The sequence below is a fragment of the Lathyrus oleraceus genome, chromosome 3 (genome assembly GCF_024323335.1).
Source record: "Lathyrus oleraceus cultivar Zhongwan6 chromosome 3, CAAS_Psat_ZW6_1.0, whole genome shotgun sequence".
NCBI classification, from domain to species: domain Eukaryota; kingdom Viridiplantae; phylum Streptophyta; class Magnoliopsida; order Fabales; family Fabaceae; genus Lathyrus; species Lathyrus oleraceus.
The window spans coordinates 14,079,217-14,151,305 of NC_066581.1; the positions used below are offsets into that span (position 1 = coordinate 14,079,217).

A 72,089-nucleotide genomic window follows, 5' to 3' on the forward strand; every position below is an offset into this window, starting at 1 on the left:
TGAATTTTCTTTCTGCATCAATATTTACATGTAGTTATTAAAGAGACTTTCAGAACCAATCAACATTATACACTTAAATAAATAGTGAAGTAAGAGCAATGATATGTGAACATCTTATCGACATAAACATTATCTCCTTTAATAACTAATTTGTTTTTAATATTGATTGTTTATCTAACTCCCTGTTAATAATTCAATCATTCCTTTACTTATTTACTTGCACTAATTTACAATTACTTCTTTATTTGATAAATAATTTATTCAAATCTTCATTTTTTTTATATAGACCATGGATATTGATGCATCATGCTCCACATCCGAAGCTTCCAAAACCATAAAAAATGTCGTAATTAACAATCACGCAGAACTGCTTGATATACGGGTGCAACCTCCCAACACGGTCATTTGTGTACAAAAAAGAGGTCTTGTGTCGAGATTAACCTATGATGCCAGAGAATTTGGGAAGAATTTTGGATTTGAGGTTATTATCCTCCCAAAAGATCCAACTATATTGGACCAAGACGAAGGGTGTGACAGTTCGGATGAAATAGTGGATTACTCCACTTATCAATCAAAAATATGAGTGTTAGTTTGTTTGTGTTTTACTCTATATTTAACTAGGAAAAACCAATGCATATCAATCCAATAAATGAGTATTACTTTTTTTGTGTTTTACTTTATACTTAACTACTAAAAAATTCTAGCCTAAGTACTACTTTGATAAGCGCATTTGTTCACATATCTACTTTTAATATATAAAAGTTAATTACTACCATAATTACTTAATTATCCTAATTACAATCCATAATACAGTTAATTTCATGTTCCTATAAATAATTTCGTATTAAACTCTATTTAATAAAAGAAAATTAAAATCTCTATTAAACAATGGTTAACTTATTTATAAAAGAAAATTAAAATGAATGGTTTATTTAACTGAAACATTGAATATTTTTTATTTTTGAATTTTAAGATTCATTTTCATAACCTTGGATTTTCAATACATTTTATTATGCATTAAAGATAAATAAATATGAGTTTGACAAAACAAAAAAAAAATAATGACAATTCACTTTAAGTAAAATATTATAACTTGAATCTTTAAAATGAATTTTAAAATCACTGTCGACTAAAAGATATATATATAAATATTCATATAGATCGATCTAATCAGAAATAGAACAAATATTTATACTTAATATTAGATAAATTGATTTTTTCAATATACCTTCTTCAAAATTATGTCATTGGATAATATACCTTCTTCAAATTGTATATACAAATATAAATATTTGTTCTATTTCTGATTAGATACAAATATAAAATATATACAAATATTCATATAGATCGATCTAAAAGATATATATACAAATATTCATATAGATCGATCTAATTAGAAATATAAAATTAGTATATATTATATTTTAATTTTTTTAAAATAAATTATTGCACTTGCGCGACCCGTGCGAACGCACGGGTCCTTTACTAGTTTTATAAAAAGTAATAAAAATTAAAATATAAATTAGTAAACATGATTTATTTGGTTAGACAATAACATAATTTTGTTATTAAAAACAAAGTTGTTAAAAAAGATGCCATAAAAAAATATAATTGTAAAAATTTATATATTTAGGAATAATTTATCTATTTCACGAAAGAAATAATTATTTGTAAAGATAAAAAATAAATAGTGTGATACGAAATCATATTTTAATTGTACTAAATAAAATGTAATTTATAAATTGAAAAAATATATTAAGATTATGATTAATAATTTATTAAATTAAATTCATAATCTAATTTTAATAATAGAGGACAAAAGAAAGTATTAAAATTATAGACATTTATAAAAAAAAAACTAATTATAGATCTTTATAAAAAATATTTCTTATCAATTTATAAATTACACACATTTTTCCTATATACATTTATGCAATATACTCCCTCCGGTCTCATATGTAAGCAAAAAAACAAAATTTGGAGTCTCAAATATAAGCAAAAATTAATTACAATGGTTACAATTAAATATACCATTCCAATTTTAACCTCAAATTTAGTTTTTCAATATTCATGTTTATTCCTATAATAACTCCACTTTTTACACTTCCAAAAGAGCATTTATTCTGAAACGTTGCATTTGTTATCATTGGCTTTTGAAAAGTCATATCCTATTATAAATGGTGCAGTATCATCTTGTACAAAACTCCATGAGTCTTGTTCTTCCTTTTTTTTTTTATACGCTAAAAATGGCAAACTCACGTCATTTAGCTAATGAGTTTCCATCTTTTGATTTAGGTATCGAAGACAATAAAGTTCCTGAAACAATTCAAACTCCAACAAATGAAAGTGCAGAAAATATCACTCCAAAGAATGAAAGTGAAAATATATAACCACTAAATGACTAACCATTAAATGGTATTAATAAAAATTGACTAACCATTAAATGGTTATAATAAAAATATTAATTTATTTCTAAATTAATAAATAAGGGTAAATATGGAAAAAATGTATATTTTCCATTACTTAAATGATATATAGCCACTTTCTTAAAGGGTGAGCTTTTTTTTCTTTGCTTACATATGAGACCGGAGGGAGTATGCTTTACTCTGTACCTTATTTAAACATTTATGTTGAAACAATTTCTTATGAATGCATGAGAAATATTTGCATGGTATTTAGATCATTGTTTGCTTTTAAATTAAATTTGTAGTTAATCACTACAAGAAAAACTCCCCCCTGCCACATGATTATCACGTGGCAAAGGTGAAAATCACTTCACTAGTCAAAAATAGCGACGTGTTGATTCACGTCGCTGGAACGCGTGTGGCAACTTTTTGTGACGTGATAAACACGTCGCTAATTTGCCAAAGGCAAATCACGTCGCAACATTGTGAATTAACTTCCTTCTGCGCTTAAACTTTGCCACGTGATATTCATGACACAACTTTGCCACATGAATATCACGTCACAACATTTGAAAATGGATGGTATGTTGCCACATGAAAATCACGTGGCAAATTACCCACGTGATTTACACTTCACAACTTAAAAACAAAATTAAAATAAAAGATAAAATATATTGTTATTATTAAATTATATTATTAATAAAAGATAAAATAATTAATAAATAATAAAATATAGAATAATTAATAATTAAGTGAAATATTTTTAAATTAAAATTACACATATGAAAATGTATTATAAAAATAGCAAAGTAATTATTTATACAAAAATTAATATTTAAAACTAAATAAATATTACACATCAAATTCGTCGTCATCTTCATCGTCTTCAGTTGTTCTTTGATTTTGATTTCTACTCATGGACTGCATAAATTGTCTCATTTGCTCCTCCATATCGTGTTGTCTTTTTTTCATTTCCTCTAATTCGGCCTTTAACGCCGCCTCACGCTCCGCCGTCTCTCGTCTAGCCTCTGTTAGAGCCAGTTGCCTCACCGTTTCCATCATTTCAGGTGTCAATTGTGTTGGACGGGACGTTCCTTCCCCACTTGCAACTCTATCAAATAAAGTTCTATCTCCGGTTCTGTAGTTGCCAGCCAAAGGACCAACACCAAAAAAACACCCATTACGTCCCTTCCCTCCAGTGACTAAGCTCCAAATATACATATCCACGCGTGGATCAAGCGGATTAGAACCAACAGGTGTATATTGAGGATTTTCAACTAGAAATTGTGTGAGCAATCTTTGATACTCCTCCTACACATACAACAAATAAAATAATTAGATACAGTTGTGACATGAAAAGAATCCCACATATATTGTTGCCACATGAAATTCATGCCACAAACATTATTACCACGTGAAATTCACGCCACAAAATTGATAGAATTTTAACAAAAAAAAATAAAATAGAAACAACTTACTATAGTTCTTCTCGACCGATCATCAACCAAATCCCCCGATTTTTTTGTACGGGTCTTCACAAACAACTCATTAAGTCGGGGGGGTCTTCCTTGTGCCTTAGTCTGATTAATATAAATAAATTTAATTAAACACATAATAAATCAAAATATAATTTTAAACCGTAGTTATAATTTTTACCATCCGTTTTGCATGTTCTCCAATGCTTATACTTCCTGTAGCATTAAGGCAACCCCCCCTTTCGGATGCTCTCATGTCTTTTGCTTTTTGAGATTTAGCTTTAAAATTATCGGTAGCCCAATAGGCAAGAAGTTCGTCAAATACTTCCTTGCCTATCCAGTTGGGACGAATATTTCGTTCTTCCCAATCAAGTCTGACACGCCTAAGCATGTCAGAAAGTCGGACAGATGTTCTTCCCCGATAATTTTTTCTAATCATATATTCATCCATTACATTCCACGTACACTTTTCCTACAATGTTGTATGACATTCAAAAAAATTGTTAGATAAGTGTTAGATAATATATTACAATAAAATAACTAATTAAAATAACAACAATAAAATTTATTTTACCTTAAATTTATCAAACCATTCATCTTTCTCATCCTTGGAAAGTTCTTTGAATGACTTCCAAGCTTTTTTATACATTTGTTGAATCACATGTTTTACACACTGTGCAGCTGGCCTACTCGGAGAGAAACTAAACAACAATTTGAATAAGTGTTAATTATAAACATGGAAACATGGAAACATGTATACTAAATAAAATTTATAAATTAGATACTTACGATTTTCCACATGGCTCAATAAAATATCTGCCATCAATCATCTCATACTCTGTGGGATTTGCAGTTGGTTGCTCTAAAACATGGTCATCCTGCTGCTCCTGGTCATCCTGCTCCTCCTGCTCCTCAGGCACGAGTATATCTGTGGCACGTGGTGGGTGTGGGATGCGAGATCCCCCATGATGCGTGGATGATGAGGGCATGTGTGTGGTAGGTGGGGTGTGGGACCTCGAAAGCGTGGATGATGATGGTGTGTTTGTGGGATGCTGGGACGACAGAGGTACCTGTGTGGGATCTGGAAAGATCCCAGACTGCATGAAGGGTGGGGGTACCTGTGAGGGATGAGGAAAACTAGATCCCCCAGTCTGATGGTATGATGAAGTCCCAGATGGGCTAATAAAGGATGGGTTCCCAGATGGGCTAATAAATGATGGGTTCCCAGATGGGCTAATAAAGGATGGGTTCCCAAGTTGGGCCATAGGATAACCATGGGATGATAGTAGCGAGAGAAAAGGCTGTGAACCCATGGTCATGGGATCTACCTGAGTCTGTGGGGGAGGATACCCCATAGATGACTGCAGTGGCATAAAATGTTGAGAGGTCGTAGACATGGGCTCTACCTGACTCTGTGGGGGAGGACATACGGCCGACTGAGGAGCCTCACATACCCTTATCCTCGGGCGCTGCTGACCCTTACCCTTATCGGTTCGGGGCGGCATTTTATCTACAATTAATAAACACATGTAATACATCCTACATTAAGTAACATTACACAGTACATTAAGTAACATTACACAGTACATTAAGTAACAATACACAGTACATTAAGTAACAATACATCATACTATCTATTCAAAGTCTTCATCGGTTCTGATACTATCCTCGGATACAAACTCTTCACATTCTTCATCCACATCATTTTCTGTCAACAATGTGGATGCATCAACTTGATGGCCCTCAACCACTGTATCACACAAACTTGTAATTTGTTCAACTTCAATCACATCATTAACTTGAGAAGTTTCATCATCTTGGTAAGCGACATCTTCGACTACTACATCATCGGCTTCGATATGACCCAATGGTTTTGTTTTGATTACAACACACCATCCTCGTTTACGTGGCTGAGTTGAAGGATAAGGAACATAATAAACTTGCCTAACAATATGTGACATTATAAAAGGGTCATACTCTTTGTACCTTCGATCCATACGAATCTCAACTGTGTTATATTTCTTATCTATTTTTGTGCCTCTAGCAGATATATCATACCAATCACAATAGAACAAGACAACTTTATTTTCGCAGTCCAAGTAATTGTATACCAACTCGTAAATATGTGTTATTGTGCCATAGAAGTCGTCTTCACCACCATCTGTAACTCCTTTCACGAACACACCACTGTTTATGGTTTTTTTCCCTTCTGTCCATGTTTTAGTGTGAAATTTATATTGTTTTCCTAAATCACGTGGCTGCACAAAGTTATTCTTGTAGTGAATTAAATAATATTGTTTTCCTATATTATTTTGTGTTTGCATTAATGACACATTAGTATAATAATATTTTACACCATTAATGTCACACATTATTCCATAAAATCATTTTTAACATTTAAAATTATTATGGATAAAGCTAATTTGTGTCTTAAAGAAAGCAAAGTTGTATTAGAAATTGTGCATTGATTTGAATAAAAATATAAAATTAATATTTTAATTGTTTTTTCGAATAATTTTTTTTATAAATGATTTTTTTATCTTGCGCCCCTGTAGCACAAATTAGCATTACCCATTACCCATCATGTTATAACTTATACTTATTCTCATGCACATCTTTATTAATAATACATATTGAATTAATTTTATTTTAATTAATTGATAAATGATACTAAATCATTTTTAATATTATATTTTATATTTTATTTTTAATTGTATATAATACGTCAACAATGATAATAATTTTATAAATTAAACGTAATCACACGTATCACTATCCAGGACGAACCCAATCAATCCGAAGATCATGTTCTAATTTAAAAAATAGGTCTAAATTAAAAATAAATATAATTTTAATAGTTAAAAATAAATATAATTTTAATAACTAAAAATAATGTATTAAAAATACAATTATATATCAATCAAGTCAAACAACAAAAAACTCAAAGCAGTGTTTAAACTAAAAAAAAAAATCGTAGAATTTAAAATTTCTAAAAAATTAAAAAGAGTATTTCTAAAAAAAAAGTTAAGGTGAATTCATCAACTAAACCGTTATATTTTAGTGTCTCTAAAAGATAATTTAATTATTCATAAATAAAATTAACAATTATAAAATAAAAAATCAAAGATTAAAAAATAAAATATTAAATCTTAAATCTTTAACTTCATTTTACTTTTTATATTTTTTTCCATCTTTAAATAATTTAAATCATTAATATTTATCATAACAATAAAAAAAACTATATAAAAGTAATTAAAAAGGTAAAACAAGAAAGATTGAACTCACATCCTTTTAGACCGTGTTTGAAAATCAATCAGCTAGTGTTTGGCCAATGAGACCTTCATGTTGATTTTCAGTTTTGTAATTTATTTAATATAATATTAAATGTATATTTTTCATTTTTAAAAACAAAATGAAGCCCCTTAATTTGAAGACTCTGGACTAACGGTCGTCTTTCTCTTACTCAAGGTCGGCCATACTCATACGCAGTGAATAATACATCATTATCAACTCATTTTATACACAATTTTCCAAATAAATCTGATAAATTAAACAATGACAAATTAGTAAGACCAACCAATTTTTATAGAAAACAAAATTGACAAATTAGCAATCGTAAAAGTTTAAAACATGCTAAATAAATCAGAACTTACTTTCAAAATAATTTGTTCTCCTTTTCCCATCTCTTTTAAAAATCACCTAACATATAACAAAATATGTGTAGGATAAAAATAGAAACACTGAAAATGCAAACAACCATACAATATAATAGTTTGTAAATTCTTAGCATATGAATCACCTGATGTACAGTCGAGTGACAAATAGATGTGCATCAGCAATTACATTTGCACAAAGCATGCATGCATGCATAAGCCAGGATTCAGTGACCACTCACAAAAGTCCGTAGTAATCCCCAACAAAGCAATTTGAAATCATTCACTCTATGTCAATCTTCGTCAACCCATTGGTTGGAGTTGTTTTCTCTTGATCTGAATTAACCCATTGGTTGATGATGATATTTTCTTTCATTTAACTTTGTTAATCCATTGGTTGGAGTTGGTTCTCTTGATCTGAATCAACCCATTGGTTGAGGATGATCTTTTCATTCACTAATCTTCATCAACCCATTGGTTGAAGTTGGTTATTTTAGATTCTTCCGATCTGAATCAACCCATTGGTTGAGAATGATCTTTTTGTTGTAGTCCTTCATCAATCCATTGGTCGATGGTGGTTATGTCGTGTTTTATTGATCTGAATCAACATATTAGTTGAGGAAGATTTATTGTTAACCTTCAATAACCTATTGGTTAAAGTTGGTTATTTTTCATCCGAATTAACTCATTGGTTGAGGATGACTTGTTCGTTGACCTTCATCAATCCATTGGTTGAAGTTGATTGTTTCAGATTATATCGGTCCAAATCAACCTATTGGTTTATAATGATCTTTTTGTCGCCGACCTTCATCAATCCATTGGTTGATGTTGATTGTGTCGTCTTTTGTTGATCTGAATCAACATATTAGTTGAGGATGATTTGTCGTTAACCTTTGTCAATACATTAGTTAATGTTAGTTGTCTTTTGTTGATTTGAATTAACACATTAGTTGAGGGCGATTTGTTGGTGTCATTGCCTTTCCCCAGTGAGTCTTCCCATTTGTCTTCCCATTGAAATTCCTTGACAAGTTATATCATTTAATCCCCATAAAGTCTGCATCGCATATCCCGAGCAAGCTTATAGCACCTCATTCCATTGCATTTCATACCTTCAAGGGACAAAATTTGGGTCTTTTTTGTATTTAATTACCTTCTGTCACTAATATCATGAAGACCAAAGTCATTCATGCTATCTGGCTAAAGATAATTAAATAGGGGCAACTGTCATACTTCATTTTTGCCCCTTGATCATTTCATACATTTATCATATGCATAGCTTTTTTTTGTTATTTTTTGTTTAACTTATTTCTTTCTTACCATATCATTAACATTTATTTTTTGGTATTTTTTGAAGTCATATGACACTTCAAAGAAAAGTCAACTACACAATTATTTGTTCTTTACCATATTTTGAACTAATTTGCATTCATATTTGAGTCACATTCATAAACAAACATCACAATTTAATTAAATTTATTTTGCACCATACCATAAACCAATTTTCATTCAAATTCAAATCATAAACCATGCATAATTTTATTTTTAATAAAGTCCAAAAAATAAGGTTTATTGCGTTCACATATCATCATACAATATCACCATCTTAATACCATGTTAATATTCATGTTTTGATATTCATGATCATTCTCTTATCATCAAGTCATCATGTTATCATGTCATACTCCATTACCATGTTCATTGGACCTACAAAACCATGTTTCATCATAAAATCCAATATGACATGAACATAAGCATAAACTTCAGAATACTAACATGATAATCAAGCATTGCGGTGACAAAATTCTCCATTAAATTATCACTATTCCATGTCATAACATGCATACATGCATCAAAATTCAAATTGGGACCACATGATTTTTATAAACCAAAAACCACTTCAAACAAATATAAAACCATAGCCAAAATACACTTTCATTTTAGTATAAAATTAACTTCAACAAACACACTTAGATACAATCATAACCCTTGATTAAACACTTTCTCACATGAATCACTAATTGGTGCAATTCTAACCATTCTTCATTTTCATTTTTCATATTCTAACCCCATCCAAAACTCACTCTCACATTTGAATTCATTCACATTCATCTTAGCCTATTTAAACAACATCATATCATCACACAAAAAAGGAGAATGGAGTAAAAAAGATAGCATATCCACAACTTGGATTTTTATCAAAAATGGAAAATAATTGAAAAATTTGAAGGAGGAGGGAGAATAAGAGGATTGAAGAGTGACTCAGATTACATTGATCGATACCTGTTTGGAGGTTCATCGGAGCATGACCACAATTCGCAAACTCGCCGAAAACCTAATCGATGTTCTTCGTGTTCTTGAGGCTTTTCGTGTGGGTAAGCTTTACTTCTTGTTTCTTACTTGATTTCTTGACATAAACTTATTGTTGAACTTAGTATGCTTCATATCCTTTGATCATTTGTGCAAAATAGCTTGAAATGTGAATTTCCGGAAAATTGATGTTCTTGAGCATCCCACTGTAAATCATTAATTTTCGAAAATATTAGTTATTTATTGTTGATTTTTGAGCATGTCATTGTGTTGGTGAGACCGAGTAGATGAATTTTCATATTCATTTGTGCAATTTCGTAAAAAAATTAAGACGATTGAATGTTGATCAAAGTGACTAGTAGTGTTGTTTTCTTCAAAAGTGTGTCATTCACGTTACTGATGCAATTCCAAATTATACTTTTTGTTCTAACTCTTGGCCAAAGGAGGAAGAAGGCTATTGGGCCCACGCAACTCCTACTCCATTTTTTTTATTTCCTTTTTTATTTATTGTATTACACTTTATTTGATTTTTTTCTTTTTTATATAATTAATAAATTAAATTTATTTAAATTAAATAATTTTTAATTAACTTTCTTAATTAATTAAACTTATTTTATTTGATTAATTTTATTAATTAGTTTTGTAATTAACTTGATTAAATTAATTAAATTTATTTTAAACAAATCTTTTCTCGCCCAAGTGTGAATCCTTTCAAACAAATCTTTCTTCGTCCAAGCTCGAGCCTTTCTCAACCATTGAGTCTTTTTTTGCCCAAGCCCGACTAAACTCATTTTCGAAATTAAAATCAACCAACAAACAAAGTTCTTTCAACAAAAAATTATGTAGCCTTGAGTTCCCCATCGCACTTGGAGATACGTATAAGCATGATTTTGAAGTCTTGTTAGGCATATTAACAAAAAAAACTAAAAAAGATTCTTCTTTCTTGCATAAGCTCGCAATAAGTTAAAAAAACAATAACATAAGTTAACATTCAATCACAAATTTAACTAAATGGTTCTCGTTGAATAAAATGGACATGAGAGGTGATAATATCTTCCTCTTGCGTAATCGACTCCCGAACCCGATTTTGGTTGTGACGACCATCTTCTTTTTCTTTTAAAGGGTTTTATCGATATTTTCCATTTCCTTCTCCAGAATAAATAAAGTTCGATGGCGACTTTGTTCAATCATTTTCCACGAGACTGTGAATGCTTTCTGAAGGATCTTATTTTTTGAGATCCGACAATATTTTGTTGGGTGTACACCGAGAAGAGATAGTGGGTATTGAAGAATCAAGTGCAATCCGGTAATGGGGCAAAGTGACTTTTAGAGATAAGTAAACTTAGAGAATTATGATGAGTATGCGGCTAGTTGAAATTAGAGTAGCATAGTAGACGAAGAAGAATGGATAACCCACAATTACAGATGAATTGATATTCACAAAATTGTAACTTCAAATTGAAGTATCAGCTGAGAGAAACTCACAAGAGAAATATCCCCTTTCCCCTGGTTCTTCAGGGATACACCAAAATATAAAGAAGAATTGTGAATAGCCTTGTAAAAAAAATCAAGGGACATTGCAGGATGTGTGTGGTCACATTTTCGGTGTGATCGTTGGAGGCTGTTGGAGCATCAAGAGTAAGTGATATGTTGTAACCGTTGAGGATGCCTAGATATAAGTAAGGAAACTATCTCAATGAATTTCAATTGTCGCTTTACCTTTTGCATGCGGCAATGGTGTTTTGATTTGGGTGATTGCAAGTAGGTTAACCAAAATTATCCCATTTCCTAACTATCAAAGACCATATTTGACATTATCAATCTAGCGGGATTATCGGTAGGAAGGACCGTTTGGTTGTGTGGTATTCAACCCGAGGTGTTTTCCATCCAAGACCTGAAGATGAATCGAAGATCAGAAGCTTTTGACACGCAATTGGATTTAAGACGAAAAGATTGAAGGACAACGAATATTCAACCATAGTAAAGTTCAATGATTTATGAAGCTTCGTAGACCTAGTGAAATAAGGAACAATTTCGGGTTTTAGGAGAATTCGTAACCAAGCATATCATAATGACGCATCGGAAGAAGTAACATTATAGAAGAGTGGGGATCTGAAAGTCATCAGGAATAGAAGAATTTATATACCAGAACTAATCGAGAAGGTGTGAAGAAATGAAGGTTGCCATGAGGAGGCACTAAAAGCTCAAGTATATCAGGAAGTTGTGTGGTAGCTAAGAGTCGCTTCCAGGCGGAATCACGTTCTAGCTAAAAGAGGAAGTGTATGAAGTGTTTCACCCTCCTGTTTAGATTAAATTTGGGGATGAATTTTAATTTAAGAGGGGAATTTAATATCCCAATTTCTATAAACATGTTTATCATCCATAAATTGATTAATCACTAATAAACTTTTGAATGGAAGACTTAGTTAGTCTAAGGTGGCAGGATTAGGAATTCCATTAAGGTTGGAATGGCACAAAGGTCATTTGGCATGGAGAGTTATAAGTCAAAAAGAGGAAGGGAAACATCATTCTTCTCATGTGTTCCCCTCTATACATTCAGATTTTTAGAGCTAGTAGAGGGAAGAGAAAGAGCAGGTGGATGAGAGAAAGGAAGATATAAAGGAAGAACTCTCCAACCATCTCATGAGAAATTCATCAAGGTAAATCATCCACCTCATATCATATCCATTCTTATTAGTAGGAATTATTCCACATGGTCTATTATCATTCTTCTTGCAAGAGGAAAGTTCTTGGAGTAGGGTTAAATTCAAGAAAAGAAAGTTTAAATAGAACTTGAAGAAATTGGAGTTTGCAATGAACATGCATATGGATATGGAGGAAGGAATGCATCAGATTCTCCATCATCAATCCAAGTTTTGAATCTAAGGTGGGGTTCTTAGTTAGTTGGGTAACACCAATTTAAAAGGAAATTGCAAGTTGAAAACCAAGGATTTTAGTACTCTGCTAACATGTTTAATTGATGTTATTTATATGTTTGACTTCATGAATTAATGTTAGAATTAGGTTTGAGATGTTGTGGCATTGTTGTATGCTTGATTTGTACACTTAACATGTTTGGATTGCGTGTGAATGAGGATTTCTGGAAATTATGGGTGCAAAAATGGGCTATGTTCTGGTTTTCTCACTAAGCCATGAACGGCTCGCTAAAAGAGCCTTCAAGAATGGAAAAAACATGGTTTTCTAGATTTCTCACTTAGCCACGGATGTCTGGCTAAGAGAGACCTCACTTTGACCTCGCTTAGTGAGACTACTAATGCGGAAATTTTTTAGTGGTACTGATCATGGCGTATCTTGAGTTTTGTAACTAAAAATAAGGCGCGATCAGTTGTGTTGGAAATCTAACACAGAAAGCTATAACATAGTGGAAATTCCACCTTCTTCTTCCACTTCAATTCCCTATCTTAGTATGTTTAAACCCCGTCTTGGATGATCGGATGTGCGTTTACCTTATATCGTGTAGGGTAATTTGTTTAGGTTGAAGCACTTTGTGAGAAAGCATAATCTAATAATTAATTAACGAGTTTCACTTGCAGGGCTTGTAAGGATAAGCTGTAGGTAGAGTATTTGTGTAATTAACCACGGTGAGGTGTCCTGTTTGTGGATGAAACTCATGAAGTAGTATGAATACTACTCTTGTTGGAAGGTAGTATAAAACAAGATATGAAAATTATCGTAGTGTAATTATAACATGTTCTCCTCCTATGGAGTAGGAATGACTGTAACGTCATTTCCTCTATCATGCTTTAAGGTAAGACCCGATAAGGATAAGGAAGTCTTCGTCGAGAGATCTTCCTTCGTTCTCCTATAGGATAAGGAATCCATTGGATTCCTCTATTTTCTCTACTACATGATAAGGAGTCACCATGATGGTATTCCTCCAGTCTCCTTTATTGGGTAGCGAGTAGAGGTATCAATTATGGTACGATAAAGTGGTACTCCCTGTGGTCTTCATCGTCTATTAGGCATAAAGGATAATATATTGTGGCTTCATGAGTGTTATGAAGTGTATAAGCTTCATCGATATTATTCTTATCAGAGTACGAGTGTGGAGTACATAATCTGTATAAGACTAGTATATCATGTAGACCAAAAGGGCAGTGTCATAATAAACTCGACTAAGCAAGTGATGTCTCAACAGTAGGCTGCTAGGTAAACCTGTAAGACCATTCTTCAGAGAAATGAGTTCTCAACAGTGGTCCGGCAGGTAAACCCATAAGACCAATCCTTGAGAGACCTAGGCTCCCCAAAAATGGGAAGGCGGGTAACTCCGTCAGACTAATCCTTGAGGGAGGTGATTCCCAACACTAGGCCGGAAGGTAAACCCTGAAGACCTAACATTTAGGGGAGTAGTCTAGCAAGTCTCCGTAATATGGGACTTGAGTCATTAATAGTATGTTAAGTATGCTTGTGCATCATTTGTGTCATGATATTAAATGGATACGGTGAGCAGCCTTACAATATTATTTCCAGGTGAATCTATCAATCACTACAAGTAAAAACACAAAAAGGATAATGCAGTATTATATGAGCACTAGTTTTTCTCGTCCAACTACTTCTTCATTTTGAAGTTTTTCAGCAATTCTTTGACGCCCATTTTGAAACCATGCAGGATTAAAATTCCAATCCAAAGATTCATCAATATCATCTCTCCAATAGGGAGTCAAAACTATCCGCTCAAGTTTGTTGGCATATTTCATAACATTCATAGCAAACTCAATTTCATACCAATTCCCAACACAACCTCTCAATTCAATAACTTTCACCTCGTCATGAGAGAACGCTTCAAGATCCCTAGCATCTTTCTAATTTTCAATAATCTCAGGAGACGTGATCTGTAAAAAAAGTAAAATTAAAACTTATACTAATGAACGCAAATCAAAATATCAAAATCATGTATATTATTATCCATGTTTACTCACCATGACTGAAAGTTTCTGCAAAAGTGGAGAAGCTTGTAGGATGGTTAAGATCCCTGAAAGACCGAACTCTAATTTCTGTAGGAAATCAAACGGACGCATAAGAATCAAGTTCAACTGCTTCAGATGTTCGAGACGTTGAGTTATTTTTAGAGAAGTTGAAACCTAAATAAGAAAATGTAAGATTGATAAAATATCATTCAAAGAAAAAGATTCATGTCCCACAACATTGAATTATGTGACTAACCGTTGAATAGATGTCTAATTGCAGAATCTCGAGTTTGGGAAGAGTTGCGAAGAGCCTAAATGCAATTAGATGTTGACTATATGAAACAGCGAGGTGAAAGTTGTTCAACATAGGGGTATTAAAGTTCAAGTTAGCCAAATCATGTCCATTGTAGTCCAATGAAGTGAGTTTAAGGCAATCTTGTGAAAATTGTTCTATAAATTTCTTGGAGTTTCTGAATAGAACATAGCATGATGTAACCTTGAGATGACATAAGGAAGAACTCACCATATTTAGTATTGATGATTTTAGTTCACATTCAATTAAGTGAAGCTCTTCAAGTTGTGGTAAACTTTGAATAAAAATTCCATCCACTTTTACCCATTTAAGTGAAAGGAAACTCAAACTTTTGAATGGAATAAAGTTGCAGTTGGGGGGAATGGAAATAATACAACATTCAAGACTCAAATGCTTTAGAGTTGAAGCATTACTCTCTAAAAATAAGTTGAAAGAGAATTTATAATATTTGCGTGGTCGGTCGCAACGTCCGTAAGGGCTTCCTTTAAAGAGTAAATCAATTCTTTGAAACCCTCTTTTAATTACAAGACTTATCCAATTATCAATAGTGGTTTGTTGTTAAGAATTTAAATAGAAGTTGATCAAGAAAGAATTAATAACTGTGGCATTAGAATGTTTGAGAAATTGATCCACCCATCTTACAAATTCATCCAAACTAAGCTCCAAATTGATGCTTCTCTCTAGAATAAGAAAACTATGAGCACTAGGGATATCAAAAAGATACCTTTTTTGTAGTAGCTCCTCCTCGTTGTTTTCAAAGACATTGAAGATATCAAAGTAAAGATCTCTTCTTAGAGCCCAAAGGTTACACCACCTTTTTGATAGTATACTAGTTTTCAACAAATCTTTCATAGATAACTTTGTGAGGATATAGGACAAGATGCAGTCAGGCAATTGACTAATGTGATCAAACATTTTTACCTTAAAATATATATAAATTAACCAAATAAGAAGCAAACGCATAGAGACATTAGAATAAAGAGAGATTATATTAATCTCATTGGATAATATACCTTCTTCAAATTGATGTTGCCGGTGACGTTGGGAGTGAGACTAGTATCTGACATTGTTCTTCTTCTTTCTCTTTCAAAATTAGGGTTCTATTTGAATGATATGAATTTTGAATTTTTATAATGCTTTTTAAAGGGCTTGTTTGTTATAACAAATCATCATTTGTTACGCATATACTGCTCATAATATATAGGAAAATTATTTGGTGCAGTATATTTTCTTTTTTCTTTTATCTTTTATTTATTATAAATATTTTAAAAACTAATTAGAGATGGTAACTTGTAAGCGGAAGTTTGTTATTTTTTTACACAAGGAAGGCGGTTTTTTCATAATAACTTTTTAAATTTTAAGTTTTTTATTTTTTAAAATAAAAATTAAATTTCAAATATATCTTATTATTTTACCCATCGTTGAATTAAAATATCAAATATATCTTACTATTTTACGAATCAAGAGTTTTCTTTTAAATACTAATAATAAATAATAATAAAATATTCTAATAACAAAAATTCAGAATATTTTTATCATTGATTTGTCACTACATTCTTTTATTTATTATACTAAAAAGATGAAGTCAGTTAATACTTTTATTTATTTTTTTAGGGTCTCTGATGTTCACATGTCAAATAGGTTTAAATTCTCAGATTATTGTGTTCGAGGATCTAAACGTTGGTTTTAGATTAAGTTAAAAATCAATCGCATATTAGAATAGGATTCTAGTAAGTTATTCTTAGACCTCAGATCATTAGTATGTTATCCTCAATAGTTCAATGATGTTGCTATATGGAAGTTAGGCATGTTAATGTTAGTAGTTCAGGGAGCATTGAACATAAGTGATGAGGGAATTTAATGAGATAATATGAGGACAAATTAAGGTTTCTAGTAAAAAATATATTGAGAATTTAGTTTTCACCGCACATTGTTTATTATTTTATTCATTAATGCGAATACATGACCGTCAAGTTGAAGCAACCAAGGAATCGAAAGGCAGAAGATTATAATTCATGTATTAGGTCTTAAAAGTGAAATTCTTAATCATGTTATTCCACTTATATATTTTTCTTCTTTTATTATTGTTGTTAGTCATATTTAATATTATATAATAATTTCTAAATGCTTTTTACAGGATTATATGTTGTGACAACTGGATACATAAATACATCTCTATTAATATCTTAAAAAATTATTAAATAAAACTTTGTTATTAATATATCAATCACTACAAGTAAAAACATATAAAAAGAATTAATTATGCAGTTTTATATGAGCACTAGTTTTTCTCGTCCAACTACTTCTTCATTTTGAAGCGTTTCAGCAATCCTTTGACGTCCATTTTGAAACCATGCAGGATTAGAAGTCCAATTCAAAAGTTCATCAATATCCTCTCTCCAATATGGACTTAAAACTATTCGCTCAAGTTTGTTGGCATATTTCATAACATTCATAGCAAACTCAACTTCATACCAATTCCCAACACAACCTCTTAATTCAATATCTTTGACCTCGTCATGAGAGAAAGCTTTAACATCCCTATCAACTTTCTGATTTTCAATTATCTCAGGAGATGTGATCTGTAAATAAAATCAAATCAAAACTTATACAAATGAATGCAAATCAAAACTTATACAAAATCATGTGTATTATTAACCATGTTTACTCACCATGACTGAAAGTTTCTGTAAAAGTGGAGAAGCTTGTAGGATGGTTAAAATGCTAGATAGATCAAACTCTAATTTCCGTGGGGTGCCAAACGGCCGGTTAAAAATCAAGCCTAACTCCTTCAGATGCTTGAGTGGCTGAGTTATTTTTAGGGAAGATGGGACCTAAACAAGGAAATGTAAGATTCATAAAATATCATTCAAAAGACAAAGAGAGGAAAACAATTCATGTTCCAACATTGTATGACTAACTAACCATTGAATAAATCTCTAATTGCAGATTCTCAAATTTAGGAAGAGTTGCCAAGAGTCTAAATGCATTAAGATATTCTCCACTATATATAAGAGGGAGCTGAATGTTGTTCAACATAGGTGTATTAAGGTTCATGTTAGCCAAAAAATGTCCACTGTAGTCCAATGAAGTGAGTTTAGGGCAGTCTAGTGAAGTCAGGGTTACATCCTTCATGGAGTTTCCGAATAGGAGATGGCAAAATGTAACTTCGAGATGACGTAAGGAAGAACTCGCTATCATTATTGATAATAATTTGAAGTCACAGTGAACTAAGTGAAGCTCTTCAAGTTGTGTTAAACTTTGAATAAAACTTCCATCCATTTTTACCCATTCAAGTGAAAGGAAACTCAAATTTTTGAATGGAATAAAATTGCAGTTGAGGGGAATGGAAACAATACAATATTCAAGACGCAAATGCTTCAGAGTTGAAGCATTAGTCTCTGAAAATAAATGAAAGGGAAATTTATAAGGTCTGCGTGGCCGGCTACGCAGTGTATAAGGACTTCCAACTCCTCTTGCAATTACAAAACATATCCATTCATCAATGGTGTTTTATTGTTGAGAATCTAAATAGAAGTTGAGCAAGAAAGAATCAACAATGGTGGCATTAAAATGGTTGAGAAATTGATCAACTAATTTTACAAAAGGATCCCTAGTAATATCCAAATTGAGCCTTCTCTCGATGGAAGAACTGAAAGTAGTATGGACAGGGACATCCATAAGATAGCCCTTTTGTAGCAGTTGTTGTTCGGTATAACCAAAGACATTGAAGATATCAAAGTAAAGATCTCTTGTTAAAGTCCAAAGATTAGACCATCCTTTAGAGAGTAAACGAGCATTCAAAAAATCTTTGATGGATAAGTTTGTGAGAATGTGAGATAAGATGCAGTCAGGCAATTGACTAATGGGATCAAACATCTTAACCTGAAAATATACAGAAATTAACCAAATAAGAAGCTAATAACAAGAAAGAGTATATTAATCTCATTGGATAATATACCTTCTTTAAATTGATGTTGTCGGTAACGTTGGGAGTGAGACTAGTATATGACATTGTTCTTCTTCTTTCTCTTTCAAAATTAGGGTTCTATTTGAATGATATGAATTTTGAATTTTTATAATGCTTTTTAAAGGGCTTGTTTGTTATAATTTACCTTCTTCAAATTGACGTGGGTGGTGAGGTTGGATTTCATGCCATCTTCAGCGTTGGGATTGGGAGTGCATCTGGCATCGTTCTTCTTCCTTTTCTTTTTGCGTTTCTCTCTCGAAAATTAGGATTATATTTGAATGAAAATGAATTTTGAACTTTTATATTTGAGAACCGTTTGTTAATAATGATAAAATATATATAAGGATGAAGTCAAATCCTTCTACATATTATACAAAAAAAAAAAAGATAAGGATGAAGTCAATTCTTATTTTTCAAATTTAATATATATATATATATATATATATATATATATATATATATATATATATATATATATATATATATATATATATATATATATATATATATATATATATATATATATATATATATATATATATATATAATAGTTAGTTAGTTATAGACGTTTTTAATTTAAAGACAAGTTAATAAATATATGACCTAGACTTTTTCGTATAAAAAATTATTTTGTATAAAAGAATGTATTTCAAATAGATATATTTTATTATTATATGCAAATTATTAATAGTTAAAATATTATTTTTATTATAAGAATATTAATTTGTTATCTATCTCTTTTTGTTTCTTATTTCGAACAAAATAAATGTGAAGTAGATGATGATTATTATATTTCAAGAATGATTCATAATTAATATTATTATAAAAATTCTTGAAAATACCTTTATCAGTTGTGTTTTGTTTTGAGTTTATTATAAAATAAATAACAACTTGCAATGCTTTAAATAAGAAACACGTGTATCTTTGTATCAATAAAAACGTGTAATATTTCTTTCAAATAAATGTGTAATCACACATAAATTACAAATCTATCATAGTCCCCAAAAACTTAACAGGGAGATACTATGAAACCACCACTAATGATACTATGTCAATATAATACTTAAATCATTGAAACATGTTTCCACTACTCCAAATTTTCCTATTGAGTGATGTTAATTTTCCTAATAAACGTGTGATATTAACTAGTACTATCTAAGAGCACCTGTTGGAGGTCCTTCACATGTGTCTGCACTATGCATTTGAAAAGTCAAAAATTAAATATAAATAAAATATTAATATGTGTGATAAAGTTGTGAGATTTAATATAAATTTTTTAGAAATACAATATTAAAGTTAAATATATCAATCACTACAAGTAAAAACACAAAAAGGATAATGCAGTATTATATGAGCACTAGTTTTTCTCGTCCAACTACTTCTTCATTTTGAAGTTTTTCAGCAATTCTTTGACGCCCATTTTGAAACCATGCAGGATTAGAATTCCAATCCAAAGATTCATCAATATCATCTCTCCAATAGGGACTCAAAACTATTCGCTCAAGTTTGTTGGCATATTTCATAACATTCATAGCAAACTCAATTTCATACCAATTCCCAACACAACCTCTCAATTCAATAACTTTCACCTCGTCATGAGAGAATGCTTCAAGATCCCTAGCATCTTTCTGATTTTCAATAATCTCAGGAGACATGATCTGTAAAAAAAGTAAAATTAAAACTTATACTAATGAACGCAAATCAAAATGTCAAAATCATGTATATTATTAGTCATGTTTACTCACCATGATTGAAAGTTTCTGCAAAAGTGGAGAAGCTTGTAGGATGGTTAAGATCCCTGAAAGATCGAAGTCTAATTTCTGTAGGAAATCAAACGGACGCATAAAAATCAAGTTCAACTGCTTCAGATGTTCGAGACGTTGAGTTATTTTTAGAGAAGTTGGAACCTAAATAAGAAAATGTAAGATTCATAAAATATCATTCAAAAGAAAAAAATTCATGTCCCACAACATTGAATTATGTGACTAACCGTTGAATAGATGTCTAATTGCAGACTCTCGAGTTTGGGAAGAGTTGCGAAGAGCCGAAATGCAATTAGATGTTGACTATATGAAACAACGAGGTGAAAGTTGTTCAACATAGGGGTATTAAAGTTCAAGTTAGCCAAATCATGTCCATCGTAGTCCAATGAAGTGAGTTTAAGGCAATCTAGTGAACATTGTTCTATAAACTTTTTGGAGTTTCCGAATAGAACATAGCATGATGTAACCTTGAGATGACATAAGGAAGAACTCACCATCTTTAGTATTGATGATTTTAGTTCACATTCAATTAAGTGAAGCTCTTCAAGTTGTGGTAAACTTTGAATAAAAATTCCATCCACTTTTACCCATTTAAGTGAAAGGAAACTCAAACTTTTGAATGGAATAAAGTTGCAGTTGGGGGGAATGGAAATAATACAACATTCAAGACTCAAATGCTTTAGAGTTGAAGCATTACTCTCTAAAAATAAGTTGAAAGAGAATTTATAATATTTGCGTGGTCGATCGCAACGTCCGTAAGGGCTTCCTTTAAAGAGTAAATCAATTCTTTGAATCCCTCTTTTAATTACAAGACTTATCCAATTATCAATAGTGGTTTGTTGTTGAGAATTTAAATAGAAGTTGACCAAGAAAGAATCAATAACTGTGGCATTAGAATGTTTGAGAAATTGATCCACCCATCTTACAAATTCATCCAAACTAAGCTCCAAATTGATGCTTCTCTCTAGAATAATAAAACAATGAGCACTAGGGATATCAAAAAGATACCCTTTTTGTAGTAGCTCCTCCTCGTTGTTTTCAAAGACATTGAAGACATCAAAGTAAAGATCTCTTCTTAGAGCCCAAAGGTTACACCACCTTTTTGATAGTATACTAGTTTTCAACAAATCTTTCATAGATAACTTTGTGAGGATATAGGACAAGATGCAGTCAGGCAATTGACTAATGTGATCAAACATTTTTACCTGAAAATATATACAAATTAACCAAATAAGAAGCTAACATAGTCTAGATAGATACAACAAACATTCAATACTATAAAACCTAACATAAAGAGACAATATCATAATATATTTTTTTAATATATATGTTGAGTGGATAATTTACCTTCTTCAAATTGATGTGGGTGGTGAGGTTGGATTTCATGCCATCTTCAACGTTGGGATTGGAAGTAGCATCTGACATCGTTCTTCCTCCTTTTCTTTTTGCGTTTCTCTGTAAAATTAGGGTTATATTTGAATGAAAGTAAATTTTGAACTTTTATATTTGAGAACCGTTTGTTAATAATGATAAAATATATATAAGGATGAAGTCAAATCCTTCTACATATTATACAAAAAAAAATAAGGATGAAGTCAATTCTTATTTTTTAAATTTAAAATATATGACCTAGACTTTTTCATATATAACACAATAATAGTTTGTTAGTTATAAACTTTTTAATTTAAAGAGAAGTTAAAAAATATATGACCTAGACTTTTTCATATAAAAAATTATTTTGTATAAAAAATGTATTTCAAATAGATATATTTTATTATTATATGCAAATTATTAATAGTTAAAATGTATTTTTTTTTATTTATAAGAATATTAATTCCTTATCTATCTCTTTTTGTTTCTTATTTCGAACAAAATAAATATGAAGTAGATGATGATTTTCGAAAATGCATTATATCTAAGCATGATTATAATTAATATTATTTTAATATTATTATAAAAATTCTTGAAAATACCTTTATCAGTTGTGTTTTGTTTTGAGTTTATTATAAAATAAATTACAACTTGCAATGTTTTAAATGAAAAACACGTGTATCTTTGTTTCAATAAAAACGTGTAATATTTCTTTCAAATAAATGTGTAATCACAAGTAAATTACAAATCTATCATAGTCCCCAAAAACTTAACAGGGAGATACTATGACACCACCACTAATGATACTATGTCAATATAATACTTAAATCATTGAAACATGTTTCCACTACTCCAAATTTTCCTATTGAGTGATGTTAATTTTCCTAATAAACGTGTGATATTAACTAGTACTATCTAAGAGCACCTGTTGGAGGTCCTTCACATGTGTCTCCACTATGCATTTGAAAAGTCAAAAATTAAATATAAATAAAATATTAATATGTGTGATAAATGTTGTGAGATCTAATATAAACTTTTTAGAGATACAATATCAAAGTTAAATATATCAATCACTACAAGTAAAAACACAAAAAGGATAATGCAGTATTATATGAGCACAAGTTTTTATACAAAAAAGATTATATACAAATTAACCAAATAAGAAGCAAACGCATAGAGACATTAGAATAAAGAGAGATTATATTAATCTCATTGGATAATATACCTTCTTCAAATTGATGTTGCCGGTGACGTTGGGAGTGAGACTAGTATCTGACATTGTTCTTTTTCTTTCTCTTTCAAAATTAGGGTTCTATTTGAATGATATGAATTTTGAATTTTTATAATGCTTTTTAAAGAGCTTGTTTGTTATAACAAATCATCATTTGTTACGCATATACTGCTCATAATCTATAGGAAAATTAGTTGGTGCAGTCTATTTTCTTTTTTCTTTAATCTTTTATTTATTATAAATATTTTAAAAACTAATTAGAGATGGTAACTTGTAAGCGGAAGTTTGTTATTTTTTTATACAAGAAAGGCGGTTTTTTCATAATAACTTTTTAAATTTTAAGTTTTTTATTTTTTAAAATAAAAATTAAATTTCAAATATATCTTATTATTTTACCCATCGTTGAATTAAAATATCAAATATATCTTACTATTTTACGTATCAAGAGTTTTCTTTTAAATACTAATAATAAATAATAATAAAATATTCTAATAACAAAATTTCAGAATATTTTTATCATTGATTTGTCACTACATTCTTTTATTTATTATACTAAAAAGATGAAGTCAGTTAATATTTTTTTTTTTTTTAGGATCTCTGATGGTCACATGTCAAATAGGTTTAGATTCTTAGATTATTGTGTTTGAGGATCTAAACTGGTTTTAGATTAAGTTAAAAATCAATCGCATATTAGATTAAGTTAAAAATCAATCGCATATTACAATTTTATCCTTAGATAACTTATATATTTTGATGTAGCCTATTTTTCTAACAATTTTATCCTTAGATAACTTATATAATAACTTCTATTGACATCACTATTATCTTCTTTCACATAACTTCCTACTATTAATTTATTATATAACTTCCAATTAAAATTAACATTAAATAAAACAATACCGTATATATTTTAAAGTAAATTTATTAAAAAAGCGGACAGACAGGTACAACACTATGTGCCCGTCTGGACGCTAGTAGTAATAATACCAAAGATAAAAGATATTTTATTTTCTAAAAAGTAAGAAATTTATTACAGAATCCTAAGAATGAATTTCTATATTTTTTACCAAAATAAATAAATGACTTATTTTCTCTGCACAAGCTAATCACCTTGTTAACTTATAAGGTTGCAAATGTAATGATGAAAATTGAACACTTGCCTATCCAAAGGGAAACTAGGCATGGAGAAAGATGGTTACTAGGTTGTTACTTATGAATGTCATCATCATCTTGAGTTCTGACTTCTTGCGATGTCAGGAACGTATTCTGAGGCTGAGTCTGAGACTAGTTAGTGTCTTTGATGCAATCAATTATTAAGCTAACTTTAAAGCATTCTTGACAACTTCGTAAAAGGAGTTAACTATGCCAACAGATGGACCAGCAGGAAATAAGGTAAGTGAAGTGCATTCTATGATGAAGTTGAATGTCTATGATTTAAAGCATACTTGACAACTTCGTAAAAGGAGACAACTATGCCAACAGATGGACCAGCACGACCTACACGGGGAGCAACGCCGGTAAATAACCCCCTTAATCCTCCATCCCTGTCCCGAGAAAATGAAGAGCTTAAGTTCAGTCCAAAATCTATGCCCCAGATGACGCACTTAATTTTGCTCAAGAAATAACATGATCTTCAAAGCAAGAAATCAAATGATATCAAATCAATATCAGTTTAAAAATCATGACATACCTCCAAATTTCAAGCAATGTAGTTCTTGTAGTCATCTTTAATGCCCTTTCAGCATCTTTCTGGGAATATGAAAAAAGATACATTTTTTAGCGAACGGAAGTCATTGACTGCGTACTTGTGAAAATTAAGTAAATGTACATGATTCTCCAGATAAATTTTAATGATGGAGCAGCGTACCAACACATTGAGAATAAAGTATTCCTGTTTAAAAAACACTGTCACACCGTGTTTTAAAGTTTAAACTTACTAACGGCAAATTATGCAACTCTGCTTTTGATCTGTATAATGAGCTAAGCCTACTACAGTTTAGCAATGCCCAATTCTAACTATATCATGCAGAATTTTTCATTCAATTTGAAATCTATCGTCACAAATTCATGCATAATATCCTCCAAATATGTAGTAAGATTATATAAGGCAGCTCTGCAAGTTGATTTGTTTAATGAACCATTTGTACATATGAAAGTTTAGCAATGGACAATAATCCTTACGGCATTTATAGTGTGCACAATTTTTCATTCAATTTGAAGCCCAGTGTCAAATGTTAAAGCCAAATATCCCCAAAAATGTTGATAGTTTGTATTATATGTATTCACGAACAAATATTCGGATGTCATAGGCCTAGCTCTACCGGTTTTAAGGACCAGGTTCTGCGTCTAACCTCTATTTGTCGCCGGGTTTTTGCCACATCCAGTGGACATGTGGCAGCAGATGCTAAAGTTCCTGCTACAAAACCAGCAGAAAAATTTACCCCAAGGACAGTTGCGGCACTTGGCTCTTCACCCATCAGTCCAAGAATTTTTTTCCTTATCTGCATGCAGATCCAAATCAATACATGCACTAAGAAATATCCCAAACTCAAAATAAAAACAAAATCACTTTTTCATTTCATAATTAACTATAATAAAATCTTACTGGCTCAAGGGTTGCCCAGCAAATCGCCGAGTATGGAACATCCCTAGAAAGTTGTGCTCCAAGCCCAGTCCACCAGAAACGGTACCTGTGTACTATTTAAAAAAATTAATCAAAGCATGTACTAATTGAGGCAACCAAAAGAACACAGTAATCATACAATGTAACAAAAGTAAACTCAAACTTGTTTTAATTCAGAAGGAAAGCAGAGATAGATAAATCAGAAAGAGATGCAAGGAATATACTTACAGTTTTGAAGAATAGTTGTTCCCTTGTCTGGGTTGATCACTCCAAATAATGTCTTCCATACACCTGGAGGTTTTCCATCTTGTGCTACTCTAAATGCCTAAGAACAGAAGAAAATATGTCAGATACATAATGTCAATAATTTAATCTGGAAAAACCACGGAACATAACTTTCTCTAGCTAAGTGCTTAAAAAGAAATCAAAGTGTTGTATTAGTATAGGAAGGTTTTTGTTAAGTACCAGATATGTATGTGTAGGCCCAATTGTCCTAGGCCTATTAGAGAAACAATAGTTAGTTACAGTAGAGAGAAAAAGAGAAAGGGTTTAGTTTGTTATATATGGGTTGAAGGATAGAGAAGTCGTATCTTTGGGAAATCATCTATGTGGTTATGGATAGAGGATATTGTTTTCTTTAGGAGCTTGACTAGGCATTAGGATATTCATTCTTCTGCAGTTATCTTTTCATTTACATGAATAATACACTGCTTTTTAAGTATTTGTGTATTTTTATCTGTTTCGTCTATTTTCTATAAGTTGCGGTGATACGGGTATGCAACAATGATCCGACCTACCGGATTCGTGATGGGATCAGTGTTTTAGCGAGATGAAAATCAACAGATGGAGGAGAAATTAGACACTATAGGAGATCACATGACCAACATTCAAAAGATTTTGAGAGACATGCAGATCCAACAAAAAGAAAATCACATGACCAACATTCAAAAGATTTTGAGAGACATACAGATTGAAGCATCTGAAAATCGCTCACCAATGGAGGTTTGTATTGCATCAAGCTGGAGGAAACTACATGGAAAATCATTGGAAGAGCTCCATCAATGACCCCAAAAGGTGGATCCGAAGATGGAAGGCGTGATCAGGGAAGATGAATCCAGCAACGACCAAAAGACTTGCAAAACGAGGGTGAAGGTGAGTGACTGCTGCTCTGGTAATGATAGGTCAACGTGTGATATTGACATAATCAATTCCTTGGCCTTGAACATTTCAGTCACGACAGTGTTTTCTTCAAAAGCATCAGATAAGGTACTGGACGGTGTAATGAAGGAGATTCAAACAGCATCTGCTCGATGAGGTTCCAAGTCCAACACTACCAAAGCCACTTGGCTCTAACCCAAAAGTGGTTTACCAAGCATCATCACTCTTAGAACAGCAAAAGCCATTCGAATTGCTGGATATTGGACGACTCACTGCGACTTTCCCACAGCCGGATGCGCCGATACTGGTCGGAGACCAAGGTGCGACAATCCCTCCTCAACCGTGTAGTAACAATGACGTCACTGTAGAAGGAGTTACAATGGGTTCGTGTGATATAAGATCCAACCTGAATGAAAGAGGAAGATAGAAGGGCAAATTTGTCATTAAGTAGGTGAGGTCCAAATGTAGACATAATAGGCCTGGTCCAATTAGATGATGACATATCACTACTGAGCTCAATTGCAATTGGTTGCGTAACCAAGGGAAACCATTCAGAATCTATACAAAGAGGCACATAGAGCAGAACTCAACCAAACACAAAACTAGATGGGTGTTCAACTTTCTCGTCAATATTTCTAAAATGAGCATGATTATGGCCACACAGTACAATATTCCATGTGTTAGGGTTTAAGGTCGAATTTTTCGAAAAACATGAACACAACACCATGAGAGTTCGTGTATGATAAGAGAAAATGGCAACTGAAGCAGTGGCCACCTTTTGTGGGATCATTCAATCCTCTGTTGTTACAATCCACACCAGCGCCACTTCAAACACTTCAAGTTCAGATTGTGAAACGGCTCACACCCAGATGAGATTTGACAAGTGGGGTGCTATTTTTACCACCAAAAAGAATGATGCGGGTGCGCATATCATAAAAGAGAAAAGTGGTTATGTGTGGAGTTATTTTTCTTACTCACAAAATGCAGTGCGGGTGCATATCATAAAAGAGAATAATGGTTATGTGTGGAGTTGTTTTTCACACTCACTCACAAAATGCATAGCTTGTGGCAAAGAGCCCGGGAGGTTCGATTTCTGCTAAGCAATAATGTCCCAAATCACTTGCTTCTCTTAGAATTGTGATTGGGCCTAACTCAACCTTACAAAAGCAACTTGCAAAATGAGGATTGCCCCCACTTATAAACACAACTTCAAACAATATATTGACCGATGTGAGACTCCTAACACACCCCCTCACGTCCAGAATTGGGCATCTAAGGCGTGGACATAATTGGTGGATGGTCCGATAGCGGAAACCTCATAGCAGGTGACCCAATGGATCTTAAACCTGACTCTGATACCATCTAAGAATTGTAGTTGGGTCTAACTCAATCTTATAAAACAGATTTGCAAGGTGAAGATTGTCCCCACTTATAAACACAACTTCAAACCATATATTGACCGATGTGAATCTCTTAACAACTTCAAATATTAATCATAAAGGGTGGGGGATGAGCTCTCTTATTTTCTCAAATGGGGTGCAGAGGAGTCTCGGGAAGGAATTCATAGAACTTTTGGGAAGAGGAGCATCATGGATTGTAAAACTGAAGACCAACAAGGAAGAGAACAAGAAGACTTGCGTGGATACAAGGACAATTATTGGGGAAGGTATATCCTCAATGAGCTTTTTTAATACGGCGATATCCCGGTATGAAAGTATGAAATCATTACATGTTGCTACATGTAAAACACTTGTTAATTCAGGTCCAACTGCAAATGACATCCCTTTGGAACCCGATTCAAAGGAGCCAGAACTACTTATTCTCATAAATGTAGAGTCTCACTTCCTGGAGAAGTCATAGAGATGCAAACCAGACACCTAACATTGTTAAGACTGTTAACAATATGCATTCCTCTAATAGTCAAAGAGCAAAATCATTGGCCAACATATTACTTGATATTGAGGAGGAAATAGACCCATCTGTCAGAGAAGAACATAAAAGTGAAGTGGGTATTGTTGGAGGAATTTTTCACTTTGTGTTAATTGTAAGGAACCCTCACATGTTCTCTATGCAGCATCAACAAATATGGTTATTAATTTGAAACATGTTTATCTTCTTAATTTGTGTTAATTGACACATGATACTGCCATAATGACACGGGGAGATAAAAGTTGGGACATATTAGGAACTTCAAATCAGTTTGTTGTTTTCTCTGGCTGGGCTGTGATTGATGATGGATTAATTCCCCTACAAGTAGAAGAAAGTAATTATAGGCAGCCATCCAAATACAATGTGATTGAAATAGTGTGGACAGTTCAAAGGATTTAGAAGAAATGCTATTGGTCAATTTTTAACTCAGCGGAAAAGAATTTGTTTGGAGTTGGTTCCATATCCTCCACCATTCATGTGTTTTCCCAAACCCACCATTGGAGAATGCCTTTATAAGCAGCAGCGGATTTTTAAATCAGAGTTTGAATGGCAGTAACAGCTCGTCCTTGGCCTCGTTGTTGCAATTTTTATTGTGTTGCTCATGTATAGGATCTCTGGAAGTCGTTCATGGCCAAGCCACACAAGGATTCAATACTATGCATCAATGTACAAATGTCTCATCACCAACAAGAGAGGAAGCCACTAGTAGAAAAGCTGAATTTATCAAGCAGCTGAAATCTCCTTTCTATTCTACAGGTTATGACGTGGCAGCAGCTATTAGAGAGCAAATTCTTTTTATCTGCCTTGAGGACAAGGCAAATTTTAAGGGGATGGTGTTGCTAGGTACCAGATATGTATGTGTACGCCCGATTGTCCTAGGCCTATAAGAGGAACGATAGTTTGCTACAGGAGAGAAAAAAAAAAGAGAAAGGGTTGAGTTTGCTATATAGGGGTTGAAGGATAGAGAAGTGGTATCTTTGGGAATCATTTATGTAGTTATGGACAGAAAACATTGTTCTCTATAGGAGCTTGGTTCTTTGGGAATTGGGATATTCATCCTTCAGCAGTTATCTTTCATTTACATGAATAATACAATACGTTTTCAGTATTTGTGCATCTTTATCTGTTTCGCATATGTTCTGTAAGTTGCGGTAATACGAGCACACAACAATTTTCCTCTATTTACTTTTATTTGTGTGTGTGTGTGTCTTTATATATAGATATAGACATTCTCTTATCTATACAGTCGCACATTTTATCAAATTTTCATGTAATAGGATGTGTTACATTTTTTCTTAATTTTAGTATAGCAATTATAGAATCTAAATAATTTAGTCTATATACTCTAAAAATTGTAAAATGTTTTTGTAGTCTGTACAATGCCAAGCATATCTTAGATAATGTCCAGTCAATTTTCTCTCTTCAAGTCTTGACAAATTATGCAATGCATCTAAGTTTTAGCATAGAATTATTTTTACCTGCATGCGAGTTCTTGCAAGTTCTACAGGATAACAAGAAATGCAAGCCAATGAGCGTGCAAGTGATCCTGCTACTAATGGAACATAAGGCGTTAAATTTGGAGCATTTTGAGTTGTATAGTGCTCCATAAAGTTGCGGAAGATATCATAACAAGGCATATAAATTCCTACCTATTTGACAGAAAACACACACAGACCATTAGTATACTGTATATAACTACAGGTGAGACGAACATACAATATCAGACAAAATGAACAGTATCGCCATTTCTCTAAAACAAGCCAAAAAGCACAAATGAGAAAATTCAAGAAAGAAAAGATAGCTTACACTTGGCATGGCCAATGCCAAACTAGCATTTGTGCCTCTCCACAATCTGGTAAATCCTTCCTGCATAAATTCACTCCTGTGAACCCTCTTAGAGTAAGTATAAGTAATTAGCATGTTGAAGGGAAAAAGTAACTGGGAACAAAAGTACACTTAAACAATAAATGCCTGAACAATTTCTACTTACCCTACACGTTCCCTTTTATTAGGAGTGTTAAAAAATCAGAACTGCCTAATATTTTCAAAAAAAAAACATAACTAGTTTTAAAATTCTAAACAGGTCCATATTAGTTCAGATATATTCATAACGAGAAATAAATTCAAATATCCAAAATATCTAAACCTTTCCATATCTCCCAAACCCACTCGGCCATTCTCATTCTCTTCCAGAATTCATGTAAACATAGCGTGATTGTTTTTCACTCTCTCAAACTCTGGAATCCCCTCTTGAGATGGGTAAACCAAGTCCTCTTTGAGATGGACAAACCCTAATCAACTTTTATTGCAGTTTGAAAATGTCAAACACTATTGAACCAGTACATATTTTAGAAGATTCCGTCTTCTGTTAGGTTGTTTCACACTCTCACATACTTCTGGTTACAGTTACGAAATGTGTTATTCTATTATCAGATCATGGCCTGGGAGTAGGAAAGGAATCTGTTGAAGCTTTTAAATTTGTCCTGTAAACATGTTTATCTACCGACTATATGAAAGAAAGAGATAGATGATTTGATTCGTGTATATCATAGTATAAGTATATGACTGCATCCGGAACTCCAATGGCATTTATTGATGCTCACGTGTCTTCTCCATCTATCTCTATTCAAATAATAGATAAAGGTAAGATTTCCTCCATTTAACACCCGCAGGGATCAACTAGTTGGGCCTGATCTGACTATTTGTTGAAACAACTTTTTTTTAATCTTTTACACACGTTTATTCAGTTGAATTGAACTCAATAACCACAAGGCACATAAATGGCGTTTATATACGTTTTTTTGTTACAAAAAGTTTGGGTGAGTTGGTCTCCAGGAGCTCATCAGGGTCAGAGCACCAAGGATGTCCTCACATCGTGATGTGTGAGTCAACTACTTGCCAACTAAGCCAACCTTCCTTGACAAATGATGCTTATATACTTGATATGAAATATAATGAAGTTGCATAAATTGATATATAATAGTGTTATAATAATTTTCTCTTCATCTAGGTGTATTATGTTTTTTATTAATGTATCTTCAAGTCTTCCAACTCCTTATCACTCTACTGTTTAATCTCTTACTCAACTACCAAGCCAGCCCAATCTCACATCACAGCTCAAAACGCATACGAAAACACGACGAACACAAAGCACTAACCTGACGTATAACTCTGTATAGTACATCTAGTGTCCCTTTATACGGTAGTGCCTGAGATTTTGAAACCCTTGCACCTTTAATATCGTGTAACATCTGAAAATAAACAAACATAATTAACAAAAATCATAACAAATACAGTATTGAATAGCAAAAAAATACTGAGAAAGAAGCGTTACCGTGTTAGTTTGAAAAGACGGCTTGCGATATGCGTCATGGTAGGGAACTCCGGCAGCCTGCGCTTGAAGTCTTGTCTGAAAAGAAAGAAATTGATAAAGGCAGAGCAATAGGTGAAATGAAATCATTGGAAGATTTGAATTTGGAAATAAATTGATGATGGTAGAAAGGGGAATTAGGGTACCTTGACGACGTCGAGGGGGTTGACGATGACGGCGGAAAGGAAAGCGGCGCCGGCGGCGGATAAAACGCGTTCGGGGATAGTTAATTGCGTGTCGGAATTGGAACGTGTTTGCGACATTACAGTGATTTGGGAGCTTCTCTTCCATTTTAGTTTAATTCATTGTTTTAGTAATATAAAGATTATAGTGCAATATTATATTATATGAATAATTTGTTTATATAATGGTTGAAGATTTGAACATGGAGGAAATTATTCGTGGCGTCAAATTGAGCGCCGCGCCAAACATTTTGGAATATATCCTAGGCTTCACATTTTTATTTTCTTTCCTCTTTTAGCTTTGGGGTGTGATTGTTTTGAGAGAGTTAGAGAAGAGAGAGTATTGGATGGGAAAGAATGTGTGAAGAGAAAATAAAAATATGCGGGTCATACCACCTTTTAATTTCTTCTCAATTGATGGAAGAAATAAAAGAGAAATGTGATTGAGAAATGAAATGAAAATTGATAATTCAAACACTATAACTGATTATTACGTAGTCGGTTACAATTGGGTGAAATTCATTTCTGAACTGAAAAATAGGAAGTTTATCATGGTGTAACTAGTTACCGTAATCGATTGTTGTAATTGATTATCAATGTATTGAATTTAATTTTGTAACTGATGTAACCGGTTACATGTTTAGCGTAACTGATTACGAGTACGAGATTTTCTATTTTCTGTTATTTTGGCTGGATTGTTTGTATCTCAGCGCACTTGTAAATACATAATTATCTTAGAGGTATTGTTGTCAATGTTAATGATAATTCTCACCCTCAATTACTCTCTCATTAATTATAATTCTCTCTCTCCCTCTCTCTCTCTCCATTTCCACGTTCAATTTCTCCATTATTTATCAATTGGGTGATTCTAAGTTCTAACATTTGACATCAAGAGTCTGGTTCTGATCCACAAACACCTAGTCTGCAATATGAATGTTGTCTTCAATGAAAAAATTCATGCAAACCTACTCATCCTTGATGCAAAGGATTACGACAAACGGTGAAAACAGATGAAGGTGTTGTTTGGCTGACAAGATATTTTTGAAGTGATCAATAACGGGGTGAATTCTCTTGTCGAATGTGTTACACATGCACAGCGAGCAACACATAAGGAAGATAAGAAGAAAGATTTCAAGGCTTTGTTTTTTATCCATATATGTGTGGATGGTAACAACTTTGAGAAAGTTGGTGATTATGAATCATCGAAGCAAGCAAGGAAAATCTTAGAGAAAACATACGCATGGGCTGACAAGGCGAATGTGGTGAGATTACAAATGTTGGGTCATCATGATGAGCATCTATATTGAATCAAGAGCAACACACAAGTGAGAGAGAAACCACATATTCACCCAAAATCTTAAGGTGATATGTGTATGGGTCCTCTCACATATAAAGTGCTCAACCTCCACTTTTCTAAGCAATATGGGACTTCCAACTCACACTCATACATAATAATTTCTCCCTCAAGTGTGAGTCCATCCATTATGCTCTTTCTTATGCAGAAGCTCTTTCATCTACATACATTTGTGTCGTCATTGTGAGCACTACAACAAACCATGTCGCCTGACCACCACATTGTCATAAAGACTTTCGATACAAGGAGTCGGCCCCTTAATTGAATCATCGGCTTTTATACCAATGTTTGTTCCTCGTTAGGAGCATCCACATTGGATCAAGAGCAACACACAAGTGAGAGAGATACCATATATTCACCCAAAACCTTAAGGTGATAGGTGTATGGATCATCACACTTATAAAGTGTTCAACCTTCATTTTTCTAAGCAATGTTGGACTTACAACTTCACACTTGTACACAACAATGTCTAATGGAAAATTAAGATACAATAATATACCAATACATGGTGGATATAAAATTATCTACACTTATAGGAACCTTGAGAATCAATAATAAATATAAGACAACAAATCGAACAAATAAAGTCACAAAAGAACATCGGTATTTTAACGTGGAAAACTCATCAATATGAGAGTAAAAACCATGAGTCGTTTAGACCAAAGAAATAGCTCCACTATAATCAATTAAGGGTACAATAGAGTCTTAAAGTGATTCACAGACTAGTGTTAACAACCGCAAATCACAAAGTAAACTAGCTTACAAATAAGAATCAAAAAGCTGGAAAATTACCCAAATTTGCAGCTTCAGTGCGAAGCAGATATCTCTCAACTTAGACCTTTTTTTAAAATTTTGAATGATGAAAAGTTAGATACATGTGTTATGAACTTTCCCTCCAAATTTGAGCTTGATCTAGCGGTTAACGAATTTGAGATTGTCGATTTAGTGAGACTGGTTGCAGAAAAACGGGAATAGATTTCTTTCATATTTTCTATCTTTTGAATCCTTATTTTATCTCTATCTCTCTCAATCATAAATCAATCCTCTCCACTTAAATAAGTGAGACAAATGGAATAATCATATTTGGTTCTTTCTCCACATAGGAAGGGAGCCCAAACCCAACAAATCTCTCTTTCGCAACTATGTGGAGGAAATCGCCAAATTGGTGATATCACAACAAGCTTCAAATTTCCCTCTTGGTAATGCTTTAGTCATCACATCATAATCATTATCATCAGTAAGAACTTTAGCTAATTGCAACAACTTAGCATCCAAAACATCAATCTTGGCCCTCCGTCTCTTGGTCTGTGGGGAGCCAACAGTGGTAGCACTAACATGTCTGTCATAAATGGACGGGAAATATTTGTATATCCAACACTACACAAGAACATAGTCAAATTAACAAATATCATAAATAAGAAATAAATTAATAAGACATAATAAATTTATATACCTGAAATAGACTCATATAACCGAAAAGTTATCTTGCCTTAAAGATAGTGGACTCCAAGTGCAGAGTATAGTACAGTCAATTTAGCACCTTTATGCCTATTTAACATGGTTAAACTCCATAAACATATACATGCATCTGACATCAATATATACATTAAACTTATCCTCTAAGATAGTACATCCTATAAGATGTAGCATGTATACCCTGGTGGTTGAATCATACGTAGACTGCGCCACCAGATCCACACACACACACACACACACACATATATATATATATATATATATATATATATATCCTGAAGCCAAAATAAAAAAAGTGAGCACCCTTATTAAACTTAAACTCCTTCAACACCTCCGCCTCAGTAGCCCCCAAGTCCTATATAACAGTAATACATGCAAGCTCCTAGTTAATCAAATGAGCGGTGAAGAAACGACCAGGCAGAGGGAGATGGAACAAGGAGGAGACATAATCCAAAGTAACTGTCATCTCACCAAATGGAAGATGAAAGGATGATGTATCCTTATGTCACCGCTTAACAAAAGCTAACAATAGTGGAGCGTCAAGAATGGTCAACAAACAATCCACCAATGAAAGAAGACCACAATCATTGACAATTTCCCTAACCTCTAGAGGCATCTAGACATTTGATAACTTATTCAGCTTTGCCCTGCAAGTGGGCACCTTCAGCGGTAGGTTGTCATATAACAACAATAAATAAATAAAACATCAATTATTTTTGACGTATCAATAATAAATAAAAGCAAGTTTCAAATGGCATATACAGACTTCTCCCTTCCATAATCACAATGCCACATGATGGACAAATCCATTGAGCACGGTACGGTCATTAGGCCCTTTTGGAAAATCTTCATCAGTGTGTATGAATAGCTTCATTGAAGTCAGAGAAGCCATCAGCTATATGATGGGGCACCTCTGTCGCAGCCACCACCTTTATGTCATCCTGACCCTCCACCTAGTGATTTATTGTCTCGACATCATCAACAACCGAAACATCGAACTCACCAATAAGATCTTTGACTCATCCATCAGTTATACATCTTATACGGCCCACAGTGTGGGGTACACGTGTCTGCTCAACCATCCTCCTCCTACGATAACCAACTGCAACTACTCTCCCCGCCCGAATATGCAAATCCTCGACATCACTTGTCCTCGCACAAGGGCTCTCTGCAGCAGCTCTGTCAATTTTTCTTTAAGCAATCACATCATTGTGTCCCTTGGTCCTCACTGCAAAAAAAACATAATGAACTACTGGACTTTATAAATATCCATAAATCAACATGACTTTCTTGGATTTTTGGAAAAATTTGATTACCATATCAACATTTTGTTCTACCAGTTTTTTAAAATATTTGTTATACATGTATGTATTTTTACTTGATTATTCAAAATCACCAGAAAAATGCATGTTGTTTAGTCAGAATTTTCAAAAAAAATCTGATATAAATCTTTATTTGATATTTAAAATATATCATTAAAAATGCATACTTTTATAGAAATATTTATTAAAAAACATAAATTATCGTAAAAAAATTCAACTTACTTAAAAAAATACGGTAGTTGGCTCCAAAAATCTGATAAACCGCAGAGGTTTTAGAAAAATTTGAAATGTTACAATAAAATATGAGATGATTTTAATATGCAAGGTAATTTAGAAAGAATTTTGAGTTTTATTCAAAATAATAATAATAATCATCTAACCAAAATAGTGCTTTCCCTTTTGCACAATTATCATTTTGAGGAATGATATATTGACATTGAAATTGTGAGATCGCACCGTAGCTCTTAAAGCTTCATTTTTAGTTCGCACAAATTTCAATTTTTATAGCAATAAATAATAGAACGCACAAATTTCAATTTTTATAGCAATAAATAATAGAAAAAAGTATTTTGTACCGTAGGGTTAAAATTATGGGTTTAATGATGATGTATTAATGGTGTAAAATATTTTTACACTCTCATTCAATAAGAATATATTATTTCGCCATGTCATATTAGTATTTTAAAATTTTCAATCTGATTTAGCGGGATTCATGACCATCATTGATTGACGGTGTAAAATAAAATATGCATCACCCATTTTCTCTAAAATTATTGTAAAACCATATAATTTCTCTTATCATTTTAGCTTGCTTAGTAAAATTGTAATTTTGTCTAGGTGAGAGTACTTTTTTTCCACCTATTAACTCCTTTTTAGTGCGAGAATGAGCCACCTTTAATAAACATTAGTTAGTTCCTCAACGACTAAGGAAAAGCAAAGAACAATTTTCAAAAAAAATTGGTTAAGAATTCCTAAATTATAATCATCATCATACATCATCATATATTTAATAATATAACAAAGCATTACCTACAATCATAAAGCAAGCCAAAAATTATTCGCTAAACAAAACCACAAAACGTAAATGCCTTTCTGGCTTTCAAAAAACAACAACCATTGTTGTGTCTCTGCCGTTCTTACTCTCTCTTTCTAACATCATCATCCTTCCTCATACTCCACTTCATAACTCCACTCGAGATCATTAAACATAAATAAAAACAAAACAATTGTATTAACTATTAATAATGAAATAAACCAGTGATTTTTTTATTGAAAGTGAGTACTTACTATTGGAACAATCTTGAATGTTCTTGAGGGTGAACAATGAAAAGAAAATAAGCTGATTCTAGAAAAAATGATATTGTATCTTTATTAATAAAGAGAAAGTTACAAGTTTATATATATATATATATATATATATATATATATATATATATATATATATATATATATATATATATATATAAAAGTCTAATTAGTGTATACTAATTATTTTAACTAACTTTTAAAATAAATTACATAACTTGTGTTACAAGAAATAATTAAATTATAAATTACACATTCTCAACACTCCACCTAATTCATATTTTTTAAACTTCTCATTCTAATGAGTTCCTTTGTCTCATCCAATCTTGTCTTCTTCAATGATTTTGCTAGTATATCACTTAATTACACTTTTGACTTGCAATACTTAAGAAATCTCTCTCTCTCTCTATATATATCTATCTATCTATCTAACTATCTATCTATCTATATATATATATATATATATATATATGATAACGGGAAAATACACTACGCCAAAAACTGGAATAGACAGCGCACCTTAGAGGGCGCTTTACTACAAAAGCGCTCTCTAAAGTGAAGCGAAAAATAAGGAGCAATAGACAGCGCACTTTAGAGAGCGCTTTTGTAACAAAACGCCCTCTAAGGTGAAGCGAAAAAATAAGGAGGAGATAGAGGGACAACAATACATGGCGCTTTTTAGAAAGCGCCCTCTAAGGTTACCCTTAGAGGGCGCTTTTAATAAAGCGCTGTTATAAGTCCATGTGCATTTCCAGCTTATAAAGCGCTTCTGGAAAGCCTTAGAGAGCGCTTTCATAAGCGCCATCTTAGGCCCCCTTTAGAGGGCGCTTTTTTTCCACAAGCGCCCTCTAAGGTGAAGCGAAAAAATAAGGAGGAGATATAGAGGGACAACAATACATGGCGCTTTTTAGAAAGCGCCCTCTAAGGTTACCCTTAGAGGGCGCTTTTAATAAAGCGCTGTTATAAGTCCATGTGCATTTCCAGCTTATAAAGCGCTTCTGGAAAGCCTTAGAGAGCGCTTTCATAAGCGCCCTCTTAGGCCCCCTTTAGAGGGCGCTTTTTTTCCACAAGCGCCCTCTAAGGTGAAGCGAAAAAATAAGGAGGAGATATAGAGGGACAACAATACATGGCGCTTTTTAGAAAGCGCCCTCTAAGGTTACCCTTAGAGGGCGCTTTTAATAAAGCGCTGTTATAAGTCCATGTGCATTTCCTTTAGAGGGCGCTTTTTTTCCACAAGCGCCCTCTAATGTCCCTTTTAGTAAACATTAAAATTATAACATACTGCGCGTTTTGTTATTTCACTATCTGTTATTTTCGTTCTTTTTCACGTTAGGGTTCTAAGGCGTTTTCCTTCCACCTCTGTTAGATCTACATTATTATTGCGCGTTTCCTCCTTCTACCAATCAAAGGTACACGCTTTTCCCAATTTCTGTTTTATGTTATTGCTTTGTTTTAGCTTTGCCCAATTCCTGTTTTACATTATTACTGCGCGTTTCCTCCTTCTACGTTTGTTTCGACTATGATAGCGCATGCAATAGGAAATTGACGGTTGGTTTTTAGTGACCATGATAGCGCATGCAATGGGACTATATTACCCAGTAGTTAGGGTTATACGACCTATGAATATATGATTTTGTGTCAACACCAGTATCATTAGAAACCTAGGTCCGAATGTGTTTGAACTTTTCTGAAATTGTTTTTTGTTTATTCTAATTAGTAATGGATAATACATGGATGTCTTCCAATCGATTGTCGAGAGAGTACGAGAATGGGGTATCAGAATTCGTTAAGTTTGCCGTTGCGCACGCCGAAGACCCCAGTAGAATGATATGTCCTTGCTTGGGTTGTTGTTATGGGAAACGGGTTGACGCAGTTCAGTTGACATCGCATCTAATGAGGCATGGAATTGATCGAAGTTATACATGTTGGAATTTGCATGGTGAGAAAAGTAACGAGAATGTTGAACCGGGGGATAGTACGACCTATGCCTCAAACTATAGTGGCACAGATACATACGATTGTGATCGAGTTGAAGAGATTGCAGAAGCACTTGAAGGAGATCTTAAGGATTGTCCCGAAATGTTTGAGAGGTTGGTAAGTGATGCAGAGAAACCTTTGTATGATGGTTGCACTAAATTCACAAGATTGTCTGCGGTATTAAAGTTGTACAACTTAAAGGCGGGCAATGGGTGGTCGGATAAAAGTTTCACAGAGTTATTAGCCCTTTTGAAAGATATGCTTCCTGAGGATAATGTTCTTCCCAATCGAACATATGAGACCAAAAAGATGTTGTGCTCTATTGGCATGAGCTATGATAAGATACATGCATGTCCAAACGATTGCGTTTTGTTTCGAAATGAGTATGCATCGTTAAATGAGTGTCCTAAATGCGGTGTCTCGCGATATAAGAACAAGTTGTCTCCAGCAAAAGTCTTGTGGTATTTTCCTGTTATTCCGAGATTTAGACGCATGTTTCGTAGTGAAACCGATTCAAGACACTTGACCTGGCATGCAGATGAAAGAATTATAGATGGAAAGTATCGACATCCGGCAGATTCACCACAGTGGTTGAAAATTGATAATGATTATCCTGAATTTGGAGAAGAATCAAGAAACCTTCGCTTGGCATTATCTACTGATGGAATGAACCCACACGGTATCCAGAGTATCTCACACAGTACATGGCCTGTGATTATTATGATTTATAACCTACCTCCATGGCTATGTATGAAGCGTAAGTACATGATGTTGTCTATGTTGATTTCTGGACCTAAACAACCAGGGAATGACATAGACGTGTACTTGAAGCCCTTAATCGAAGATTTAAAGATTTTGTGGGAGACCGGTGTGGAGGTTTATGATGGATATAGGAAAGAAAGTTTCAACTTGAGGGCGATGTTGTTTGGCACAATTAATGATTTTCCAGCATACGGAAATCTATCAGGGTATAGCATAAAAGGTCAATGTGCGTGTCCTATTTGTGAAGATAAAACAGATTGGAAGCGCTTGGAGTTTGGTCAGAAGAATGTCTTTCTCGGTCATCGGAGATTCTTAAATTCAAATCATCACTACCGTGGATGGAGAAAGGCGTTCAATGGAGAGACAGAACAAGGCAGAGCTCCACCTATATTGACGGGTGATCAAATTTTTGAAAAGGTGAAAGATTTGGATACTCAGTTTGGCAAGCCTTTTGCCCACACACTTGTCAAAAGTGGGTGGAAGAAGAGGTCAGTTTTTTTTGAATTGCCGTATTGGAAGTCCTTGTATGTGAGACATTTTCTTGATGTTATGCATATTGAAAAAAATGTATTTGAAAGTGTTATTGGCACGTTACTCAATATACAAGGAAAGTCTAAGGATGGCCTTAAGGCAAGAAAGGACTTGATAGCGATGGGAATAAGAACTGAATTAGGACCCTTGAAGAAAGGAAAACGAACATATCTACCTCCTGCTGCTTATACTCTATCTAGAAAGGAGAAAAAAACATTGTGTAAGTTTCTAAGTGAAGTTAAAGTTCCAGAAGGGTACTCTTCAGATATTAGAAGACTTGTGTCTATGAAAGACCTCAAGTTAAAGAGTTTAAAGACCCATGATTGCCATGTTATAATGGAACATTTTCTCCCAATAGGTATACGTTCTATTCTTCCAGAAAAAGTAAGAAGCTCTATAACTAAGTTGTGTTCTTTCTTCAAGTCAATTTGCAGTAAGGTGATCAATCCTGCGATCTTACCAATGTTGCAAAAAGAAATCGTTATTACTTTGTGTGAGCTTGAAATGTTTTTTCCCCCATCATTTTTTGACATAATGGTACATCTAGTTGTTCATCTTGTGAAAGAGACACAATTGTGTGGACCAGCTTATATGAGATGGATGTACCCTGTTGAACGTTATATGAAAATATTAAAAGGGTACGTGAAGAACCGAAGTCGACCAGAAGGTTGTATGGTTGAAAGATACATTGTTGAAGAAGCGATTGAGTTTTGTATTGAATATTTGTCTAATGTTCAGTCAATCGGACTCCCCAAGTCTCAGCTTGTCGAAAAGAAAGAAGGAAAAAATCTAATTGGAAATAAAATCGTGGCAGTATCAAGGGTCGAACGGGATCAAGTGCATTTGTATGTTCTGCACAATGAGAATGAGGTTGAGCCGTATGTTGAAATTCACAAGGATGTTCTCCGAGGTTTAAATCCCAATAGAAATGAAAATTGGATAGTACGAGAGCACAATCGATGTTTTATACCTTGGTTTAAGGATCATATTTATTCAAAGTATTATTCAGATCCCGCTTCAATAACAAAAAGGTTGAGATGCTTAGCATATGGTCCAAGTTTCCATGTTTTTTCTTATAGCGCATACGCGATTAATGGATACACATTTTATACCAAAGAACAAGATGATAAAAGTACTATGCAGAATAGTGGTGTCACCGTGGTAGCTGAAGCAATGCACATATCAAGTGTGAAGGACTTAAACCCCAAATTTGCAAATCTGTCGTATTTTGGTGTTATCGAGCGCATTTGGGTGTTTGATTATGAGAAGTTTCAGATTCCTATATTTGGTTGCAAGTGGGTTGAAAATAATAACGGCATTCGAATGGATAAGTCAGGATTTTTGCAAGTGGATCTTAATAGGGTGGGATACAAAGATGAGTCTTTTATTCTAGCCTCTCAAGCTAGACAAGTGTTCTATGTCAATGATCCGAAAAGTACGAAATGGTCTATAGTTCTTTTTTCCAACAAAGTAATTGATGAAAACACTGGAGATCAAGGTGATATTGATGTTGAGATTGAATCGTTTACCAGAAATGATCAAGATGAGAATATTATATCAAATGATTCATATATTAGAAATGATCATAATGAGGGTATTTGGATCAATCCAACCGTCCGTGTTGTTAAGAGACATGTAGAACATATTCCAACCAAGAAAAGAAAGAGAACTTAGTGAAAAAGGTACAGGTCAAATGATTTTAATTGTTTTCTTTATTACAGGTAAAATGACTTTTATGATTTTAATTGTTTTTACATTTGTCATCTGATTTTAATTGTTTTCTTTATTACAGGTAAAATGGCTATTATGAAGTCAATCATTCGTGCAAGAGACAAGGGTGTAAAATTTGAAGTACATTGGAGTGCTGAAGACCAACTAATTTTTTTTCATCTGGCTTGTGTCTCAATAGAGGATGGGTATCTACCTAAAGTTACTTTTGTAGTGGTCCAAAAGAGACATCACACCCGTCTCTTTCCTGTCAACCCCAAAGAGACCGATAGAAGTGGAAATATTATGCCAGGTTTTTTCAATATATTTCTCAACGCAGCTGGTATATATTATCATTTGAATTTATCACTTTTTGCTGATTTTGTTGTTCTAAATTGTCAAAGGAACCGTGGTAGACACCAGCATTTGTCACCCTAGGGAATTTGATTTTTACCTTAACAGCCATGCAGGAATTCAGGTAATATTAGCTATGTCATTTAATTTTTACCTAAACTTGTACTGTTTTCATTTAATTTTAGAAGCCTTCTGATACTATTTTTTTCCATCCAGTTATGCGAGGTGTACTCGATCTGTCTCAATAGGTTTGTTACTCGATTCCCTTTGCTTGTTTTTGTTTTAGGCTATACAAAACTTTAGTTTAACAAAAATGTTATCTTGTATGCAGTTCCTCCTGCCTATTATGCACACTTGATATTATTCACCATGCCTTTTTTGGATATACTACTTATGCTGCCATCTGTTTTTTTGGTTGAGCCTTATTTTGTATGGATGTGCGATAGAACTACTAGACAGCTTTTGGATATATAGAACATGTTTGCCACCATGGGTGGATGGGCGTTATTTTGTTTAGTATTGGTTAGAACTACTAGACAGCTTTTGGATACAGTGGTCACTGGGTGTTGGTTGCTATGGATCTTTCGAGACTAATAGTGTATTATCTCGATTCGTTATCGGGTGATTGGAGTAAATATCCGAGTATGAAGAAGACGGTTGACGCGTAAGTGAAATTCCCCTAAATATTCGTGTGTATTTGTATATTTAATTATGTCTGTCAGATATTTCATCTAATTTGTTACTAAATCATGAATATGTTTTATTCTCTTAATTGTAGTACTTTGAGGAATACAAATCTTACTCAAGAGCTCATTTGGATGAAATGAAGGATGAATTGTGTCAATTCATTGTTGATCAAAGAATCATATAGCTAGGTTGTATATTGTTGTACATATATGTATGGAATGTTGTTGTTGTATGCTGTTGTTGTATATATGTTGTATATTGTTGTTGTACTTTTACTAAATCATGAATATGTTGTTGTATATTGTTGATCAAAGAATCATATATTAATATTGTATATATGGAGGATTAATGTTGTATATAAATGGATTCATGTTGTATATATCAATGGATTAATGGTGTATAACATTGGATTAAAGGATGAAATCAATATGAATTTTACACTTTTGCAGCATGCCAACAGGTTACCAATTAAATATCCACTGTTTTTCAAACAAATTTTTTTAAAATAACTAACACTTTAGAGGGCGCTTTGTCCAGAAAGCGCCCTCTAAACACTTTACATTGACAACTTTAGAGGGCGCTTTGTCCAGAAAGCGCCCTCTAAACACTTTACATTGACAACTTTAGAGGGCGCTTTTTCCTGAAAGCGCCCTCTAAACACTTTACATTGACAACTTTAGAGGGCGCTTTTTCCTGAAAGCGCCCTCTAAACACTTTACATTGACAACTTTAGAGGGCGCTTTTTCCAAGAAAGCGCCCTCTAAGGTGTCCCTTTATGGACCACTCCAGAGGGCGCTTTTTTCTGAAAGCGCACTATAATGTGGCCACTTTAGACAGCGCTTTCTCCAGGAAAACAAAGCGCTGTCTTTACCTATGCCAGCGCCACTTTAGAGGGCGCTTAAAAGCGCTGTTATAGGCCAAAATAAGCGCCCTCTTTTCCCTTATTTGGCGTAGTGATATATCGTATATTTGACTTGACTTGCATTGCAATCTAGTGTCGTTTTACCTATTTTCCATAATATTACGCCGTATTTTGTGTTTATTTCAGGTATTTATCAAATAAGAAGTGTTTGTGCGAGTAAAGTAGAAAAAGAGCAAAAAGGAAAGGAAACCAAAAGAAAACGAAGAAAATATAAAGGGGTGGCGCCCACCACCTTAAGTGTGGCGCATGCCATGCACTAAAGGGATGGCGCCCACCACCTTAAGTGTGGCGTCTGCCACCTTAAATGTGCATTTGCCACTCTTATTTGGCACCCGCCACGAAGCCCTATTTTCTCCCGATTTCTCTCCACGCTCCGTCTTTCTCGTTCAACCTAACCACCCTAAATTCAAGCCAACTATAAGATTTTCAAGGCAATTTTCAAGGCAGGAATTTGAGTATAAATTAGGGCATCCCGCTTCAGTTGATGGGGATCCCTTTTTGAGCTAGAATTTTGTTCTTAGAATTTTAAGCAGATATTTACTTGTAAAAGTGATAGATCTTCCACATCGGGGGACTATTGCAATTCTAGTTTTAGGAACTGATTTTGATTGTAATTTTGTACCTGATTTGTCAAGCGTGCCGGCATTATCTGAATTCAAGTATCAGCATTAATTCCAGTTTTCGGTCTATCTTCCAGGTTCCATTTTAGTTGTTATTTTAATTGCTTATGTTTTGTCTTATGTTTAATCCTCGTAATAGTATGTTTATGTTCAAACCCATGTCTGGCTAAACCATTTGATATCGGTATGTAAAGACCCTCATAATGACGAGATTCGTTAATAATTGACATTGATCTTCATAAACCATTTTCCTGGTTGTAGTTTCTTATTCTAAAATTAAAACTGTTTTCGTACGAGAGTATTTTCCTGGTTGTAGTTTCTTATTCTAAAATTAAAACTGTTTTCGTACGAGAGTATAAAGCAAACAAAGTTACGGTCAATAAAACGAGAGTTTGAGATTTTAATCGGATAGTAGAAACTAGGCATTAGTTCTAAACACGGCGAGAGCGCTTTAGGATTAATTAGAATTTATTGATTTCCAAAAATTACTTTTAATTCAAATGAGACAGCGAGAGCGAAGCATTCTGGTTTAAGAGTATAGTCAGAGTCAATAACACGAGAGTGTGAGATAAAGTCTTTTAAATCAATATTTTCTACTGAAGAGTATTTTGACATTTAAGGTTACGCCAACTTTTTACCGAATCCCCGAAGTTTGATGAATTACATACCGATATCACGCTATTAAATATATTTATTAAACTTCAGCTTTCCTTAGTATTTATTTCTCGTTGTCCCTTAAACCCAAGAGAAATCATCAACCTTAGACTTACGTAGTAACATTAGATAATGGTAAGTTTGATTTTTAATCCTTTGGGTTCGATAATCTTTAAAATTACGTGATACGATTGTGCACTTGCAGTCACAAATCCTATAGACATACTAAGTCGTGATCAAGTTTTTGGCGTCGTTGCTAGGGACTAATTAAGTCGATATTGTGACTCCAGTGTTGTGCGGTATAGACTAAGGCAAACAAAACTATTTCCCTTTTTAAATCGTCGATTGCATGCCAAGTACTCGCTCTTAAGGCGAGAAATTAAAGCTACCAATCAACGAACCAGAGCGTTATCTAAGATTAGAACGCTGGATACGAGAATATCGTATTAAGTACAATCTTCCCGATCCTAATATCCCTTTCCCGAACCAGTTGTAGAACCAGAGATGGCCAAAGGACCGCAGAACCGTCCTCTCAAGTACTATACCATCCCTTCGCAGGATGAACCACATAACAACATCGCTACCCCTGCCATCGAGGCAAATAATTTTGAAAACCTTTGTTGTTGTCAGCCGTACAACAAAACCAATTTTCTAGTAGTCCCACGGAGGACCCGAGCCTACATTTGTTAGTGTTTTTGCAATACACGGACACAATGAAAGCAAATGGTGTCAGTCCCGAAGCAATAAGACTACGTCTTTTCCCTTTCTCACTAAGAGATAGAGCTAGAGCTTGGCTCCAGTATCTACCATCCAACTCTATCACTACGTGGAACGAGTTGAAGAAATTTTTCTTAACATGATATTTTCCACCTAGTAAGACGGCTATGGTAAGAGCCCAAATAAACGGGTTTAAACAAAAAGATAACGAATCTCTTTTCGAAGCATGGGAGAGATACAAGGACATGATGAGGATTTGTCTACATCATGGTCTAGAAGAGTGGTTGATCACCCATACCTCTTACAATGGTCTCTTGTACAACACAAGATTGACAATAGACGTTGCCGCGGGTGGCGCATTGATGGATAAACCCTACAATGAGGCTTATCAACTTATCGAAAGTATGACCCATAATCACTGTCAGTGGGGAAGTGAAATAACCTCCATAGAGAAACCTCCAACGAAAGGTGGTATGTACGAAATAAGCAATCTTGACCATGTCAGGTATAAGCTCTCACTCAAAATATAGAAAACCTGGCCATAACACCCGTAACCACCGTGACTGCCGTAGCTCCAAACTGCGAGTTATGTGGAGTTCTTGGGCATGCTCCCCCCGAATGTCAACTTTTGGCAGAAGTCTCCACAGACCAAGTGAATTATGCTCAAGGAAACCCTTACTCAAATCCCTATAACCCAGGTTGGAAGAACCATCCGAACTTTTCGTACAAAAATAATAACGCATTATATGCACCTAGCCAAGCACCTGTTATACCACCAAGATATCATAAGGCTGCCACAACTGCTCCAAATGCTCCTAGGAAGTTAAACCTTGAAATAATGATGAAAAACTTCATAGCTACCCAGGCCCAAACAAATAAGGATTTCCTAAATCTAAACATACACACTAGTGAGCAAATTAAGCAATTAGCAAACAAAGTAGACACTTTCGCCACCCATAACAAAATGTTAGAAACAAAAATTTCGCAAGTGGCACAACAACAAGCACCTACTTCTGCCCCTACAGATACATTTCCTGGACAACCACAACCAAACCCGAAAGGTCATGCAAATGCTATTACACTACGAAGTGGGACATAATTAGACGAACCAACTGACCTTAGACTTCAAAATCCAACCATGCACCAAGACCCTGGTAAAATAAATGAGAAGGATAATGAACTAAAGGAAAATGAAAGCGAAGAGGCCATATAGAAAGAATAACCATATGTGCCTCCACCACCGTATAAACCTCATATCTCGTATCCTCAAAGATTTGCTAAATCAAAAGTGTAGGGCAATTTAAGAAATTTGTAGAGTTTCTAAAACAATTGAATATCACAATACCTTTTACAAAAGATATCACTCAAATGCCCTCATACGCTAAGTTTCTTAAGAAGATCTTATATAACAAGAAGAAGATCGAGGATAACGAAACTGTTACACTTACTGTTGAGTGTAGCGCTATAATTCAAAATAATATGCCTCATAAGCTGAAAGACCCGGGGAGTTTCTCCATACCCTGTGTAATCGGAAAGTTTGTCATAGAGAAAGCTCTATGGGACTTAGGAGCCAGTATTAGCTTAATGCCTTTGTCCATATGCGAAAGGCTTAAAATGGGAGAGTTGAGATCAACTAAGATGTCTGTCCAACTAGTTGATTGTTCTGTTAAATTCCCCATAGGTATGCTAGAGAACGTTCCAGTGCGCATAGGTCAATTCTATATTCCTACTGATTTCATAATCATGTACATAAAGGATGATTCCTGAAGGAGAATTGCCATCCAAGGCGCAGCGGAATTAAAAAAATTCTCCATTTAGCGATCCTTACGAATGGGCATGATCAGTGATAGAATCGTTACCTCTTGTGGCGATCACGAACGTTGAACGATGACAACATCTCTACTCAGTCCACACGAACGGATTCCTTCAATCTCAGTGCTAGCTGGTACGAATGAAGGCTTTGAGTGAGAGAAAGAGAGATACGAAATTCCAACTCTTCAGTTGTGTTGTATTCCCATACAATGCTTCTGCACAAGAGTTCTATTTATAGAACCACTTGTGTAGGCTTCAAGCCAAAAAGCCCACTTAAGTGTATTTTGGCCCATATGTTATAATATGCCCAAAATCACTTAAGCATGTGGTACCTTACCATATTTCGTATTCCACTTAAGTGCACCGTACCTTACGGCGTTCCTTAGTTATTCTATCTCTCATCAATCTGTCCTTTGTGAGTGACCCTGTAGGTTTTCGCGACATTGGCAATTATATTAAATCACGTATTTAACATAATAAACAGTGAGCGGTATCTAGCAACACATCACTGCTACCCAAGACACAAAAATGTCATGTGATCTGACAAAACCTCCTGTGATAATGATTATGTGTATAATTACCCCTTTGCCCTTATGTCTATATTGAACACAAGGTATAGACCGTGTCATCCTTGTCCAGTTCCATATTGGTCCCATAGACATTTATCCTATTACGCAGGATTGGCAAATTCCATCTAGGACACTCATGTCCCTCAGCATGCTTCGTGGAGTACCCATCAACTGTCTTTATGGTTATCCAGTTACGAACAACGTTGGATCAGCAATAAAGCATTCGACTCTACATCTAGGGTCCATAGTGGTTTCAGGTCGAAGAGTGGCATACACCATTATCACCATGAGAATAACTTATGACACTTTGCATAACTTTCTATATAGTATTCTCATAGCGGGTCAATCCGGTATAAATATTACTCTTTATTCATACCTATGTTTAAGACTTGATAACTCTTTATCCATGATCCATGAGATGTGATCATCAGTCTACAAACATAATAGTCTTAATGCTTTAATGTTATCCCACTTTACAATAAAGCTCGACTACAGATACTTTAAGAATAGTGTCCTTAGGTTTAATATGCTCTCATGATTAAGTCACACTTAATACATTAAACGGACTATCTATTCCAGAGACTTTATTAATCAACCATAATAAAGAAAATGTCTTTTATTATTAATAAATAATTCGATACAAGTACCAAAAGTATTGGCCTCTAGGGCTTACACCAACAATCTCCCACTAGCACTAGAGCCAATCAGGCATACCCCGTATGCCCATTGATCTAGTATGGCCATCAAGCTTCTGCTACGCAAGAGGCTTTGTCAGTGGGTCAGCTATATTGTCAAGTGTAGGTACTTTACATATTTCCACATCTCCTCTATCTATTATCTCTCGAATGAGATGATAACGCCTAAGTATGTGTTTGGATAATTGGTGAGATCTAGTCTCCTTAGCTTGTGCGATAGCACCATTGTTATCACAATAGAGACTAATCGGTCACTATTTCCATTGAATTCCCACCGTTAATCCGACATATTTTCATCACTTTGGTAAGATTTATGTTTGTTTTTAGTTGCTTTGGAGTCATTTATCATGTTTTGTTAGTTTGGTATCGCATTGCATTCGATTACAAGTTTATGTCAAAAAGATCTCGTTTATGCTTCGTTTGGTAGTGTCATTGTTATAGGCCATTACACAGGTTTAAAAGCAATAATAGTGAAGTTATGGATACTCAGAAAGGCAAAAATATGAAGAAACAGCAGGTCAACACGGGTACCCGTGTGCCACAACACTGCCCGTGTTGTTGATCAGGCAGAGCAAAAAGGGAGAAGAAAAACAGAGATCAACACGGGCACCCCTGTGTCACCACACGGCCGTGTTGATTAAAACAGAGGATTAACACGGGCACCCGTGTGGAGGAACACGACCCGTGTTGTTGCCTCTGTAGCTTGTGCTGAAAATAATTATAATGGAGAGCAACACGGGCACCCGTGTGGTGACACACAGCCGTGTTGATTGGACGCAGCTTGGAAACCCTAACTTTTGCTTTGTGAACTGATTCTGCTCATTAAGGGTAGTTTGGACCTTTTGCTTGGAAGAGATTCATCTGAAACTATAAGAAGGCTTGGAAGAGAAAGAAGAAGGCACTTTTTGACGGACGAAAGAAAACATTGCATTGGAGAAGATAGCGAATACGAAGGATTTGAAGACGGCGAGATTCAAGGGCATCAACCATTGAAGACCAAAATCTCCTAATTCTTTGTAATGTCTAATCTTTACATTATGAATTCTTTGAGTATTATGAGAGGCTAAACCCCCTGATGCTAGGGGGGTGGTCCTGATGTTATCGCATGTTATGAATTTGAACAAATGATTTCTTGATTACCATGTTACTTATTTCAATTCAATTGTGTGATGTTATTATGCTTTTGTATCGGACCAATACAAATTGATCTATGACTTTCAATAACAGGACAGTGATTGTTAGGGTTTTCACACAATTGGGTTTATGAATGCATCATCTAGGACTAGTAACTTTCATAAATCACCGTAAACCTTGATATGGTGTATGATTAAAACCAATGATTAATTGAATGGACATTTGAGTAAGAATTGGTAGTTTAATAGTTTCTTCCTTAAGGACTTAAGTAAGAACATTCTGAGGTTAGGTGATTGAATGTTTCATATGTATTAAGGAAATCTTGATTGAATTCATAATTGGTTAAATCAACCACTCACCCTAGCATCTTTTATCGTAATCAATTATTTTTACTATTTTTGTGTTTACTATTATAAATTTCAAAACAACCAAACCATTATCTTTTTGTTATGATAGAATCAAATTAAAATAAGTATTTCCTACGCAATCCTTGAGATCGATACTTGGAAATAAAACTCCTTATTACTACATCGGTAAAAATAGTACACTTGCTATTTTGCCGATCAAGATTTTGGCGCCGTTGTCGGGGATTGCCAAAATACATATTTTAATTTCTATTCTATCGAAGTTGTGTTGCTCGGCAACAAAAATTTTATCTGTGACAATTTTGCTATTCAATTCTAATCGTTGTCTAACTTGTTTATGCGAGGTAAGGCCTTAGCGGATTTTCCTTTTGACGCAGATCCAGAAAGAACTCTTCGCGCTAGACTCAGAAAAGCTAAGAGAAAGAAACTGGAATTAGCAGAGAAAGCGGAGGAAGAAGTTGTTTCAGTGCACTCAGAGAATTCAGATTCAGACACGTAAACAGTTCCTGAAATCATGGCTGCTAATCCACCACCACCATCACCAGAGAGACTCCTCAGTGACTATGGTGGAACCAACACCCCGGGTGGTCGTATGACAATTTTCAACCAACCGGTTAATGTGGAACAATTTCAGCTGCATCCCAGCACCATCAATCAACTCGAAAGACGGTCCTTCTCTGGAAGAGTGAATGAAAATGCCAACAAGCATCTGCAAAGATTTTTAACCATGAGCACAACACTGAAAATGCCTGGACATAGCGAAGAAGCAATCCGGCTTCGTATGTTCCCATTCACTTTAGCAGATGAGGCTGAAGAGTGGTTCTATTCCTTACCTGCTAGTAGTATCACTACATGGGAGCACATGGAAACAACCTTCTTGCAAGAGTATTTTCCCGCATCTGTGTCATTGCGGAAAAGATATGAGATCCTAAACTTCAAACAGAAGGAGGGTGAGTCACTAGGAGATGCCTACAAACGATTAAAGAGAATCCTAGTGGCTTGTCCTACTCACAACATGGATGAAACTGAACAAATGCAAATGTTTGTCAATGGTCTTCGAATTCAAACGAGACAAATCCTTGATTCAGCAGCTGGTGGCTCAGCCAACTTTGCAACAGCCACCGGTATGAAGAAGATAATTGAAGCTATTGCCTCGAACGAGCATTTAGAGTTATATGATAGGGTATCAAGCAAATCTGCAGTTATTGACTTGAAGCTTGAAACAAATAAACAGGTGAAAATTGAAGAAGCTGTTGCTGCGGAGGTAGAGAAAAGGTTAAGAGCACTAAACATAGGTGCTCAGAAAGTGGCTCAAGTGCAACAGGCACCGAGTGAAGTGTGTGACATTTGCAATGGACCACACAATACTGTTCATTGTTTTGCAACACCGCAACAGATCGAAGATATAAAATTTTTAAAACAGAACAATCCCTACTCTAACACATACAATCCGGGGTGGAAAAATCATCCCAACTTTGCATGGAAAGATCAAAGAGGGAACGTGCAACAGCAGACACAAGGTCAAAATCAAAATTAATATCAGTAGCAGCAACAACAGGTACCTAAGAAGGCAGATTGGGAGATCGCAATTGAAAATATGGCAGCTCACAACATCCAATTCCAAGAGGAGACTCAAAATAATCAGAAGAACACTACAGCATCCATAAAAAATCTTGAAATTCAGATGGGTCAAATCGCCCAACAGTTAGCCTCAAACTCCCATGCACCTGGCACGCTTCCTAGTGGGACAGTTGTTAATCCCCGTGATCAAAGTCACATTAAAGCTGTGGTCACCAGAAAAGGAAAAGCTAAGGAACCACAAGTTGACGAACAGGTTGAAGAAGAGGGATTGTTGGGAGTTGACTTGGAGATTAAAGAAGAGCCAAAACAAACTGAAGAAGTAGTGGTCAAGCCGACAAGCCAGCAAGAGAAACAAAAACCAAAGATCATTCTTCCTTTTCCGACAAGAACAAAGAAGAAAGACCTCCATGAATTTTTTTTTGAGAAATTCTTAGAATTATTCAAGAAGCTCGAGATCAACATACCTTTTGCTGAAGCTCTAGAACAGATGCCGATCTACGCCAAATTCATGAAAGACATCATATCAAAGAAAAGGTCGATCGACAGCGAGCCAGTCATGCTAACTGAAACTTGTAGTGCTATTTTACAGGGCCTAAAAATTTCGATGAAGAAAAAAGATAGAGGTGCAGTCACTATTCCTTGTACCATTGGAGATAGATCATTCAAAAAGGCACTGATCGATTTGGGAGCAAGTGTGAGTCTAATGCCCCTCTCGATTTACAAAAAACTTGAGTTAGGGGAGGTGCAGGATACTCGCATGACACTGCAGTTTGCGGATCATTCTATGAAGAGACCTTATGGTATAGCAATAGATGTTCTGGTGAAGATTGATAAATTTGTATTCCTGGTGGATTTTGTGATACTCGAGATGCCGGAAGATGAGGAGATTCCTCTCATATTGGGAAGACCTTTCCTGGAAACTGGAAGATGCATGATAGATATTGAGGAAGGAACCATGACCCTCAATGTTTATGATGAAAAGCTTAAAATCGATGTGAGGGATACTATGAAATTCAAGGATGACGAAGGGGTGAGTAAAAGTATTGAAGTGTTAGATACAGTTTTTGCTCAATCTATGCAGATTACAACACCCAAGCTTCCTTTGGAGAGAGTTTTGAGTTTATCTATTGTTGAGGATACTGAAGGAATTGATGAGAAAGAATCCGAAGTGGTAGCGATGTTAAAGGAACAACCGCCTTAGGTTCGTTCCCGACCGCAACGGTGGGAGGAGCTTCGACCTAAAACATCTTCAGAATCGAAACAGGATATAAAAAAGGGGATAGAGTTGAAACAATTACCAAAACATCTCAAATATGTCTTTCTTGACAATGAGGAAAAATGTCCAGCAATCATCAATTCAGGTTTGAGAGAGACCCAAGAAGGAGAACTAATCAAAGTCCTGAAGAAATACAAAGGTGCTATTGGGTGGGCGATGGACGATTTGAAAGGAATCAGCCCGACGATGTGTATGCACAAGATTTTGATGGAGGATAATCAGAAACCGGTCGTCCAACCTCAAAGAAGACTGAATCCAGCTATGAAAGAAGTTGTTCGCAAGGAGGTTGTGAAACTTTTAGATGCGGGGTTAATTTACCCAATATCTGACAGTTCGTGGGTAAGCCCAGTTCATGTGGTACCAAAGAAGGAAGGGACAACTGTGATAAAAAATGAGAAAAATGAGTTGATCCCCACCCGTACTGTTACAGGTTGGAGAGTTTGCATAGACTATAGAAGACTGAACACTGCTACAAGGAAGGATCATTTTCCTTTACCTTTTATCGATCAGATGTTGGAAAGATTGACAGGTCATGATTTCTACTGTTTTCTGGATGGGTACTCAGGGTACAACCAAATTGCTGTGGCACCTGAGGATCAAGAAAAAACAGCGCTCACATGCCCGTATGGAATCTTTGCTTATAGAAGAATGCCATTTGGTTTATGCAACGCACCTGCGACATTTCAGAGGTGCATGACATCCATATTTTCCGATATGCTTGAGAAGCATATGGAGGTGTTTATGGATGATTTTTCGGTTTTTGGATCTTCTTTCGAAAATTGTTTGTATAATCTGTCACTTGTGCTGGAAAGATGTCAACAAACCAATCTAATCCTGAATTGGGAAAAGTGTCACTTCATGGTGAGAGAAGGGATAGTACTAGGTTATAAAATTTCCCGTCAAGGAATATAAGTGGACAAGGCAAAAGTGGAAGTGATCGCCAATCTCCCTCATCCTGTGAATGAGAAAGGTATACGGAGTTTCTTGGGACATGCAGGATTCTATCGTAGGTTCATCAAAGATTTCTCTAAGATCGCAAAACCTTTGACTAGCCTGCTTGTGAAGGATACTTCGTTTCTGTTTGACAAAAAGTGCAACGAAGCCTTCGAGACTTTGAAAAATAAATTGGTGTCTGCTCCTATAGTGATCTCGCCTGACTGGTCTCTACCCTTTGAGATAATGTGCGATGCGAGCGATATAGCAGTAGGGGCAGTCTTGGGGCAGAGAAAAGACAAACGCCTCCACGTCATCTACTATGCTAGCCTTGTGTTGAATCCAGCCCAGATGAATTATGCAACCACAGAGAAGGAGTTACTGGCTGTGGTTTATGCCTTTGACAAATTTCGGCAATACTTGTTGGGAACAAAGGTAATTGTTTATACTGACCATGCTGCGTTGAAATATCTTTTTTCTAAACAGGACTCGAAGCCAAGGCTGCTCAGATGGATCTTGCTGTTGCAAGAATTTGACCTTGAAATTCGAGACAAAAAGGGGTGTGAAAACACCGTTGCTGACCACCTATCTCGAATGTCTCCGATTGAAGAGATGGAAGAGAAACATCCCATAAAGGACGAGTTTATAGATGAAAGAATCCTCGCGGTGGTGGGTGTTCCTTGGTTTGCTGATTACGCAAACTACCTGGTAGGTGGTATAATTCCTGATGACTTTGATTATAACAAAAAGAAAAAGTTTCTTCATGATTGCAGGTTTTATTTGTGGGACGAACCATTCTTGTATAAGAAAGGGGTAGACGGACTAATTCGTCGATGTGTCCCTGAGGAAGAACAAAATGAAGTCTTAAAGGCATGTCATGACTCAGATTATGGGGGACACTTTGGTGGAGACAAGACAGCCGCAAAAGTCCTCCAATCAGGGTTGTATTGGCCCACGTTGTTTAAGGATGCCCAAGTGGTTGTGAAGGAATGTGACAGATGCCAACGGACAGGAAATATTTCTAGGAGGAATCAGATGCCTCAAAAGGGCATGCTTGAAGTGGAATTATTTGATGTTTGGGGGATAGACTTTATGGGGCCATTTCCACCATCATTTGGAAAAAATTATATTCTGGTGGCTGTGGACTATGTCTCCAAATGGGTGGAAGTCGTAGCCCTCCCTTCTAATGACGCGAGAGCAGTGGTAAACTTCCTTAAACAAAACATCTTCTCGAGGTTTGGTGTGCCTAGAGCACTTAGCAGTGATGAAGGAACACATTTCTTGAATAAGCTCATGGAGAACTTATTGAAGAAATATAATGTGAAGCACAAGATTGCCACACCATATCATCCCCAAACGAGTGGGCAAGTTGAAGTGTCTAATCGGCAAATTAAAAAGATTTTGGAAAAGACAGTGAGTGCTTCACGAAAAGATTGGGCAATCAAATTAGATGACGCGTTATGGGCATACCGAACCGCTTTCAAAACACCAATTGACATGTCTCCGTATAAGCTGATTTATGGTAAGGCTTGTCATCTTCCTTTGGAATTAGAGTACAAAGCCTTCTGGGCATCCAAGTTCTTAAATTGTGATCTTGCAAAAGCCGGTGAATCCCAAATTCTTCAACTTCACGAGTTAGAAGAATTTCGTAATCAGGCATATGAGAATGCAAAGATGTACAAGGAACAAACACGGAAGTGGCATGATCAGAGAATCATCAGAAAAGATTTCTGGGAAGGACAACTGGTATTGTTGTTCAATTCAAGGCTCAAGTTGTTTCCTGGGAAATTAAAGTCAAGATGGTCCGGGCCATTTGTCGTGCATCAAGTTTTTCCCCACGGAGCAATAGAGATTAAGAACCAAAAGAATGGAGATATATTCAAGGTGAATGGCCAGAGGCTGAAGCCCTATTACAGAGGCCACCAACTAGATTGATTGACCATATGCGCCTCGCCTAATGAGGTGGAAAACTGTCGAGCCATGCGACGTTAAACGAAGCGCTTCATGGGAGGCAACCCACGTGTGCGATTGTCAACTTATTTTGTTTTTTCTTTTCTTTTCTGTATGGGTATGAAACGTTGTTGCAGGTAAGGAGTGGAACTTGGAGAGGATAGTCGTAATCACTTCTCAGCGAAAGGAGGCCAGACCAAAGAAGCATTGCCGAATTCAGAAATTGAGGAAAACAGGGCATCCACACGGCTACCCGTGTGGTGACACACGGCCGTGTTAATTAAAACAGAGGATTAACACGGGCGCCCGTGTGGTGACACACGACCGTGTTAATTAAAACAGAGGATTAACACGGGCGCCAGTGTGCAGGAACACGGCCGTGTTGTTTGTAACGGGTAAATTTTTCAAATTTTGTGATTTTGGGTATTTTCAATATTGGGCCCCACTTGCTATTACATCTCTTCCCCACCACTTATTCTCACTTTTTCTGATTTTGGAAACCTCTCTCTACCTCTTCCTCCATTGTTAACCTAGCCTCCATCAACTTAAGCTTCACTTTTCTCATAGCTCCACTCACTTTAACCTCATCTCACCTTCACAAAAGTTGTTCCTCTCGTCGTCCTCTACACAGTGACGGTTGCAGTTTTTACTAACCTGTTCTTTGGATTTTGAGAATTTTTTTAGGTACCATTATGCCCCCAAAGCGTACAAGCAAGGAGAAGGAGGTAGCCACGTCTTCTCGACCGAAGCAACGGGTTAGACGCTCTACAAATCCTCATGGCATTCTGTTTGACCAACCGACACATCAAGAGAGGTATGTGATTCTAGCTAAACGTAAGCTCATTCCGACCCGATATATGTGTGATGCTACCCTGGATGAGTTAGGTTTGAAAGAAGAGGTGCACCGCATGTTCCACAACATCGGTATGTTGGAATACGTGCAATTCGAAGCACCGACCTTCGCTCGGATCACCCTTGAATTCTTGAGTACGGTTGAGTTCAAGATGAGGAGAAGGTGGACAGGTTCGGAGATGGAATTTTATGGGCAAATTACTTTCCGCTTGTTTGATGAAGATCATGAATTATCTGTGGAGGAACTTGGGAGCATTCTGAGACTCCCGGTTTCTGGATCCGAAACCCCTCCGGACACTTTTTCTGCGATTGATTTCTGGCAGGCTATTACAGGTAAAACTGGATATAACCCTAGCTCAGGAAAAGCGTCTGGAATTCATAACCCGTGCTTCAGGTATGCACAAAAAGGGTTAGCATACACCTTGTTCGGACGGGGTGATAGTACAGGGGTTGCTGCTAAGAGAGAGTTATTTTTTCTGTATTGCATGGCTCACAATGAGCGAATCAATGCAGCGGCTTTCACCGCCAATCATTTGAAACAGGTTGGCCATGCAACTACTGGGGATATTTCTGTAGGTGGTATGATCACGCAGATTGCGGGCCACTTTGGGTATGATCAACTCTTGATGGAAGAGACTGCAGTGATGGGCAAGACCAAGATTGACATGCACACTCTAGTCAATCAGCAGATGATTGCCATCAGGCCGACTCATTACGCTCTGATGATTCACAATGTGGAAGTGCTCGCACTACCAGCACCTGGGTCCATTGGCATTGCCAATGCTGCTAACTGGTTGTACACAGGTTCAGCCCAGGCTGTAGGGGAATATGCTCAGTTTGACCATGACCTTTCAGGTGAGGACATGGAAGAAGATGAGAGGCCAGCTACCCACGGTATGCCACCCCCACATGATTCGAGCCTACATGGTGAAGGCTCCTCTTTTATGTCTCAGGACCAGTGGGGTTGGATCCAGACGGAGATGGGAACTCTCCGCGCCGAGCAAACCAGACAAGGTGCGGAATTAGATAGACAGAGTGTGGAACTGTTCCGGCAAGGGACAGTCATGGATGACATGCAGGCCATGATGCAACGTCTGATGTTGCATTTCCTGCACGATCCCCCGCCTCCTCCACAACAGTGATCAGTGTAAGTCCCCTTCGTGTTTGAGTTTAAACATTGAGGTCAATGTTGAGTTCAAGTGTGGGGGGGGGGGGTTCTCCTTTCATGTTTTTATTTTCTTGCAATTTGTTTTGTTTTTGTTATGTTATCGTTATATTAGTATGTTTGTTTGTTTTGTTTGTTTTCTGTTCTTTTGGACCTACGGTGTGTACAGAGTGATGAGAAACGGTTGGACGAGCCCGGGATCAATGGTAGTGGATGAATGACACCCCTCAAACGTAGGCTGATAAGGCACCCCAGAAGTTGATGCAACCTTGAGAAAAGAAGTCGGACACAATTTGGGGACACCGGACCAAGAGAGCGGTATGGAAAGACCAAGTCAGAAAAGAACCACATAACACGAGGAGACTTCAGAGCTTGCAAGCTAACCAACATGGTGAGATCACAAAAAGCCAAACACTAAATATCAGCATGAGAGTTCAGCCAGGTATGACTTTATCACTCTGATTTTGCGTATGTTCTGTTGACACGTCACAACATGACAACACACACTAAGGCAAGTTGTTTGTTTAGCCAGGGCCTTTCTAACCATCCCTATATGTATGTTCCCTTCGTGAACCCCGTTGAGCCTTAGCCATTTTATTCTTCATAAACCCCATGTTAAAAGCATTATTCATCATAAACCCCCTGTTAACTTTTAATCATTCATTTCCTTTTTCCATAACTCGGTATGATTGTGTGAATTGCAAGATGTGCAATAAAACTAAGTTTGGGGTGGAAATCTTGAAAGAGAAGGCAAGTGCATAATAAGAGATCATACAAAAAGAAAAATAGTATGTATTTTCTTTTAAAAAAAAAAGAGAAAAGAAAAACAAAAGAGAAAAATGCACTTGCCGAGACTTAAGACTCTAACACATATAAAATGCTCGAAAAATTTGAGTAGAAAAAGAGTCAAAAGAGTGAAATTAACCCCCAGAGTATACGTGATGCACGAGAAAAAGAGAAAGAAAAATCACACAACATGACTACAGAGTTCAAAACCCTTTGTTATCCATTTTTTTGTTTATCCCGCCGTACCCAAGCCCCGTTACAACCTAAAAAGACCTCGAAAAGTGTGTGGAATCTGTTGTGGTAGTGACATTAGAATGTATTCAAAGTTAAGAGTTTGGTATTGCATACTGTGCTGTGAGTGTACACACCTAACCCTGAGAGATATTGTGAGTGTGTGAAAAACTTGCAGGTGAAGAGGTTTCTGATGTGGAAATATGGTAAACTGCCTGAAGCGGAGAGACCTGAAACTCGATTGGAAAGGAAGAACACAAATGGTGAAAGACTAGGTTGCATTGTGGAAAATGAATTCGGGGGTGACCTTTGTTTGGACTCAATACATCACTTGAGGACAAGCAATGAGACAAGTTTGGGGTTGTGATCGGTCACCATTTCCATTGAATTCCCACCGTTAATCCGACATATTTTCATCACTTTGGTAAGATTTATGTTTGTTTTTAGTTGCTTTGGAGTCATTTATCATGTTTTGTTGGTTTGGTATCGCATTGCATTCGATTACAAGTTTATGTCAAAAAGATCTCGTTTATGCTTCGTTTGGTAGTGTCATTGTTACAGGCCATTGCACAGGTTTAAAAGCAATAATGGTGAAGTTATGGATACTTAGAAAGGCAAAAATATGAAGAAACAGCAGGTCAACACGGGCACCCGTGTGCCACAACACTGCCCGTGTTGTTGATCAGGCAGAGCAAAAAGGGAGAAGAAAAATAGAGATCAACACGGGCACCCGTGTGTCACCACACGGCCGTGTTGATTAAAACAAAGCATTAACACGGGCACCCGTGTGGAGGAACAAGGCCCGTGTTGTTGCCTCTGTAGCTTGTGCTGAAAATAATTATAATGGAGAGCAACACGGGCACCCGTGTGGTGACACACGGCCGTGTTGATTAGACGCAGCTTGGAAACCCTAACTTTTGCTTTGTGAACCGATTCTGCTCATTAAGGGTAGTTTGGACCTTTTGCTTGGAAGAGATTCATCTGAAACTATAAGAAGGCTTGGAAGAGAAAGAAGAAGGCACTTTTTGACGGATGAAAGAAAACATTGCATTGGAGAAGATAGCGAATACAAAGGATTTGAAGACGGCGAGATTCAAGGGCATCAACCATTGAAGATCAAAATCTCCTAATTCTTTGTAATGTCTAATCTTTACATTATGAATTCTTTGAGTATTATGAGAGGCTAAACCCCCTGATGCTAGGGGGGTGGTCCTGATGTTATCGCATGTTATGAATTTGAACAAATGATTTCTTGATTACCATGTTACTTATTTCAATTCAATTGTGTGATGTTATTATGCTTTTGTATCGGACCAATACAAATTGATCTATGACTTTCAATAACAGGACTGTGATTGTTAGGGTTTTCACACAATTGGGTTTATGAATGCATCATCTAGGACTAGTAACTTTCATAAATCACCGTAAACCTTGATATGGTGTATGATTAAAACCAATGATTAATTGAATGGACATTTGAGTAAGAATTGGTAGTTTAATAGTTTCTTCCTTAAGGACTTAAGTAAGAACATTCTGAGGTTAGGTGATTGAATGTTTCATATGTATTAAGGAAATCTTGATTGAATTCATAATTGGTTAAATCAACCACTCACCCTAGCATCTTTTATCGTAATCAATTATTTTTACTATTTTTGTGTTTACTATTATAAATTTCAAAACAACCAAACCATTATCTTTTTGTTATGATAGAATCAAATTAAAATAAGTATTTCCTACGCAATCCTTGAGATCGATACTTGGAAATAAAACTCCTTATTACTACATCGGTAAAAATAGTACACTTGCTATTTTGCCGATCAGAGACCAATGGGATCCACAACTAGAGGGACTATGCCAAGTTCACTAATGAACTTCCTGATCCAAACAGTTTCCTTTGCTGCACTTGAGGCAGCAATATACTCGGCCTCGGTTGTAGAATCAGCAACTGTATCTTGCTTTGAACTTTTCCAGCTCATAGCACCACCGTTCAAGCAAAACACATAACCAGATTGCGATCTAAAGTCATCCTTATCTGTCTAGAAGCTAGCATCGGTGTAACCAATTACAGCCAACTCTTCTTGACCTCCATATATCAAGAATGATTCCTTAGTCCTTCTTAAGTACTTAAGGATATTCTTAACAGCTACCCAATGGGCATCACCAGGATCAGATTGGTACCTACTCGTTGCACTTAAAGCATACGAGACATCTGGTCGAGTACATAACATGGCATACATGATGGATCCTATTGCAGATGCATATGGAATCTTATTCATGCGTTCCCTTTCTTCCTTAGTTGAAGGGGATTGTGTTTTTGATAGACACAGGCCATGTTGCATAGGTATGAATCCTTTCTTGGAATCATGCATATTAAAGCGTCTTAGCACTTTGTCTATGTATGTACTCTGACTTAGGCCAAGCAATTTTTGTGATCTATCTCTATAGATTCTGATTCCTAATATATAGGCTGCTTCACTTAGGTCCTTCATAGAAAAGCATTTCCCCAACCAAGTATTTACTTGTTGCAGGGTAGGGACATCGTTTCCAATAAGCAATATGTCATCTACATATAATACCAGGAAAACGATCATGCTCCCACTAACCTTCTTGTATACAGAAGGCTCATCTTCGTTCTTGATGAATCCATATTGTTTTACCGTTTCATCAAAACGAAGATTCCAGCTTCTGGAAGCTTGCTTCAATCCATAGATTGATCTTTGTAGCTTACATATCTTTTGGGCTTCTTCTGGTATGTCAAATCCTTCAGGCTGTGTCATGTACACATCCTCAAGAAGATTCCCATTAAGCAAAGCAGTTTTGACATCCATCTGCCATATTTCATAATCATGATATGCAGCGATAGCAAGTAAAATCCGAATAGATTTAAGCATTGCAAATGGTGAAAAGGTTTCATCATAGTCGACCCCATGAATTTGTTTATATCCTTTTGCAACCAGTCTTGCCTTATAGGTATGTACCTTACCATCCATGTCAGTCTTCCTTTTGAAGACCCACTTGTATCCTATAGGATTAACTCCTACAAGAGGCTCTACCAAGGTCCAAACTTGGTTTGTGTACATGGAATCTATTTCGGATTTCATGGCTTCTAGCCACTTCTCAGACTCGGGACTAGTTATGGCCTCTTGGTAGGTCACAGGCTCATCTTGATCCATGAGTAGTACATCACCTTGATCTGTTATGAGATATCCATATCTCTCAGGTAGGTGACGTATCCTGCCTGACCTATGTTGGTCTTGTTCTACTTGAGCAGGTTGCTCTTCCACAACCATTTGTGTTTCCTGCTCTAATTCCTCCATAGGTGTATCGATACTTTGTGATTCTTGAATTTCTTCAAGCTCTACTTTCCTCCCACTGGTTCCTTTGGAAATAAAATCCTTTTCTAGGAAAACTCCAGTTCGAGCGACAAACACTTTGCCCTCAGAAGGATTGTAGAAGTAATATCCTCTTGTTTCTTTAGGATACCCCACAAATAAGCATTGGCCAGATTTGGGCTCAAGCTTAGTTGAAATTTTTCGTTTCACATAAACTTCGCAACCCCAAATCTTCATGTAAGACATATGTGGTCTCTTACCACTCCATATCTCATATGGTGTCTTATCAACCTTTTTGGATGGAACACGGTTAACTGTGTAAGCTGCTGTCAATAGCGCATGTCCCCAAAAGGAGTTTGGAAGATCGGCGTGACTCATCATGGATCGGACCATGTCCAACAGGGTTCGATTTCTTCTCTCAGACACACCATTCCATTGGGGTGTTCCAGGAGGAGTGAGTTGGGATAGGATCCCACACTCTTTCAGATGGTCACCAAACTCTAGGCTTAAATATTCACCACCTCGATCTGATTGAAGAGCTTTAATATTCTTACCTAGTTGGTTTTGTACTTCATTCTTGAATTCCTTGAACTTTTCAAAGGACTCTGATTTGTGTTTCATTAAATACACATAACCATATCTACTGAAATCATCAGTAAATGTGATGAAGTATTGAAAACCTCCTCTGGTTGGTATGTTCAGTGGTCCACATACATCAGTATGTATGAGGGCCAAAAGATCATTAGATCTTTCACCTTTTCCTGTGAATGGAGATTTTGTCATCTTTCCAATTAAACAAGATCTGCATGTCTCATATGATTCATAATCAAAAGAGTCCAACAGTCCATCTTTATGGAGTTTGGAAATGCGTTTCTCATTTATATGGCCTAATCGACAATGCCAAAGATAAGTTGGATTTAACTCATTAGATTTCATCCTTTTAGTATTAATGTTATAAATAGGCATTTCAAGATCAAGTACATATAATCCATTGTTCATTTGTGCAGTAGCATAGAATATATCATTCAAATAAATTGAACAACAATTGTTTTTTATTATGAATGAAAAACCGACCTTGTCCAAACAAGAAACGGAAATAATATTCCTGCTAATTGCTGGTACATAATAACAGTTCTCTAACTGAATTATTAAACCACTAGGTAAAGTCAATTCATAAGTTCCTACGGCTAAGGCAGCAACCTTTGCTCCATTACCAACTCGTAGGTCGACTTCACCTTTTGCCAATTTTCTACTCCTTTTTAGTTCTTGCACATTTGTACAAATGTGAGAACCGCATCCAGTATCTAATACCCATGATGCAGAAGTAGATAAATTAATTTCAATAATAAAAATACCTGAAGTCGGAGTCTCTACTCCATTCTTCCTATCTTCCAGGTATTTTGGGCAGTTCCTCTTCCAGTGTGCGGTCTTACCGCAATGGAAGCAGGTGCCTTCTTTTTCTATGCCTCCACTAGGCTTTAAAGCAGCACTAGTGGGTTTGGGTTTGGCAACTTCCTTGCCTTTCCCTTTATCATGTTTGAGGACAATTCTCAGGTTTCGGTACCAATCCAGGAAATTTGTCCCAGACAATTTTTCCTTATCAAGGTTTGATCGCAATATGTTGTTAGAGGTGTTTGTTGTCATGGTAATCTACATAAGGATTAATGAAGATATAAGTATCATTGACATATTTAATTAGGCCTTTAATTAAATATGCTCCCACTATTTTACTCAAAACAAATGACCCTCATCATTTGATTCGGAAAATCCCGTTGGAAGATTTTCTAATGGGTCGAGATCCATATTTCACTTCGTTCTAAGTCCGCGTAGGAGAATTACACAAAACTAGGTTATTTAGGTAGGAACTCCTTCCAATTGTATCTCATACAACTCTCGAAAATTTCAGTTGGGTGAATAACTCCTTATTCCAATCCATCATATGGATCATTTCCAACTCTTGCTTCTAAACATATATATAATCTTATTATAATTTGTTTAGTTAAGTTTGACCCATTGTTTTAACAGTTGGATATTACAATTATCCCATCGCACCTTACTAATATATAGATCATGCACCTCGCGTAGGCGAAACCTACATTATTCATTACTAGTCTTGATGAGTGTTAAAACTTGGAAAGCATAAACTTAATATTTAATTTGAGAGAATTGCAATTTTTCTGATCTCACCGGCTTGTTTATCATATAAACCGTCTCTCACATGCATAAACATACATAATGAAATAGTTATGGCCCCTAGCGCAATTGTTCTCTCAAGCCAATGAGAGAACCTAAGCTAACCTAACAACGATCTAAGCTTCTCCAAGCAAGATCTTCAAGGTTGTCCTCCTTTGGAACTAACTTCTTTGCTTTCTTCATATCATTACATTACATAAAAGAAACTCGTTTTACATACGAGGGAGTGAGATGAGAAAAGAAGTTACATTTGGGAGATTAAGAGAGAGGCACGACACGCATGTCGTATTTTAAAACCCAAAGCAGAATAAAGGAAAACTAAGGCCATAACCGATCACCACAAGACAATAATAAACACTTTATTATTATTAATTCCTTTAATTAATTAAAATCAAATTAAATCTCGACGACCGATCACCACATTTTAATGAACAATTCATTTAAAATCGATGTCGCTTTCCGCATCAACACTTGATATTTTTAAAGCACTGAGTTAGTCGAACGAGTGAATTTTGCCTTGCGTTAACCGGTTAACCATATGCGTTAACCGGTTAACACTGTTTGAAAACTGTTAGAAAATTCTTTTCTGCCTTGCGTTAACCGGTTAACCATATGCGTTAATCGGTTAACACTGTTGAAAAATCTCTTGGAAAACTGTTTTCCGTCTTGCGTTAACCGGTTAACCAAATGCGTTAACCGATTAACACTGTTGGAAAAACTCAAAAATTTATTTCGTATTTCGTTAACCGGTTAACCATACGCGTTAACCGGTTAACACTGTTCCAAAAAGTGTTTAGAAAGCATAACTCTTGTGCAATCAAACCCCAATCGCATAACTCTCTGACAACACAACCCTTGTGCCGTCTCTAACCCTGATGCACCAATTTCAGACCGTCAAACACATCTCGATTGTTAATTCAGTATGATTGATCAACACGTCATTGCTTCACCATACTAATGTTGGATCAAGAAGCAAACGACCATTGACCGCTCAAAGGAAAACAATCATTGAGTGTTTGAATGAACGAAACGAGAACACTATATCATATATAATGTATTTTGCATCAGGATTACATATATCATATATATATAACTTGATCGATCTCAATTTAATCTTTGATTCATAATGTCTTTAATCATATTATTACAGAACAAAACCAGTTATCAGATTCATGGTTTCGTAAGTGGCTCTGATACCACTGAAGGAGAATTGCCATCCAAGGCGCAGCGGAATTTAAAAATTTCTCCATTTAGTGATCTTTACGAATGGGCATGATCAGTGATAGAATCGTTACCTCTTGTGGCGATCACGAACGTTGAACGATGACAACATCTCTACTCAGTCCACACGAACGGATTCCTTCAATCTCAGTGCTAGCTGGTACGAATGAAGGCTTTGAGTGAGAGAAAGAGAGATACGAAATTCCAACTCTTCAGTTGTGTTGTATTCCCATACAATGCTTCTGCACAAGAGTTCTATTTATAGAACCACTTGTGTGGGCTTCAAGCCAAAAAATCCACTTAAGTGTATTTTGGCCCATATCTTATAATATGCCCAAAATCACTTAAGCATGTGGTACCTTACCATATTTCGTATTCCACTTAAGTGCACCGTACCTTACGATGTTCCTTAATTATTCTATCTCTCATCAATCCGTCCTTTGTGTGTGACCCTGTAGGTTTTCTCGACGTTGGCAATTATATTAAATCACGCATTTAACATAATAAACAGTGAGCAGTATCTAGCAACACATCACTGTTACCCAAGACACGAAAATGTCATGTGATCTGACAAAACCTCCTGTGATAATGATTATGTGTATAATTACCCCTTTGCCCTTATGTCTATATTGAACATAAGGTATAGACCGTGTCATCCTTGTCCAGTTCAATATTGGGCCCATAGACATTTATCCTGTTACGCAGGATTGGCAAATTCCATCTAGGACACTCATGTCCCTCAGCATGCTTCGTGGAGTACCCATCAACTGTCTTTATGGTTATCCAGTTACGGACAATGTTGGATCAGCAATAAAGCACTCGACTCTACATCTAGGGTCCATAGTGGTTTCAAGTCGAAGAGTGGCATACACCATTATCACCATGAGAATAACTTATGACACTTTGCATAACTTTCTATATAGTATTCTCATAGCGGGTCAATCCGGTATAAATATTACTCTTTATTCATACCTATGTTTAAGACTTGATAACTCTTTATCCATGATCCATGAGATGTGATCATCAGTCTACAAACATAATAGTCTTAATGCTTTAATGTTATCCCACTTCACAATAAAGCTCGACTACGGATACTTTAAGAATAGTGTACTTAGGTTTAATGTGCTCTCATGATTAAGTCACACTTAATACATTAAACGGACTATCTATTCCATGGACTTTATTAATCAACCATAATAAAGAAAATGTCTTTTATTATTAATAAATAATTCGATACAAGTACCAAAAGTATTGACCTCTAGGGCTTACACCAACAATTCCAATATCTCTATCATATTAGGATTAAAAACTTGATCACAACTTAGTATGTCTATAGGATTCGTGACTGTAAGTACACAGTCGTATCGTGTAGTTTTAAAGATTATCGAACCCAAAGGACTAAAAATCGAACTTACCATTATCGAACTTATATATATATATATATATATATATATATATATATATATATATATATATATATATATATATATATATATATATATATATATGATGAATCATGCCTTTTATGTATCGCAGTACTCTCTTGGCTGCAGCTAGGTGACATTCTTGAGGTTTCTCCATGAATCTTCTTATCAACCCAACACTTTGACAAATGTTTGGCCTGATGTTTCATAAATACCTCAAGGATCCAATGATTTGCTTGTCAATTGTTGCATTTACAAGTTCATCATATATATATATATGATGAATCATGCCTTTTATGTATCGCAGTACTCTCTTGGCTGCAGCTAGGTGACATTCTTGAGGTTTCTCCATGAATCTTCTTATCAACCCAACACTTTGACAAATGTTTGGCCTGATGTTTCATAGATACCTCAAGGATCCAATGATTTGCTTGTCAAGTGTTGAATTTACAAGTTCATCATTTGTATCATTTTTCAACTTTTCTCGTGTCTCTAATGTTGTGACTAGTGCATTACAATTGCTCATTTTGAACATCTTCAAGATGTCTTAAGCATAATTATTTTGGTGCATGAACACTCATTTGGTTGTGTCTTTGAACTCCGTCCCTAGATAATATGACAAATCCCCTATATGATACATTTCAAATTCCTACATCAATTCAACCTTGAACTTCATGATTTCATCTTCGTACAATCTTGTGATTATCAAATAATCTACATACAAATATAGAATGATTTGATTGAGCCTGCTTGAATCATTGACATACACTTCAAGCTCTGAAGTGCATTTTGTGAATTTTGTCTTGAACAGAAAACCATTTATTCTTTTATTTCAAGCTCTTGGTATTTGTTTCAAGTCATACAAGGCCTTCCTCAACCTGTACACTTTCATTTCCTTCCTTTTGATCTCAAAACCTAGTGTTTGGATAACATAGACGTCTCCATCCAATGGTCCATTAAAAAATGATGACTTTGCTTCTAACTGATGTGTCTTCCATCCTTTGTATGTTGTAGTAGCCACAACAATTTAGCTGGTCTATAATCTTGTAACAGGTACATAGACTGTGAAGGCAAGCTTCCAACATGATTTTGATGAAGACAATATTTTAAACTCTATCCTCCACATAAAAAGAAGGAAAAAGAATGATCTTATCAAAATCTTGTTCGAGACTTTCATGGATCAAATTTTAAGGTATATGAAATTCTTGACATATACACTCTTAGTGCTCAAAGTTTTTGATCATGCATCATATCTTCTTTAAAACCTTTGTTATAACATCATTGTGGTTTTGGATGAAAAGTTGGAAGATTGATTTTTTAAGGTGTTTTAACTTTTTAGAAATATTTTCACAATTTTTATGCACCAATCGATTGGTGTTGTGTATCAATCGATTGAGTGAAGCTTCTGTTTCTGAAAGATTTCATTTCCCTCGCCGAGCCAATCGATTGATGGTATGAAGCAATCAATTATTCCAAGTTAAATTTTTCAATTTTTGCCTTATGTCAATCAATTGGTCTCTTCTATAAATCGATTGATCCTGTTTATTTTTTGAAAAATATGAAACAAATTCGTTCACTCTTTACACCATTCCATCATATCTTTTCATGGCAATCTTCACATCTTTTCACTAACAATTCTTTAGACTTTTTCTAACCATTGCCATGATGTTTTGAAAGGATGCTTTCTTCACTATAAATACTCTTCAAAATTTGATTACAAACTCACCTCTTCCAATCAAATTAAAATCTCTCTGCATATTTCTTCAACATAATTTTTACACTAAGATACCTTTTGAATACATTTTCATATCATATTCTTCAAAAGTATCTTTGAGCACTTAAAGAGCATTTTGTCTTGAACCTTCATATTTTGAAAGAGAAGAAGATTTTAATCATTTGATTAAATCTTGTTCATTACTCAATATTTCTACTTATACAAATTACTCTATAAATTCTTAAGTATCAAGGATTGTTTGATATTAGGTGTGGTTACTTATCATCCAGGATCATTGGAGATAAGTTTCAAGAAAAGGAAAGACTGTTTTCTTTTCTTGTGAAACAAGTTTCAAGAGGATTGTTCTTTATAACTTTGTCAGAGGCTTATTTAGGAAGATCTAGCTATAATAAAATCTCTTACATATTGTAAGGGGACTGAAGTACCCTCGGATTGTGAGGGGAACCAGTATAATTCTCAGTGTTCTTTATCTTATTCACTTTACTGCTTTCTTCGCCTAATCAATCTAGAAAAGAAAAGAACCGTTTTCCATCAAATCAAGATAAAATTTATAAAGTCCTAATTCACCCCCCACCCCCTCTCTCTCTTAGGCTTATTCATAACTTACACATACCTCATTGAATTCAAAACCGGGTTTTTGCAGGAAACCTCTTGCCACTATTCTAGCCTTGTACTTAGCAATCTCACCATTTGGTCTAACTTTTAACTTATAGACTCACTTCACATCAATTGGCGTCTTGAGTTATTTGTCCATGGGCTCCCAAGCTTGTTTCTTTCAATTACTATAAGCTCTTCTTACATAGTGCCAACAAATTTGAACAATTCATGGCTTGACTCAAATCAATTGGCTCTGACTCATCCATCATCATCTCTTCTAACAAATCACCTTCCGCATCAATTACTTGGTCTAGAAATCTTTCATAACTAGTTAGTATTACTGATTTAGTTTTTGTTCTAGTAGACCTTCTAACATTTTGTTCAGATGATCCTCCATTTTGAGCAATAATCTCTTTATTTTGTTGATCATCTTGAGCATAGTTCTGATTGTATCTTAATCATTTTGAGCTCACCTCCGAGTCCAATTCCATATCTTACTCTCATCTACTTGAACATCTCTATTGATCATAAGTTTATCCTCATTTGGTGAATACAATTTATAAGCATCAGTTGAATGATAACTTGAAGTGACCGACATTGGCTTCAACCTTGTCCAAGCCTCAAAAGGTGTTTTGTGAAACATATTCTTGGTTGGACATCTGTTCAGAGTGTACCTAACTATTGAAACTACTTCAACCCAAAATATCTTTGGCATACCCTTAGCTTTCAACATACTCCTAGTCATGTTTAGTATACTTATATTCTTCCAAATGATGTTGTATCTTTATTGAGGAGAGAGAGAGAGAGAGAGAGAGAGAGAGAGAGAGAGAGAGAGAGAGAGAGAGAGAGAGAGAGAGAGAGAATTACAAGTTTCTACACCATAACATGTGAAGAAAGAAAAGAAAATAAGTTGATTCTAGAGAAAATGATGTTGTATCTTTATTGAGAAGAGTGAGTGAGAGAGAGAGGGATAGAGAATTACAAGTTTCTACACCATAACATGTGTATATACAAGTCTAGCAATTGTATACTAACTTCTCCGCTCTCACCACACCAATTTGTTATGGAAAAAATGTTGGAATTATAAAGTATAATTGGTTTCTTGATCGGTAAGAAACCCACAAGGGTAGAAAAGAAGAAAATAATAAGAACACAATGAAATTGGTTATAGA

The 72,089-nt window shown here is 35.2% G+C and overlaps 3 protein-coding genes, 1 non-coding gene and 1 pseudogene across 5 annotated transcripts; all 5 read right to left on the reverse strand.

Moving 5' to 3' along the window:
- Nucleotides 1-3,257: 3,257 nt before the first annotated feature.
- Nucleotides 3,258-4,679, reverse strand: LOC127129419 (uncharacterized). Its single transcript, XM_051058607.1, has 4 exons — nt 4,455-4,679; nt 4,062-4,352; nt 3,884-3,985; nt 3,258-3,716 (listed from the first exon to the last, which is right to left on the reverse strand). The coding sequence occupies exons 1-4, from the start codon at nt 4,527-4,529 to the stop codon at nt 3,258-3,260; spliced, it is 927 nt and encodes a 308-aa protein (XP_050914564.1). The 5' UTR covers nt 4,530-4,679.
- Nucleotides 4,680-17,351: 12,672 nt separating this feature from the next.
- Nucleotides 17,352-18,960, reverse strand: LOC127129420 (putative F-box protein At3g58860; annotated as a pseudogene).
- A 1,437-nt stretch (nt 18,961-20,397) lies between these two features.
- On the reverse strand, nt 20,398-22,299 carry LOC127128871 (F-box/FBD/LRR-repeat protein At5g53840). The gene is made up of 4 exons (XM_051058244.1): nt 22,162-22,299; nt 21,042-22,019; nt 20,797-20,958; nt 20,398-20,709 (listed from the first exon to the last, which is right to left on the reverse strand). The coding sequence occupies exons 1-4, from the start codon at nt 22,237-22,239 to the stop codon at nt 20,398-20,400; spliced, it is 1,530 nt and encodes a 509-aa protein (XP_050914201.1). The 5' UTR covers nt 22,240-22,299.
- Nucleotides 22,300-24,322: 2,023 nt separating this feature from the next.
- LOC127132141 (mitochondrial carrier protein MTM1) lies at nt 24,323-33,041 on the reverse strand. 2 transcript variants are annotated; one of them, XM_051061015.1, is made up of 11 exons: nt 32,643-33,041; nt 32,461-32,535; nt 32,285-32,377; nt 30,933-30,992; nt 30,605-30,775; nt 26,268-26,364; nt 26,022-26,113; nt 25,768-25,917; nt 25,284-25,307; nt 25,107-25,165; nt 24,323-24,960 (listed from the first exon to the last, which is right to left on the reverse strand). In XM_051061015.1, the coding sequence occupies exons 1-11, from the start codon at nt 32,757-32,759 to the stop codon at nt 24,825-24,827; spliced, it is 1,074 nt and encodes a 357-aa protein (XP_050916972.1). In that variant the 5' UTR covers nt 32,760-33,041; the 3' UTR covers nt 24,323-24,824. The 2 variants fall into 2 exon arrangements, with proteins under 2 accessions (XP_050916972.1, XP_050916973.1); XM_051061016.1 differs by lacking the exon at nt 25,284-25,307 and having other exon boundaries at nt 32,643-33,038.
- Nucleotides 33,042-47,233: 14,192 nt separating this feature from the next.
- On the reverse strand, nt 47,234-47,340 carry LOC127133969 (small nucleolar RNA R71). Its single transcript, XR_007807758.1, has one exon. It is a non-coding gene; the product is annotated as a small nucleolar RNA R71 (small nucleolar RNA).
- Between the last annotated feature and the right edge of the window lie 24,749 nt (nt 47,341-72,089).

Bases quoted from the DNA above. Each gene is read 5' to 3' on its own strand.
- LOC127129419 (XM_051058607.1), bottom strand. From the start codon at position 4,529: ATGTATAAAAAAGCTTGGAAGTCATTCAAAGAACTTTCCAAGGATGAG. The intron at 4,353-4,454 runs GTAAAATAAATT...ACAACATTGTAG, and splicing joins AATGGTTTGATAAATTTAAG to GAAAAGTGTACGTGGAATGT. The intron at 3,717-3,883 runs GTAAGTTGTTTC...TTGTATGTGTAG, and splicing joins ATCGGTCGAGAAGAACTATA to GAGGAGTATCAAAGATTGCT.
- LOC127128871 (XM_051058244.1), bottom strand. From the start codon at position 22,239: ATGTCAGATGCTACTTCCAATCCCAACGTTGAAGATGGCATGAAATCC. The intron at 20,959-21,041 runs GTTAGTCACATA...TTTCTTATTTAG, and splicing joins AATTAGACATCTATTCAACG to GTTCCAACTTCTCTAAAAAT. The intron at 20,710-20,796 runs GTGAGTAAACAT...CTTTTTTTACAG, and splicing joins TGCAGAAACTTTCAATCATG to ATCATGTCTCCTGAGATTAT.
- LOC127132141 (XM_051061015.1), bottom strand. From the start codon at position 32,759: ATGTCGCAAACACGTTCCAATTCCGACACGCAATTAACTATCCCCGAA. The intron at 30,776-30,932 runs GTAAGCTATCTT...TCTGTCAAATAG, and splicing joins TGGCATTGGCCATGCCAAGT to GTAGGAATTTATATGCCTTG. The intron at 26,365-30,604 runs GTAAAAATAATT...TTCTGTTCTTAG, and splicing joins TTGCAAGAACTCGCATGCAG to GCATTTAGAGTAGCACAAGA.